This window comes from Chelmon rostratus, chromosome 20 (genome assembly GCF_017976325.1).
Source record: "Chelmon rostratus isolate fCheRos1 chromosome 20, fCheRos1.pri, whole genome shotgun sequence".
Lineage (NCBI taxonomy): Eukaryota > Metazoa > Chordata > Actinopteri > Chaetodontiformes > Chaetodontidae > Chelmon > Chelmon rostratus.
Genome location: NC_055677.1, coordinates 22,429,232 through 22,500,373, shown reverse-complemented (window position 1 = coordinate 22,500,373; position 71,142 = coordinate 22,429,232). Strand labels below are relative to the sequence as shown.

The 71,142-nt window shown below is 40.2% G+C and overlaps 3 protein-coding genes across 3 annotated transcripts; 1 reads left to right on the top strand and 2 right to left on the bottom strand.

Annotated features, from left to right (window-relative positions):
* Positions 1-13,168: 13,168 nt before the first annotated feature.
* mos (v-mos Moloney murine sarcoma viral oncogene homolog) lies at positions 13,169-14,755 on the bottom strand. Its single transcript, XM_041961814.1, has one exon. It carries the CDS (start codon positions 14,727-14,729, stop codon positions 13,713-13,715), a length of 1,017 nt encoding a protein of 338 aa, XP_041817748.1. The 5' UTR covers positions 14,730-14,755; the 3' UTR covers positions 13,169-13,712.
* An 11,422-nt stretch (positions 14,756-26,177) lies between these two features.
* Positions 26,178-34,038, bottom strand: plag1 (pleiomorphic adenoma gene 1). The gene is made up of 3 exons (XM_041961658.1): positions 33,914-34,038; positions 27,817-28,152; positions 26,178-27,616 (listed from the first exon to the last, which is right to left on the bottom strand). Exons 2-3 carry the CDS (start codon positions 28,062-28,064, stop codon positions 26,428-26,430), a joined length of 1,437 nt encoding a protein of 478 aa, XP_041817592.1. The 5' UTR covers positions 28,065-28,152; positions 33,914-34,038; the 3' UTR covers positions 26,178-26,427.
* Positions 34,039-34,427: 389 nt separating this feature from the next.
* Positions 34,428-39,465, top strand: chchd7 (coiled-coil-helix-coiled-coil-helix domain containing 7). Its single transcript, XM_041961519.1, has 4 exons — positions 34,428-34,698; positions 35,237-35,296; positions 35,416-35,514; positions 38,902-39,465. The coding sequence occupies exons 2-4, from the start codon at positions 35,243-35,245 to the stop codon at positions 39,004-39,006; spliced, it is 258 nt and encodes an 85-aa protein (XP_041817453.1). The 5' UTR covers positions 34,428-34,698; positions 35,237-35,242; the 3' UTR covers positions 39,007-39,465.
* The last annotated feature ends 31,677 nt before the right edge of the window (positions 39,466-71,142 follow it).

Below are 71,142 nucleotides of genomic sequence, written 5' to 3'. Positions count from 1 at the left end.
GAGGATTACTAGTTACTACTATTATCTTCATTTTTTGGATTTGTTCACAGTTTTGGTGACAGTGTCACGCTGCAAACTGTCAAGACATGTTCTAAGGTATATGTTGATTCTGCAGTATCACTGTGTTGTTCTGTTTTTCTCTCTGTTTGTATTAATGTACCTCTGAATATTATGTCCATCTGTCATACTCTCATGAATGAGATCTCTGGCTTTGACTGAGAATTTAACAGAGTTCCTGTTTTTGCATACTATCCCCAGCAGTCTTATTTGTGACTGACATTTGATTGAATGCAGGCTGTGCAGCTTAGCTGACCACAGGAGCTGATCCAGTGAGAGAAGTTTCCACTGAATTACAGCAAAACCAGTTTGTCTGTCTATACATTACACATACATGGCATGCCAGATCTCACACTGAATTTAGATGTGTGTGTACCATTTCCATCAGCAGTGTTACATTTAAATGTGGGCTGATCTTGTATTCAAGTCTGTCTCAGAACAGAATCCCACTGAGTCCAGACTCTGCTGGTGTTGGAGAAGAGCCTGCAGTTGGATGGATGAAACTCTCAGTTGAATGTCCATGGGCATCCTGGAGGTCATGGTGGTGGTGGAGGTGTGTTGGGTTGTTCGATAAAATGACAAGATAGCAGTGATATTAAAGACCAGCATTCATGGACTAATTAGCCAAATATGATGAATGTGACTTTGACAGCATGGGGAAGTGAACGTGATGTAGAAGACTTGAATGGAGGAAACTGCAGAAATTCACTCAAAGGAATAAAGACTAAATGTGAAGGGGAAAAAACTCCCTTTTGAACGCCAAAGCTTCATCACAGGTAAAGCCCATGACCTCGATGAGTGTGAGTACGCACCGGACGTGCTGAGGAAGCAGAGGGACTACACAGAAGGCTGCGCTGAAGGAGAGAAATATAATATTTCAGACTCCATTCCCGGCAAAACTGCGGGTGCACTACGAGGAAGGCATGGTGACGTACTACTCGGCAGAAGCGGCAACGACAGATATGTCTTGGCAACCCAGTGGAAAACATGACCAGGCATGACTTCAGAGAGTGACTTCAAAGATTCCGATGCCAGCACACTTGATAAGTAACGATAATATCATGATGATATGGCAGAGTCTTTACATCTCTGCTATATGGTCCAATGTTGCTTAACTTTTTGTGTTCTGACATTAAGAGGTATGAAAATTCACATTAACACTTCAGTTTTGAGGCTGAAGAGGACCCTCTCTCATCATCAGATAGAAGAGACTTTCCCTCTAAACTCACATTCCATCTGAGATATGAGACCAGGAAAGAGGTCTCACCATTGGAAGTCAGAGAGTGTTTTTGTTATGAGGTTCTTTGTCCTTGTTGTGAGGTTTTTGTTTTGTTGTAGTTAATGTTATTTTGGGTGCTACTGTTACTTATGGCACCGGGGGTGCAGGATGCTTTCTATATCCAGGCGTGCGAGGGTTAAGGTATACTCAAATGACAAACAAGGCAAGATACCAAGTCAATTAAGATTATTACTTATAATGTAAATGGTTTAGGGAGCCCAATCAAAAGACGGAAAATTATGGCCAAATTACAGAGGGAAGAAGTAGAGGTAGCCCTCCTCCAGGAGACACATTTATCAGATTTAGAAAATGAAAAACTTAAAAGATGGAAATTTAATCAGTACTGCTCTTCATACAGACTGGGCTCAAAGAGAGGAGTAGTAATCTTAATTTCTAGGAGATTAAACTGCACATACAAAAGAAAGACCCAGATGGGAGATTTGTCCTGGTCCGTGTTTACCTACAGGGTGCTTTAGTTACTTTAGTTAAATATCTATGCTCCTCCACTGTTTGAGTTGATAGTCTCGGATGCTCAGGGCACTCTAATCTGTGGAGGACACTTCAATGTTAGACTAGAATTGAATCCAATTAAAAAAAAAAAAAATCACTTTCTTCTCTCACCCACACTTGGTTTCTTCCAGGCTTGATTACTACCTAATGTTTCAAAGGGATATGTACAGGGTAATAAATCGTAATATTGTAACCATGGATCTATCTGACCATGCACCAGTCTACTTAAATGTTACTTTAGACACTGAAACAAAGAGAACTATTTTGAGGCTAAACACAGGGATCCTAGCTCCAATGCGGGAACAAATAAGAACTGATATCAAAGAATATTTTGAGGAAAATGACAATGGAGAAGTGTCCCCACAAACTCTTTGGGATGCCTGTAAAGAGGTTCTAAGGGAAAAAATTATAGGCTACAGCTCAAATTTGAAAAAACCGAGAAAAGCAAAAATTGAACAGTTAGAGATGGAACTGAAAAAGTTAGAGGGCGTACATAAAAAGACAATGAATTCACAAATAAAAATAGAACTGAGCAAGAAAATAAATGAACTGAATGATATGTACTCAAATGACATCATTTATGAGACTTCTGTTATGGAAAGAATCACTTTCTCAATAAGGCTTCAGCAATCTAAATTTGATGACATCTGGAAGCAATGGAAAATGTATATGTCCCAGAAACACCCCTCTTTTGTTTAAGGTCCTTTTTTCTACATTTATTTTATTTTCATTCTTTGTCCATTTGAAGACGCACTGGATTAACTACTTCTTTAACAGTAATATTTCAACAGAAAACACCCCATGTTCATGTTTAAAGAAAAGAAAGGTGTGTGTGTGTGTCCGTGCATTTGGGGCAGACAGCAGACTCAAGATATATGCCCAAATGATGTTCCAGATGTAAATGTCTGTTTCTGAACGTCTGACTCTGATTCTGAATGTCAATAAAAAATAAATAAAAAGAAATAAAAAGAAAGAAATAGGAACCAAAAAAATGTAATGTTGTCATCGCACATGCATTTGTCGTGATAAAAATGAATATTCAGTTCACCAGTCAGCCATAATGGTGTCCTGCCCACATTCTCAGCTTTTATTTTGGCCTGACATTTTTTTTCTTTTGTCTTTGCTTTTTAAAATACTATTGTCACAATGGCTGCTCAAGACAGAGGGAGAGCAGAGGATAAAATTTTCCTTGCAGACCTGCTTCTGGCTCAAATCAAAATGAGTATCATTATTGAAACAATAAAGCATTATTGGAGATTTCAGGTTAATCATACATTATTCCGGTTTCCGGTTTCAGTGGCACAGCACCTCTGCGACCCGGGCTCCGCCGACCGCTGCAGTTTTTTCTCAAAGATATTTTCATTGAATTTTTTTACAAATATATGGTACAGGTATAAAGTGGTGACAGGCAGCTTGTAATATACACAGTCAAGCAGAACAAAAAAGATAATCCTGTCCATGCACAGTAGGGAGAGAATAAAAACACAACACAAAAGAAAAGACCTTATCTAACCCACCCAACCCACCCATCATTTCCAAGCCAGCTTTTACATAAAATAATCAACAAGACAAGTAGATCAATTGTATTTCATTCCTGGAGAGATACAGGTGACCGCTGGATGTCGGGTTCCAATCTAGGAAGGTAAGAAACAAGTAAAATAATAATAATAATAAATAAATAAAGTAAAGTAAAAAGATAAATATATGTATAAATTATGAACCCACACATTGAACAAAAGGAGGCATCAAAGAGAGGACCGATTTCTACACTTGGTATTGCTGATGTAAAAACAGGGAACAAAGTGTGAGTGAGGGATCAAATCCCTAGCTAATTTGAAGGTTATGAAAGTATTCTGAAAAAGTCCCAACACTTTTTGAAACTTTTCTTTGGAGTTACAGATTGAGTAATGTATTTTTCAAGGTTTAAGCAAGACATAACACCTCTCAACCACTGAGCGTGTCTGGGCGGGGCAGCATCCTTCCACCTCAGCAATATTGCACGTCTGGCCAAGAGAGAGGCAAAGGACAGCGTTCGGCGTTTCGCTGGGGTCAGGAGTGCATCTATGTCATTTGTAGTGCCAAAAAGAGCAGTCAGAAGGTTTGGTTCCAAGTCCAAGCTGATAATTACAGATAAAGTTTGGAGGACTTCCCTCCAGTATTTCTCCAAGCTAGGACAACTCCAAAACATGTGAATGAGTGAAGCCTCCTCTCGCTTACATTTGTCGCAACAGGGATCTACATCTGGGTTGAGTTGAGTTAACCAACTTAAAGATGGTGTCCCACATCTCCTCTGACAAGGTTAGATTCAAATCTTGCTCCCATGCAATTTAATTGGTGTTAAGTGGGGCCTGCCTTATACCTAGCAGTTTATTGTAGATAATGGAGATCAAATCCTTGCGTGATGGTGGTAAATTAAGAAGTGCATCAGCAACATTCACATCAGGTGTCTGAGGGAAGTTAGGTATCTGACAACAGAGGAATTGTCTTATTTGTAGATACCCAAAGAAATGAGACTTTGGGAGACTAAACTCTCTAGCCAGTTCCTCAAACGATACAAAATCTGTATCTGTGAAGAGGTCTCTGAAGCGCACAATTCCCAGTCTCCGCCATTCCTGAAATGCTGGGTCCTGTAATGAGGGTTGGAATAGTTGGTTGGCAGAAATGGGACTTGAGAGGCAAAAATCAAGTAAGCCAAAGGGTCTCCTGAACTGAGCTCACACTCTCAACGTGTGCCAGACAACTAGATTGTCGATGAATTTATTTGGCGGGAGAGGGAGTGAAGATCCGAGAAGTGCTGGAACGGAAAAGTTTTTAGCAGAACCCAACTCCATTGCCACCCATGACGGACAGTGAGATCTATTATGAAAACATGACCAAAAAGTAAGACAGCAGATATTGGCTGCCCAATAGTAAAAATGAAAATTAGGAAGCGCCATACCCCCCTCTCCTCTAGAGAGGGGGGTATTTATCCATTTATCACCAAGGTGACTGCATTAACCGTAAGAAAAGAGCATTCAGGAACCAGGACAGGGTTCAACTCAAACTGGTACAAAAGGAACTGAATCACATGCTCAAGGAAGCTAAAAAGAAACACAAAGAGACAATAGAAATACTTTGCTCCAGACAAATGTGGGACACTATGAGGAGAATCACCAACATGACTCCTGCTCAAAAACGTCGCAGCACACTGAAAGACCAGCAGAGGGCAACAAAGCTGAATGACTTTTATTTAAGATTTGAAACCCAGGACTTCTCCTCTGAATGTGAGGAGGTCCTGAGGTCGATTTCAGCAACTGAGCAGGACCCAAAGCTGGTGATTCATCCTCATAGGGTCCAATCCATGTTCAGGTCTGTTTGCACCAAAAAGGCCACAGGACCAGTTGGGATATCTGCTTTTCTGCTCAGACACAGGCACCCCACAGGGCTGTGTCAGCCCCCTGGTCCTCTTCACATTGTACACAAATGATTGTGTAACAACACACTCACTGGACTATTTCTCTGAAACAGAGGAATTTGTCCAGTGGTGTGACCAAAATCATCTTGTGCTGAATGTGGGAAAGACAGAGGAGATGATATTTGACCCAAAGTCCCTCGGGGACCACAGACCAGTGATCATTGTGAACCAACACATCAGTCAGGTGGGTTCATACAGGTATCTGGGGGTCCACATTGACAACATACTCAGCTGGAAGGTACATGTTGGAAGCCTCTGCTCCAAACTCCAACAGCTTCTCTACTTTCTACATGGACAAGGGTCTATGGAGTGGAGCAGAGGATCATGTTGCTCTTCTACCGGGCTGCACTGGAAAGAATCATCAGATACGGCATTGCGGCCTGGTACGGCAACCTGACTGTGCAGTCTTGCCAGTCTGGTCCGGACTGCCATGAAGATTAAAGGGGTCAGGAATCATCCTCCCCTCCAGTTGCTTTATGAGCAGTCCGTCACCAGACTGGTACAGAAAATTGTGTCTGACCCGACTCACATTTTACACCATGAGTTTCAGCTTGTACCTTCCGACAGTAGACTCAGGGCCCCCAGAATCAGGCTGAACCGCTACAAAAACTCATTCCTGCCAACATCGATCAGACTGCTAAACAACCAACAGTTCCTCCTAGTGCAATAAGATACATGGTGCAATAAATTCCTATCCGTGCAATATAATCTGTTTATATCTCTCTTGTATATAGGTGTGTATATATATGTACGTATATACATATGTGTATATGCATGTGTGTGTTGGAGAGAGATGCTGATGGACGTCCAGTATTTAAAAGAAGTCGATCCATATGTAGGACACCCTAATGCATCCCCTTATTTAATTAAAAATGTATCGGACTATGGCTCATTATCAGGTTACAGGCTAAATACCCATAAGTTTCAGGTATTAACTTTTAACTACATGCCAAATCAGACTATTGGAGAGACGTTTAAAATGGCAATTTTGTCTTTGAACTATGATCCTTTAATCTCAAAAATTAAATCAGATCTATCTAGATGGAGTCTGCTACCTTATTTAACTGTAGCACAAAAAGTAGAGGCCATCAAAATTAATATATTACCAAGGGTTTTATACCTATTTCAGACTTTACCAACAGAAATCCCAGAATTAGACAAAATAGTTTCAAGATTTATATGGCAGGGAGGGAAACCTCGAATAAGATTTAAGACTCTCCAGTTATCAAAGGACAAAGGTGGCCTTTCCCTCCCAAATTTGAGAAACTACTATGGAGCTGCATAGATAAAAACCCTGGTGGATATATGTAACCCATCTTACATTGCAAAATGGAAAGAGATAGAATGCCAAATATCCAGTGATATTCCATTACAAGCTATAATAGGAGACAGCTCATAGGTAAAAGAATGTAACCCTTGGATAAAAACGTCTTTAAAAATTTGGTTTCAGATGACCAGAGAACATCAAACTAAAAAAACATTTCAATTATTAACATGGATATTTTATGAATTAAACTTCTTACCTAATAAAATGGAAACAACATTTAAAAGATGGTCAGAAAGCGGGCTGGTAAAACATAGTGATTTCTATAGTAATGGACAGTTTAGGAGCTTTCAGGACTTGAAAGAAAACTATGGCCTATCAAATCAGGACTTCTATCGGTTTTTACAACTCAGACATTATTCTCAAAAAACAACAAGAAAGGAAGATTTAGATAAAACTAATTCAGGCATTCTGAAGATCTTTTTAATGGCTTTAAGTCAGACCCAGGTTCAAAAGTAATTTCTAAATTATTTCATGGAATAGGTGAGCTGTATGGGGAGGGTACAATCTATATAAAGGAAAAAATGGGAAAAGGAAGGTAACTTTTTATTTAATTTGGAAACATGGGAAAAACTGAATGAACAACAATGGAAGAGTACCTCAGCCCTATCCTGGAGGGAATTTTGGGTGGAACAACCTTAAATAAAAACACTGCATGTTGGAGGTCTTGCGGGGAAGAAAAAGCAAATCAATATCATGTCTTTTGGCATTGCCCAATTCTTCTGAACTACTGGACAGAAATTAAAAATAATATGGAAAAGGTGCTTAAAGTGCAAATTCCCTTTAACTTTGTAACACTATACCTAGGTTTGAGACCAGACTGTTCTGGGTTTTATATGTTCAATATCTTGTTGATTGCCAGTAAGAAAGCCCTCACAAGAAAATCGATGTCAACAGATGCACCCACGATTAAGGATTGGATAGCAGTAATTCATAACATTTTCCTCATGGAAAAGCTTACTTTTGCTCTACGGTTAGAACAAGAGAAGTTTAAAAATTGCTGGACACCCTGGACGAAACATGTAATCACAGTTACATCTGATTTTACACAGTCATAAGTTTAGAACTGCCCCTCCCCCCTCTGTAATCTGTGTGGAGCTACTCACTTGTTATTTGTACATAGTTCATTTGTAATAGTTTCATTTCTTTGCTTTAAGAGCACATATTTGCAGCTGGATCCCTCTCTTTACTTGTAATTTTCACTTTGATTTACAAAAAGAGAGAAAAAAAACAACACTGTTGTTTAGTACAGTATGCATTGAGGGAACGTAACTAATCTGACTTAAAAAGTGGTACTTAAGACCATCATTTTGTTCTTATCTCTTTATGACTCATTCAGTTATTTATTGATACTTATTTCTTTAGTAGGTAATAGAGCGCTTGGTGTGTAGAGATACTTGCGAACCTCTCCATACCAGGGTATGCGAATCTGAAGGTCTGTAAATAAATATGTAAACATGTAATTACGCAAATATATGGGCATGTGCTTAGGTAGGCAAACTTGGGCGGCCACTCTTACTATTTTTTTTTAATTGTTTTTTTATTTATGTTTTTCCCTCTCTCTCTCACTCTCCTATTTAATTATTTATCTATTTAATTAGTATTTCAATTAAAGATTTTTTAAAAATCTTTTTTCATTTTTACTTTGACCCTTTCTCATTTAATTCTTTCTCATAAATATCATTATTAAATATTTTCTCTGTATTTAGTAATAAGGGGCATGTTGAGGGTGGAAGCACCCCTTTTAAGTTAATTCCTTCTTCCTGTACCACCAATGCTATCCCAGTGTAAGTCAGGGGTCACATCTTGATCTATCTTGTTTTATTTTACTTGAACTCTATTTTTATATGAACTGTCACCTGGGATTGAGGAAATGGAAAAACAGAAAAAAAAATTGTGTACATTACGTGCTGAAAGACCTGTTATGATTTTGTTCTAAATAAAAATTTGAATGGTAAAAAGAAGTTGACCCAGCGAGACACAAAGACGTTCTTCAGCTAAAGGTAGTCCAGCCTCTAAACTGCCAAAAAAACTCAGAAAATGTGGGATCATGAAGAGGATAGGAGGGGTGAGGAGGACAAGGAGAATGCAGGGGACAAAAGCTCTAGCATATAAATGTAATGACATCTGAATTTCCCACAGACAATACTAAAATGAATGAATTTCTTCAAAATCTATCAAATCCTGTTATTGATTCTAACACTGCCGAGCATTTGGACTCCCCACTCTCTCTTCAAGAAGTATCAAACTCAATTAAAGCCATGCAATCCAATAAAGCTCCCGGCCCTGACGGGTTCCAGATTGAATTTTTTTGACCGAGTAGAGTGGAGGCACTTGTTTGCAGTTTTGAAGAAATTTGGATTCGGTGATAAATTTATTTCTTGGATTCGACTTCATTATTCATCCTCTAAAGCCAGTGTTCATACTAATGATTCTTATTCTGATTATTTTGCTCTTGGACTGGAACTCGCCAGGGCTGTCCTTTGTCACCCTTGCTTTTTGCCATTGCTATTGAGCCCTTGTCAATTTCATTAAGATCTTCTCCCTCACTTAGTGGAATCATTTGAAATGCAACAGAATACAAATTATCGTGATATGCCGATGATTTGTTATTGTATATAACTGATCATACAATTCCTATCCCCGCTGCTTTGAGTATTCTGGAGAATTTCGGTTCCTTTTCAGGTTACAAATTAAATTTAGGCAAGAGTGAGTGTTTTCCCGTTAACACCACAGCATGTTGTCTTCATCAGTCCAATGTGCCTTTCTTATTTAGTTTGTCAGGGTTTAAATACCTAGGTATTAATGTGACACGTTCCATATCTAAGCTTGCATCAGTCAATTTCACTCCCCTTATTTTAAAGATTACATCAGATATTCAAAGGTGGAGCAACCTCCCCCTTTCATTAATTGGCAGGATCAATGTTGTTAAAATGAATATTTTACCAAAAGTTCTTTTTTTATTCCAGTCAATTCCTCTTTTTCTACCAAAACACTTCACTTCAAGATTCACTAGATAAGACAGTTTGCTCCTTTATTTGGGCTGGGAAGCCACCGAGGATTCGTAAAACTTTATAACAGAGATGCAGATTCAGATGTAGTTTGTTCATTTTATTCTGTTTTTCTTTCCTTTTTAATTTGCCATATTTGTTTTCTTCTACACTCTGTTTGGAGAGTGCTTTTTCATTTAATGTTTTTTGTGTGTATATGTGTGGGTGTACATATGTGTAAATTTGTGCACGTATGTGTGCATATATGTATATATTTATATACAAAACAAAACAAAAGAAGGTAAATTGTAATTTTGTGATTGAAAGTATTTTACTTGTTTTCAATAAAAATATTTGGGGGAAAAAAATGTCATGACAGACAACCAGCTCTGTCCAGAATGGAAAATTAAGGGACTTCTGCCAGTTGGTGATAGGCTTAACAATCATTGTCTGAACTTATTTGCCATTATTTGCCATCGTTTATATGAAATTTTTCCATATTATAGCCTTAAGTCAGTAAAGAACATTTTTTCTGGCTGTAGCAGATGAAAAATTGTATCTCTATTATTCCTATTTATTGTTTTAGGTTCTGCAGTTGCCAGTGTTGAGTCATCTGAGGAATTTTCCACAGTAGCTAACTTCTTTCAACACCTTCTTGGTAAGATGGCATAACTATAATTAAACAGCAAAAAGTGTGAAAAGGATGTTCATTTAATTGTATCTGTCACTCAGACATTGAGATGCAGAAACTTGAGGATATCCTGTCCTCAGCCAGTGTTAAAGTTGATGACTATCCTTGCACTACATCATGGTGCATGCGCCAGTCTACAGCCCAAGATGAGTGCTGGAAAGCAAGGTCTGGTCACCTGAACTGTTTGCTCTCCTGCAGTATTGTTGGGGAGAGGACCTGCAGCCGCTCTACTTCTCCTGCCGTTATTCACTGCAGAGACAGCATGCCTGAGGAGTGGCTGTGTATGGATTGTGACATACACACCCACAAGAACCTCGTACTCCACAACAGGGACTCCTGCATTGATGGAACCTACAGGCCCATCAAACCAACACTGTATTGTGTTAAACAAGATGGCAGATACACACTAGTGTCTTAGAGTTATGTTATTAAAATGCAAGGGTAAAACCTTGCATTTTAATAAGACAAATGTGATATGCCTTTTCACAAATAACGTAACTTCTCTTTTCAGTCTGCTTGTTTCCCACAGTGAGACCCATCAAAATATCCACCTGTGACCCTACAAACATCTCAGAATCTGCAGGAAAAGCTGTTATTTAGATTTACATGAATGCCTTTCTCTTTGTATCTTTTTTTGTCCATTTGTGTCAAAAAATAACAATGCATTTAATTTACTACTTATTTGTTTTTAGGCCGGTATGACTTGCACTTGCCAAGATTGGCCTGTACATCGTGCATGGCACAGTGGACCCCTGACAGGGGTGATCTGATTAAAAGTGGGTATTGGCTAGCATCTGTGAATGCAGAAACTTTTCAGTGGATCTGATGGTGACCTTTGAGGAGATGAAAACTGTTGCACCCAGTTTATCAAGACAAGGGTTTTTGCGGGTGCTGGAGAGGAGGACCTGCCGCTTTGGAAGGGTAACATCAGGTAGAATTTGATGCCAGTGGCAACAAAAGACTGGAAAAGTTGTGAAATGCTAAAAGAAAACAGCTGGTGGAACATCTCACAATTAATTAGATTAACTGGCAGCAGGTCAGTAACATGATTTAGTTGAAAAAGAGCCTCCACCCATCCACACGCACACACACACACTGTCTGTCTGTCTGTCTGTCTGTCTCTCTGTCTCTCTTTCTCTCTGAAGAACCTGCTGAGGACCTGCTGCCTTGAAGTAAGTCTTGTTCTTCTACCGTATTTTTATTTTTACTGTATTTGTCACCTTAATCTCTGTCCAAAACACTGAGTGCCTGCCATTTTTCTCTGAGTATTAAGGGAACTAATAGGCACTAGGCCCGGCAATATGAGAACAATTTGTGATGTGAGAAGAAAAAGTTAATTTCAGCGATGACAGTATGATTTGTGACATATAGATATTGTGACATGTAGAAGTGTGCATACTCTTCTGTCTTTCTGCTTTAATCAGTACGCTGCTACAGAGAGCCAAACATTGAATAGCCTCTGACGAGTGAATAAAAAAAGAAATAAAATTATTTCTAACATCCGTTCATTGAGCAAACTCTACATAAATTCCCAATGAATTGATCATAACATTAATTGAAATAGGAACCAGACTTCCAGTCTGGCGGGTGAGGTGATGACAGCATAGAGCGACAGGCTCCCAACAAAAAATTAAACAAGGCCCGGTTACAACTCGAAATACTTCAGAGATGCGCAAATATAAATGCAAATGAAATGGGCCAAAGATTATGCCAAGGAAATGTAAGAAAAAAGCCCCACTAAGAGAGGAAAATGCACGCTAGCAACAATATGCTAACAGACATGCCTCAGAGCTTTCAGTCGCTCTGCTCCCCAACTCTGGAATTCACTACCGCCCGACATCAGAAACATTGATTCTCTCCCCACTTTCAAATCCAAACTGAAAACTCATCTGTTCCAGACTGCCTTCTCTCTAAAACTCCACTTCTCCTTGTAGCTTGTTTTTACTTGTTGGGTTTTAATTATTGTGCTTGTATTTATCTTGTGTTATTTGTGTTTTTTATTGTGCTTGTATTTATCTTGTGTTATTTGTGTTTTTTATTGTGCTTGTATTTATCTTGTGTTATTTGTGTTTTTTATTGTGCTTGTATTTATCTTGTGTTATTTGTGTTTTTTTATTGTGCTTGTATTTATCTTGTGTTATTTGTGTTTTACCCGCTCTGTAAAGTGTCCTTGAGTGTTCTGAAAGGCGCTTCTAAATTAAATGTATTATTATTATTATTATTATTATATAGTAAGTTTGCCATAATGTTGATGCCCCCTGTGCTCTAAAGACATCCTCAGTCATTACACAAGGAAAAAAGACTGGTTTATTTTAACACTGTTATTCAGAGTTGACTGTCCTTGCAGAGAGTCTCCACATAGCAGTGCACTTTCACATTAGACATTCTGCACCTGTGCACATACTGTATCATATAAAACTGTGAAACTGTCTGCCAAATGAGCTGCACGTATCAGTGTTCTGAACCTGGAGACAACAATGACCTCTGCTGTCTGTCAGGGGAGGACAGAAGAGAGGAAGGAGTGACTCTCCGTGTGACAGCTGAAGGATTCTGTGAAGCAGTGTGTGTTGCAGAGATGCATGAAAGATGATGAGAAGGTTGATTTGATATTTAAAGGACTAGTGCAGCATAGTGCGACTAATAAACTATTGAGATAATCTATTCATGATGTGAAGCAAGCAACCGATAGAATATTTGTTCAGGTAAGTTACACTCATGCAGGTTAACTGGAAACTGAACAGTCTGTTCGCCCTGTCTCAAACTGTCCAGATGTGAGGAAGAGCCGACTGTCACATACATACTATAAAAATACTTTTAATAATGAAAACGCATCACATTTATATCTCAGCATGGCAAATAAAACTCGTTTCAGGACACATGTAGATGCCAACAAAAATCGCTAAAACAAAGCCAGAACTCTCACATTACCTTCAGGTGGGGTGGCTGCAGTCGGCTGGTCAAATGATGATGTGTTGAATTAAGATTTGTTTATTATAATTAAGAGTCATATATTGTCTTGGCAAATTGTACACCTTAAACAACGAAACAAGAATGTGGCACATAACACTTACACACATCACATTTTAATTGAGACTATTTCGTAACGAAAAGGCATCAACTCGGCAGAGCGAGCGATGAAAAACAATTTCAAATAGTTTGTGTTATTCCAATCAGTGGTCTGTAGTGGGGTTTAAATCTGCCGAACTAAAAAAAGCACATCATCATGTTAGTTTAGGAGCTAAAACGTGGTGTGGCACACTATTGTTGCTGCTCAGTAACAAGGCTCCGTCCTGAAGATCTGACAGAAGAAGAGCGCCTTCTAAAATGTTCCTAAAACTTGTGCGTGTTATGAAAGTCACAGCCGACAGTAGGCTACATCTGTGCGCCAGCTAGACTATAAAACAAACTCATGTCTGGGATCGCAGCTGCTCCAGGCGAGGCAGCAGTTCCTGGGCGCTGGGTCTGCAGCGGGCCTCTCCGCTCCAGCACCGGTTCAGCAGAGTCCTGCACAGCCGCCCCTGCTTCGACCGGAACAGCGGGTGCTTCTGGACACACGGCCGCAGATGGTGCGCCACGACCGCGTACAGCACGTGCTGCCTGTCGCCGGTGTACGGCTGCTCTCTGGTGACCAGCTGCCAGAAGGTGATCCCGAAAGAGAAGATATCCGCTTTGGTGGACACCCCCTCGCCTTTCAGCAGCTCCGGGGATCTGTGCGTGTACGTGCCGCCGACGTGACTGAGCTGCGGGCTGGTAGCGCTCACTTCACGTCCACGCTCGAGTGTCAACGAACAGCCGAAATCGGCAATTTTGCAGACGTCTTCACTTGACACCAAGACGTTCGCAGGTTTTATGTCCAGATGCACTACGTTGTGGGAGTGAAGGAAGTGCAAGCCGTGTACAATGTCTGCGCTGTACCTGAGCCACCTGTCCTCCCCAAGCGGCTCTACACATTCGTAAATGATTTGCTGCAGATTTCTGCTCCCCACGAACTCCATCAGGATCGTCCCGATGCTGCTTTCGTCTCCAAAATCCGCCGGTACGCAGGTGGTTGCTGCGATGACGCGAACGATGTTTCTGTGGCGCAGGTGTGCTGCGTTCAGCTCGGCCCAGAAGCTCTGTCGCGACGCCAGCTTGTTCTTGGTGCACTTCTTGACTTTCTTCAGTGCGACGGTGTCCCCCAGATATTCTGCCTTGTAGACGGAGCCGAAGCCTCCGGAGCCCACAGGCTGCATGGAGCGCAGCTCCTTCCAGTGGATCACCGAGGACCAGAGCCGACTGGAGACCTTGCCGTGGAGCCTTTGTACGGGGACCTGTAAGGTGTAGCCGGAGGAGTGTTTGGTCAGCGGGCTGCTGCAGGTCCCGATGTCCAGAGAGGGGTAGATGTCTTTGGGCAGCAGGCGAGTCACGGGGATCGGAGAAGGCATCGTGCGTAGCGGAGACTGTGTGCAGGCTGAAGTCTGCTGGTGACTGAAAAACTGTTCGGCAGTCTGGAGGCTTTTCAGCACACACTCTCTCTCTCTCTCTCTCTCTCTCTCTCTCTCACACACACACACACACACACACACACACACACACACACACACACACACAGCCATACACACACACACAGCCACACTGCCACTTAGTGTTGTGGAGTATGTAGTGCGTTCTGTTTGGGTTCAACGGGTTCGCCCCGATGGTGAAACTCAGTTTACGCTGTCTACAGGAGGGGAGGATGGGGGGAAATGAGCCACTCTTTGCATTGTGTGGTAGTAAAGCACAGTAATATATGTCAAAATGAAACTACTCTGTGTGTGCATGCCATGGATAACTATCGCAGCTAAACAGCTGAGCAACTCTGTGCAGCAGTGCATAATGACAAATTTGACTCACTAGATTCAGCATGAGGCTGGGGGAGGGAGCTCCGCTGAGGAACGTGTTACGAGGAGTGGAGCCTGTTTGTTCTTTTCAGCCTTTTCACTGAGAGTCTTCCAGCATGCAGAAACACATCATCACATTCTGCTTCAGTGTAAGTGTTGCGACAACACAGGACTGCACACAGAGTGCTGCATCAGCCGGCAGCAGGACTGATGAAGCTGCCATCCTTGGCAGATCTTTAGAATTTGAAAATAGGCTTTTGAGAGAAAACCTGCACTTGTGGCCAGTTATAAATGGCCACAAATTCTGAATGTTCCAAACCCTCCACATAAAATATAGGGGTTTCAAGCAAACAGATATTGTGATAAAGTGAGAGAGACATAGATGTGAAGGCACACACAGTGAGCAGTGAGAGCAGGAAGGAGCATTAGTCAGTTTCCAGAGTATATTGAAGCTTGGCTCATACCACCCTGATCCCAAAAAAGTTGGAATGCTGTGTTAAACGCAAATAATACAATGATCCTTTTTGACATATACTCAATTGAAAACAGCAGGAAGACGATGTGTTTAATGTTTGACCTCATCAGCTTGTTTGATTTTTGTAAATATCTGCTTTTTCTGAATTTAATGCAGCAACATGTTTCAAACAAGTTGGGATGGGTCCAATAAAAGACTGGGAAAGTTGTGGAACGCTCCAAAAACACCTGTTTGGATCATTCCACAGGTAAACAGGTTGATTGGTAACAGGTGATAGTATCATGATTGGGTATGAAAGGAGCATCCTGGAAAAGATTCAGTCGTTCACAAGCGAGGATGGAGGAGGTTCACCACTTTGCGAAAAACTGTATGGGTTCAAAAACAGTTCAAAACCAGCATCTGTGATGGTATGGGGCCCATGGCATTGGTGAAGTACACCTGTGAAGGCACCATTAATGCTGAAAGGTACATGCAGGTTTTGGAGCAACAAAGGCTGCCATCCAGATTATGTCTTTTTCAGAGGCGTCCCTTCTTATTCTGTCACGACAATGCCAAGCCACACTCTGCAGGTGCAGCGTGGCTTCGTAGTACAAGAGTGCAGGTGCTAGACTGACCTGCCTGCAGTCCAGACCTGTCTCTCATTGAAAATGTGTGGTGGATATGAAGTGCAAAATATGTCAACAGAGACCCCGACTGTTGAGTAACTGAAGTCGTATATCAAGCAAGAATGGGAAATATTTTTGACTAATTGGACTCAGAGACAGCTAACCAGAACTTTGTACACATCACCTGTCAGACTGCTCACCTGCAATGCAATGTTTGGAAATTGTTGTGCCATTTCAACCGGTTTGTTTAGTTTTACCAGAAGATTAAATAAACTAATGACATCAACTTATGGGACGAACAACATAAGGGAATTACTAACTCACATTCTGTTTTAACTACGTCATATCTGAGCATTCTGAACATTCTCTGCACCATAAATCTGGCATAAATGTATACAGTATGTGCTGAGGACGAAGGTGTTCTCTGTCTGTTTTATATTTGTCACTAGTTATTTTTTCTTCAGATCCACCTCGGATGCATCTGAGCTATCAACTTTTAGCTGGGGTTCACATCATAAAATCTCTTCCTCTAAAAACAACATGGCAGGACAGAAGCAAGCAAACTGTCAACAGCAGCACTTTGTATGAGTTCAAACATAGAAAAGAATTCTCCAAAAAAGAGCAGAATTGTTAAGATTTTAATTTGGAGTATGCTGCTCGGCAGATCATATTTGCTACATTTTGATGAAAAGCAACATGAACAGTAAGTTCAGCAATCACAATGTCAGATGTGCTGGGTGACATTATATGGATAGTATCTTAAAGTAATGTATTAGTACACAGTGTACCATGTGCAGACCAAACCCATAAATGAATGTATCTGACTAAAACATATTGTGTTTGTTTCTAAAGCCAGCTTCATTGTTTTCTAAAAGCTAATAAAAACACATCAGTGAGCCACACTGCTGCACTGAGTGATGTTCCTTTATTACCCTGAACACACACACACACACACACACACACACACACACACACAGTAGTTTATTTTGACTCAATCTCATATGCTGATGCTGGCAAGAATACGCACTAGAGCACCAAATGTGGATTAATCCGCTGCTGAAAATAGTCCCCAACACATGCATCACTTCTGCCTGTTTGAATAATGTTTACTAAAAACTAAAGTGGCCAACTGTTTTAGTACTTTTAGTACAGACTAACACAATGCTTTGTTGATGAAGCATTGAATTGATATTAAGCAAAATATAGTATAACAGGACATAGACACAGCTCAACCACTAAACTGTATTGGTACAGCACTGCCTTATGTTAACTTAGCTGTAACCATCACAGTAACTGTTACAATGGTATTTCAGCATTTTTCCAGATGCAGATTAGGGTTTGCTTTGAACCAACTTTTTCCAGCTTGTGTGCAGAATTCATTCTCATTTGCATTGTTAAAGGCAGACATTTTGTCTCGATAGACGAAATCAGATTTAATGTTAAGAGCACATTAAAAGGTGGACAGTGAGAAAAGGCGTGAAGGAACCACTGGTTTACAACTAAGTACACACTCAGACACATTTTGGGAATGACCAGACAGACACTGTTGGATCCTTCTCTTATGTTTATTGAACTTTCATTACATTGTGTAAAAACACTGGAGTTGACGACTGCAGCTCTTCTCTCATAGCAGCAAGGTATGTAAATCAAATCAGGTTATTCTGCCAGACAATAAATAATCTGCCTCTTTGGATGATGTTGTCAATTTTTAAAGAACAACGGATAAAAGCTGCAGAATTAATTTTCATTTTACACAACCTATAAACATACACGCGCGCGCACACACACACATATGTGTATATATATATATATACACACAAACATACATATGTATATATACATATATATTACATATATACACAAAAACATATATAATGTATATATACATATATACACATATACACACACACACATACATATATGAATTACTTTGCCTATATTTATAAAATTACAACAGTAGTTTGTAAAATAGATTTAAGTAGAATATTGAGAATTAGCAATGACTCCACCATTGTGACAGGATGGCATTGTTGAAATGCAACGAATAACAGAAACAACACGGCTGGAATGCTGTTCATCTCTGAACTTCCTCAGCTCATTTTCAACGATGTCACACGGAGTCGTGTTTTTCTGTGTCAGCTCCAAAGTCTTCATCTCTGCTGAGCAACTTCCCTCAGAGCAATCTCCCACAGTGACTCAGTTTCCCAATATCATGACACACAGGTGGGGAGGGGGTGAGGGGCATGTGATATTACAGGCAAGTCTGTCAAAAGACTACAAAAGTCACAGTACAATAAAAATATATGTAGCTATATAGTACAACCAGGCACACTGCCAACTGTTCAGCTAAACTGGATACTTTGTTTGTACAAACGTTACATTTAAGAACTAGAAAAGAGGTCTGTAGCACCTTAAGGAGCTTTAGAAGTATGTTAGCAGCTTGATCCAATACCAAAATATATTGCAGTATTGCAGTGTTTCTTACGTACACATTCAATAAAGTTCACTGGTACCACTGAAGCTTATAAAGAAGTTTGACAGAAATTGCTGAAGGTCTGTGCCTCTCACTGAAGAGCATCTCCTGTCTCCTGGTCTCCTAACTACTGCAGGAGACATTTTATTTTTCCTAATTCTTTTTCCCAGGGCCGTTGAGATTACTTTACAATTACGAATTTGATCTGAAAAAGTCCAAATCGGATTTCCTTTCTCTAACCTATGGAGCATTTTAATGTCAACTTTGATCCACAGCTTTTATTCTCCCCACATCAGATCCCTGGATTCTGTCATACAGTCCATATGAGTTATACATTAAGTTGAAACTGCAGCTAGCTGATTGGAAAATCTGTGTTCATGCCACAGCTTTCAGACAGAAACCACTAAGAAATCAAGTAATATATTTAGGTCATATGTCATACGTCACACTGAGGTCAAAGGATGATAGAGGAGGACAAAATCATCCTGGGAGTTATTGAACATACAGTATCTTATTTGTCTTCCTATCAACTAAAAAACCCATGAAAAAGATGATATTCATAATTAAGTGCTATCTAATCGTCATTTGAAGTTTCATTATTAGCTCTCACCTAAACCAGCGGTTGAATAGTCAAAGAAGGCCTTCTGACCAACTAGGCCTACAAATATCTGTGTTTAAGGTACAATATTTTGTTAAAAGACCCCTCAATGAGATACACAGAACACTTGTGCAAGTAAAGCAAAAATGACACTTTGATAGGAAAAACACTGTCAAAATTGTACCTGTAAAAATAAAACATTTTATATTGTATTTACATGTTATTGTTCTCTAAAAGAGCTAAATATATCATCTATACATTTGTAATAAAAGTTTGAAACAAATTGTATTGGAGGAAATAAAGGCATTCAATTTACAAAAAGTGCTATGAAAAAAATAGCGGCTTGCTAACATCTCTTGTAAAAACACAAACCTTCACAAGATACAAATAGCAAACTTCCATAAATGCTTTGCACATTACACATTCAACTCTACATTTCACACAACCCAGAAAAATATTGTCTCTATTCATGTCTCATCAAGTCCTGTCATTCAGGAAGGAAAAAGGGGAACTTAACACTTGAAGTTCATCATCATTTTTGAATCTCAAAGCACAAAAACAAGATGAGTATGTGAGGTAAATGATAACACTATCGGGTTACATATCCATCAACCATTTCATGGAAATAACATGCACCATCTGTTAACGCTGTGGGGGGAGAGAAAAGGCCAAGTTTGGCAAAAAATGTTGGAGGCTGTAAAGTTCACATTTTTTCCATATAGTGTGCAGTCCAATGTCTCTTATGTCCAAAATTATGTCTGTACTACATATGAAATATGCCATATTTATTTTATGAAATATAGATCAGCGAGCATCACCTTCATGACATTTCATCCTTTAGTTACATTGGCAGGTTTATTATCAGCTGAAAATGTTAGAATCTGTGTCAATATGACACCAGACTTTTGGTACTGATACCAAAACAATATAGACCAACCTTTTCTACAAATCCTTTTTTTCATTTTACAAAAGAAGGAACAATACTCAAGTGTTGAGCATGAAAGTTTACTCTTGGCCTTACTTAGACTTACTAGATTTTTTATAGCCCTTCAAGCCTTTACAGCCTTCATCAAAAAAATTGAGTTTGCTCAGTTGCTATGGAGTATGAAGTCTATACAGGTTGAAAACAACAGCTATATCAAGTTGCAACAATAAGTATTGGCTGAAGGAGGCAGTGTGCCTAAAGTGAGTTCTGAGTGTGCAGCGTTCCCTTTTTAATGTGCTGCCTGTGAGCAGCACCTAGGAGAGGTGATGTTTTCCCTCAGCTTTCATCAAAATTGTGATTTAAATCAGGAACTAATGGGTCAAAGAAAAAGAATTAATCTGACCAGGCATTTGATGCTAGCTTTCAGTAAAGATTTTGGTTTTCAGTGCTGAGCACACAATCCAGTCACCCATGACGTTAACTGTATGAGTAGGAAGACTACAGTCAAAAGCCCCCAGCTGGCAGCAGTTGGAAAACACTTCTGTGGCCTCAGTATCATGGATGTTACTCCATGATTTGGAGTTTGCTACACAAACCTTTGTGGAAAAATGTGAATTTTCAGCAGCAGATTGTATCTTTAAATGTATTGTGTATTTCTGTGATTTCACAGATGTGCACTGTCAGCCCAGAATGAGAACATTTTGCCCAGGTAGTATCGTCTTTTCTCCTTTGGTAGGCATAGGGAATGCTATGCGACCAGAGTGATATACGGGGTGCTGAGGTCACAAACGAGGCTAACCCAAACAAGCAACTTTCTATGAGCAACAACAGCTGCAGTAACTATTCAATGCAACACTACCACATTTAGAAAATCTAAATGCACGACAGTAAAGAGAGGTAATGGCAGTTGCTAATGACACGTCAAAGCAATGCATCAGTGCTAACTGTAGTTAACTATGATTCTGTTGGTAGAAAAATATCTCTTGAACCTCAACTTTCCACTTAATGGTCCACTTATTATCACAGATGTTTTCAGTATCTGCCTGTTCCAACACTTCACTGAAGGTGTATCATGTTTACACAATCCCAATTTTCAAACCTAAGACTCCATGTTTTCAACAGCAATTCAAAAATCCTAGATGTCATGTTGGAATCAGTCATTTAGAGGTTGACAAGTGAAAGGTGATGTTACTGGACATAACTGTAATGGTTAACTTGTGGGAAACAATATCTAATATATATATATATATATATATGATGTACATATGCTCCTTCTATGCCGTTACTTGGGCCACTTTTCTTAAAAAGGCTCTATTGTATTTTCCACATTTTTAAAATAACAGCTGATATGTTAAAGAACTACATGAAAAAGAAGGCACAACTCGTTCTTTTTCCAATGTACGATTTGAATCTTATATTGTGTCCAGACTAATAACAGTAAAGCTACTTTAGGCTGCATGACTTCATGTTGAAAGGAGACAAGAAAGCAATGTGCATTTGTGTCTGTGTGTGCACTCACTGTCCATCTGAAATGAAACGCAGCTTCTGTTCACTGATTTCTCAAACAACAAACACCTCTTCTGGTGGTTTGGGTAGAGGTGGAAACCCTACTGACTGCAGAAAATTGCAAAAGCACTATTTAAAAAATCTAAATGATAAGAATCACAGATGCCTTATGTCCTTTAAAAAATGTATCTCAATTTTGTATTTTTTGAATGAGAGATGTAGTTCACTTAAATCACCAAAAAACAAAAAAACAAAAACATATGTTCTCTTCCCTCTAGTGGCATTTATCCATGCAGACAGTTTTGGTTTAATTTGTCCAGGTTTTGAGACTTCTATCATCACACCAGTGCAGGTAAAAACAACAATTCCTAGTCCAGTTCCTAAAGATACTGGGCTGAATTTTTCAGTGCTCTTTCACCTCCATTGAACTCGAGTAGAGGCAGAAGTCTCAGAGACAAATATCTCAGAAACAACACGTCACTATTCCCAAAGGTGCTGAAACGACATCCAACACATTTAACTGCATTTGACTGTCAGGAAGAACTGCCTGGACTAATGATCTAAATCAAGCATGCTTTGGCCTATTCTATTCAAATTTGATTAACCCAGGGATGGTTGGTTTTTTCCAGCACTGTCCTGCTTCACATTCATACAGCTCTACACATTAAGGAGATGCCCAAGCACCACTATAATCTTCTATCGTCCTATGGTAAGCGGCTTTGCTGGTACAGTGCTAGAGGGCACTAGAAGCAGTTAAAGACGGGGCAAACGTTGACTGTTCCTGCAAAGATTTTCCCTATCCAGGGCTCCCTGCCCACATGGCCCTAAAACAGAGCTCATTTCTACCATCTCAAAAATTTCAGTTCAGATAAAAATTCTCCCCTAAAGCTACACATCACAGTACTGAGAGCTGAATTTAATGACATGAAGGCAAATCCTACAGAACTCCAAGAACAGCAGACCGAATGATTGAATAGTTCGAGGGATTTCACTCAAATGAGTGTGGATTCATGTCTAAAGCTGTATGGCATGAATGCATTTGTTTTCCTGACAAAATGAGTGCTGTTAGGTTGCATATCAACATTTTGATCTTAACAAGAACAACTGAGCTCTAAAGATTAGACAGTAATATTCCTTTATGCCTTATTTACCTTTGAGCGTTGATCCTCTTTTCCAGCAGCATAAGTAAGCATACACTGAGATGCTAGCTTTTCATTGCTGTTAACATTAAAGAGCGATTACACTGAATCTCTGTTCACATTTGCACAAAAACTGGAATGCAAGCAACCATTTCCTTCATAATCAGCATTTCAATTCCTATTTCACTTATTGTCTAAGTCTAAACTGAGTCTTTCAGAGACTTCATGTTCATAGAATTAGACAGTGTAGTCACAACCTACAAGACTAACATGTGTTTTGTGTTTTAGGAGGTGACTTCCACTTTAATCCAAACAAAGTGAAGTGGAGCCTGCAGGAGGAAGTCAGAACATGTGGCTGTGGACATTTATTTTCACAATCAAAGTGCTGAACTGATTCTGAACTGAGCAGTATTTTGGATCTTACAATATATTTGCATTCATTCTGAATGCTATTTAGAAGACCTGCATGTTGAGTGTTAATGGAAGCACAACATACTAAAGCATGTTTCCTTCCCCTCACACACCTCTGCAAAGGTTGAAAGAGTATTCTTGCCTGAGAAAACATTTAGTCAGGCTTTTAAAATGGAATGACTACCGAGGTGTGGCCCATGAAGGATTCCTCTTAGCATTCTGAAGATTTGTTTCACATCCATTTCTTTTGGCAAAACTACCAAAATAGCAGCAAAATTTGGCAGTTTCACATAATGTTAAAATGATTTTCTGTACTTTTGAAGAGGTCAACATTGTTCCACACTGAATGAGAAAAAAACTGATTGGCATATTGGCATATTTTATATGTATATTCTATATCTAGCTCTTGGTTCAAAGATGGACAGCGGCTGGAATATTTAGTCAAGAGTATTTTTGCCATTAATCTGGCAATAGCTAATTTCACTTTTAATGTACGTATTGGTGGTGCGGATTGTAAAAATAATGTTTTCTTCAAATATTAAATGCTTAAATTGGGGCACATCATCTTAAATTGTTTTTGCTTCATCATTTGAGAGACACTGGGGACATGGTGTTTTATTTCTTCAGTTATCTACAGAGGCTCTTGCTTTTTTAAAAAGCAAAGCATGAGGTTCAGCCCCCTGTCCATCCAAATTATTTTAGTAATCCCAGTTTCCATTTTTATACTTCACTTTTTCATCCCACCCTTGCTATGACCTTTTCTAATACTGTACATACTGTACAGCTTTCTGCATCTTTCTCATCTACAACTAAAAAGTTTAGTTTCAGGTCAACAGTCACAAACAACATCTAACCACAGTTCTTAGAAGTCAAAGTGCGACTAAAGGCACACGTGCTTGAAAACGGAGATACTCTGTGTGTGATTATGCATTTTTGCAGGAATAACTTCCTTCAATCTTAAACAAGTGCTTGCTTTGTGGTCTTTGATTAAATTGTTTTTTTTTTTTTTTTACAACATTTGAAGAATAAGGCACACTGACACTAACAAAGGGACAGTGGAACAGCTCAGCTGCCATGTTTAAAACCATCAGCAAAGACACATTGAGCCTGTAGTACTACTACTGCTGAAAGATAACTCTACTGGGGTGGCTGTCATTTCAGCTATTTGGCTGGGTATGGATCATAAACAGTGATGTTTGTGTGTCATGGTTAGAGGTGTCTTCTGTGTGTTTTTATTCTGTTTTAAATGTACTCTCAACATCATTTGAAGTGAGGGCATGTCCTCAATGATTCTTCGAGATGTAAGTAAAGTTGAATGAATGAACTAATAAATGAAAACAAGTACTTTTTTTACTTTCTCAAATGAAAATGGTGCCTGTTAGTCCAGACACATGGTTGATCTCAACTCTCCAACTTGAACGCTTTGTGTGCGTTGTGGGGAGAGCATTTAGTTGTTCAGCAGATAGAAGCCAGCTCTGTCTGTGTTTGGTTGACCTTGGTTTGGGATTGGGGGATAACTAAACTCCATAGCTAGTAGATAGTTGGAGAATTAAGATAAAACTTGACCAGAAATTCCACTAACTACCAAGATAAAATGTAAAACTGCACTGTAACTGTAAAACACTGTTGCTCAGTAGTTCCTCCTCAGTACCTTGTCTATAACAATATGAATAAACTTCTGCGTTATGGATCGATCAAAGGACCAGACTGATGTTTTTGCATGTTTTAGACTATTTACCAAAAATCACAAATACTTTAACTTTGTGCTAATATTTCTTCATAGCATGTTTGAGATGTTTCGATTGAGCTTTCCCACCTTCCAGGAAGCCGTTGGTTTCCTATAATTTCATTACATTTTGGAAATAAACTTGCAGAATCTTGAAACCGGGTTGTGTAATCCAGCACAGTGAACATTAGGTCTGCTTCACCTGCTGCCATGGTGACGTCATTTTACTGCGTGGTAAGGCAGTTGTGAGCATGTATAATACAGTGATATAATGACAAAAATACAAGCAGACATGATCACTGTAGTGGATTACCTCACTCAAGTAAGTGGATTTCCATACAGATTAGAAATCAATGAAACGCAATAGCTGCCTGGAACACTGCAAAAATTCAAAATCTGGTATTGTCTGGAAGATGGTCAGCAGTCGTTTATAGTACATGATGTATTAAATAGATGTAAATGGACGAAAACATCCCAAAACTGCAGATTGGTCCCTACGACAAATAGGAAAGACACAAACTAAGGTCAACTGTGATGACAGATGAAATCACTAAGTTCAAAGTGCTGCACGAAACACAATATACATTGTAAAATCTGCATAATAAGGTCAATCTATCATAAAGCATGGGTTAGGGAAACTAGGAAAATGTCACTGCAATCAAATCATTATTAGCAGTCATCTATGTGAAAATTCTCAAACTCCCAAAAGACTAATTCATGTTTAAACTGGCACAGATCTGTGTCCACATAATTGCGGAAAAAAAAAACTTTTTGCTTCATTAATGTGTATGTGGTGTGTTTGTACAGTATTGTTAGTGGTGCAGTGCACAGAGCAGTGCTGTACAAGCTGTAGTGACCTTTACGAGCACAGCCCATGGCTAAATTCAACTGCCTCTGCTGCGATTAAAGGTGTTTTCATATTTTGTAGCCTGAAAATCTTTGAAAAGTAATTTCTCCTGGTAATCAGAACAGATCACGATGGGTTATACAACTTACAAATAGCAAGAAACCAAGAATTTGGAAAATGGATTTGTATTGTAGAACTCAGCACAAGAGAATAATTTTTCCACTATTATGTGAACACGGCATTAGGGAATAGTGGTAGTGAATATTTGCGTTTGATTTGGCTGTGTGTGTATGTGTGTGTGTGCGTGTGTGTGTGCGTATGTGTGTGTGTGTGTGTGTGTGTGTGTGTGTGTGTCCTGGTCTTAGGGCTAATCATCATGTGTCTCCTATGTATGTTAGTGTCTGCTCAGGTTGTCATATTAAATGGACCGGGGGGCTAACATCTTCAAACGTGTTACTGGCATCTTGTTTCGCTGTCTGCTGGTGTGGTTGTGCAGCTCGACATGTGTGACAGCATGTGTATTTGCTTGCGTGTGTGCAATGCGCAGTACATACTGGATCACTGAAAAGCTTGGTGGAAGCGGGGGAGTGTGGTGGGTGCGCTCAGGTTGGATATAAAGGAGGAGGGGAGCCCTTGAAGCGGATTCTCTGCAGCCTCTTGGCCGTCGGGGGCATGGGGAGGCAGCTGGACAAGAGGTGTGGGCTCTTCGTTGGCTGGATAGGCGACACCTTGGCCCCCACTGCCCCCTGCCTGGTTGTAAGGAGGCCCATTGAGTGGCAGGAAGTTGAAAAGCTGTGAGAAGTCCATCAGAGAGGAGGATGAAGCCAGAGAGTCACCTGCGGAGGCTGCTGCCACCGGTGTGGACATTTTGGACAGGGACACCTCCTGGCTTGTTTCCTCTAGCACGCCCACTTGGGTCTCCAACTCAAGTTTGGAGGAGGAGAGTTGGGGTTCTTCGGCTGCAGAGGATGAGGAGGGCATGCTGCTCTGCAGCTCCATCAGGTAGGTCTCCAGTTCTCCCTTTAGATTCTGCTCCCGCTCCTGTGAGGAGAAGGCGTATGAGGTAAAATTGGAGCCCAGCGGGTATTTCAAAGAAAAGGGGTGTGTGGTGGTGGGGAAGGGCTCTGTGTCCAGGACGGGGCCTGTGTACATGTTGAGCTGGTGTGGCCTTGGCGTCAGCATTCCTGGAAGCTCGCCCTTGATACCCCCAGACAACAAGTCGTAGACGACTGGCTCCAGCGAATCAGCTGGCTCAGTTTTTACCCTCAGCAGCTCCCGGGCGTGGCTCTTTTTCACATGACGTGTCAGGTGGTCCTTCCTACCAAAGCGCTGTGCACAGTACTGGCAAAGGAAGTCCTTGCGTCCGGTGTGCACCACCATGTGGCGTCGCACATCTTTACGGGTGTAAAATCGCCGCTCGCAATGCTCGCAGCGATGCTTTTTCTCTTTGGTCCCGCCAGAGGACTTGCCAGCGTGTGTTTTGAGGTGTTCCAGAAGAACCCCTGTGCTGGGGAACGGCTGCAGGCACACTTGGCAGGTGAGGTCTCCACTGTTGGCAGCGTGGAGGGCGAGGTGACGTTTGAAGCCCAGCTTGGTGTTGTAGCTCTTGCCACACTCCTGACAGGTGAATGCCTCCTTGTACGGGTCGTGAGTGTGTAGGTGATTCTTTAAGTGATCCTTGCGGTGGAACATTTTCTCACAGTATGAACACTTGTGGTTTTTTTCTGGCGAGTGAGTTGCCATATGCCTTGGAACACAGACACATTCTATGAGCACTCAGAATTGTTGCAATCATGTTTTAAGTAGGCATGCTTTACATTACACATAAATACAAGACCTGAAACTAGTATTAACACATAATTCTGACTACTACTGAGCACTGTTACCAAAGGTGTAAAGAGAAAAGCAACATGCTGCAGCCTGCTATATACTGCTGCTTGTTTGTACCGTAGCAGCTTGTATTTGGAGACGAAAGCCTTGGTGCAGTCAGGGTGGGAGCAGCGGTAGGGTCTTTCTCCTGTGTGAGAATATGAGTGCACCTTCAACTTCTCCAGGCTGTTGAAAGCTTTCTGACACTCCTGGCAGGGGAAATTTTTCTTCGGCTTTCCCTCTGCTCTCTTGCGCCTCCCCATGGGCGGTGCAAGTTTGGCTTTCTCCAGGATGTGGTCACGGTGGCCCTGGGTTCCCGTGGCCATGGCACTCTAAGGCAGACCAGCTACATGGACAGGGGTGCAGTGGCCAAGAACCAGTCTTATGTGCTCAACACCGCCGGGACTCAGGTTCCTGGGACAGAAATACAGAGAGAGACAGAGAAGAGAAGAGAAGAGAAGAGAAAGAGAGAGATACAGAGATCATGTAAATGGTTCAGTTTCAGGCTGCTGACTGAGTTGCTGGCAGTACAAAAGGCTCTAACATCTAATTGAAAATAAATCAACAGAAATGCTGATCTGAGGCCTGTAAATATCTGTCCAAACAATACTCCATGATGACAAAGCAAAAACAGGTTTTTGGAGTGTTTTGTACATTTATTTAAAATAAAAGACTGAAATATACCATTTACATAAGTATTCAGACCCTTTGCTATGACACTTGCAATTGAGCTCTGGTGCATGCTACTTCTAACTGCAGTCCTTGAGATGCTTGTACAACCTGCTTGGTGTCCACCTGTGCATACCTGAAATCATTGGATACAATCAGAAAAGGGGCACACCTGTCTATATGAGGTTTCACAGTCGATAGTGTATCTCAGAGGGAAAGCAAGCAAGCAAGCCATCGAGGGAATTATCAGCAGACCTGTAAGACAGGACTGTGCCAAGGCACAGATCTATAGAAGGATACAAGAACATTTATGCAGCATGGAAAGTGCCCAAGAGCACAGTAGCCTCCATCGTTCTCAAACAGAAGAAGTTTGGAACCACCTACAGTCTTCCTAGATCTGGCCTCTCAGCCAAACTGAGCAATCAGGGATGGAGGGCCTTGGCCAGGCTGGTAATCAAAAACCCACTGGTCACTATGAATGAGATCCAGAGTTCCTGTGTGGAGATGGGTGAACCTTACAGAAGGACGACCATCAGTGCATCTCACCGTCAATCAGGCCTTTATGGTAAGCTGGCCAGGCAGAAGCCATTCCTTACTGAAAGGTACATGACAGCGTGCTGGGACTTTGCTAAGTGACACCTGAACAACTCTCAGACCATGAAAGGCAAAATCCAGTTCCCAGTGGCATGTGTGGAGGAAACGAGGCACTGAACATCACCCTTATTAATATGATCCCTATAATAAAACAGTGGTGGCAGCGTCATGCTGTGGGGATGTTTTTATACAAAAGTTACTGGGAGATTAGTCAGGAAAGAGATGGATGCAAAAATTATATAGAGCAGTCCTAAGTGAAAAACCTTTTCCACAGTGCTCATGATCTGAGACTGGGGTGAAGGTTTACATTTTCAGACAACGGCCTGAAGCATATCACCAAGAAAACACAGGGGTGGCTTTGGGGAAACTCTGTGAAAGCCTGGAGTGGCTCAGTCAGTCCAGACCTGAACCCAACAGATCATCTCTAGAGAGATCTGAAATGGCTATGCACCAAAGCTCTCACCAACCTGGTTGAGTTTGAATGATTCTGCCAAGAAGACTGGTAGACAATTCTCACTTCCTACCCCCCTTTTCCACAGACAGACCAAAGTTTATTCAATTAACAAAATGTTGCAGATTAACTTTCTGGTTTCTGTTTAAATGAACAAAAGGCTGCAAACCCTGACAAATTACTCAAAAAAAAACACTTCTATGGTAGTTCCCACTATCATACGTGTCATATGGAATGGTTGGCCATAAATAAGGATGGGAATGATTACATTATTAATTATTATTTCTTTTTTATATACATTTGCCATTTCCAAAATGCTCAGTTGTATAGAATTAAGTAGTTTTCCTTTTTTATATCACGATGAAGATATGATTATGAATATGTGATACACATACAAAGTCAAAAGTAATGTAAGACTGTTTCTTCTGCCAAAGCAGAAATGTGAGAGGGTAAGAAAAATGTTTCATGCCTGATGAGGTTTATCTGAAATTATGCATTTAGAATTTACTTAGTGCTAATGATTATTGTAAGTTTACTTATTTTTTCCAATAAAAGACGACTGTGGGTACATATTTTATTTGAAATTATTACCAAAAAGTCACCTAATGTTATTTTGAGTTGTAGTGATGTAATATGAGTGTAAAAGCATATACACTGTCAGGAGTTCATGGGTTTGCCTGTGAAGCTCTCTATGCTGGCTATCTAAATTGGCAGTCAGTCAATAAAACTTTGAGAACCCTGATATAAGGAAGATGAAGTGAAAATGTAAAAGACTGCAGTGTGCTTTGTTAAACAGTTGGCTGTGACTGACAGACTGACAACAAAAGGATGTTCAAGGTGGTTGATAAACAAAATACAGCAAAACTAAAACTAAACCATACTAATTCTACTAATATATTTAATATAAACTTGATAATACTCAGTAATATACTGTATTGGTAATTCAAGCGCAGTACATCCTGTATGCTGATGGTATGTACCGTACTATGGTGTGGTTCTGGATTGGAATTAATGTAGAAATGTAACTGTACATTTAATGCACATATTGATAATAAGGGTGCATGTTGGTATATAATAATAATAATAATAATGCAGTGATTATGGTAATACAACAGATACAACTACTAATACCACACATGAAAATTATTTATAACTTAAAGTATACATATAAAACACAGGTCTGGCCTGTGTAGTTTAGTTATAGCAAAGTAATGTGACACCATGGTATGGCTGGTTTATACTTTTAATTGTGATACACTTGATCATCATGTAGAAAGTCTCCTCTACCCCTGTGCATGGTCAGCCAGCTTAACACAGCAACAGGTAGGCCGGTGTGCTCTTTCAACCAGGAAATGAACACATGAAGGCCTCCATCACAGACTGAAGTGAATCATAGCAATCACATCACTGGACCCAGCCAAATCCCTGACCACTCCACACTACTGCTGCCACAAAGTGAATATTTAAAAATGGCTGCCAGCTGTTCTTAATGCAATATCTGTAATACCCTTGTAGCCAAAACCACTTCCACACAACTACCTATATATAATGCTTTTGACAAAAACCTCATACATCTTAGCTCCTCTACAGTTAACAAGCACCCACGACAGGCTGACAAATCTGGCCAATCAGCTTTGTGTTCGTCTACCCAGTTCAATGATATCTGGGATTTAATAAAGAACAACAGAATAGCTCTGGCCTTAACCCAACCAAGTTTGAAAAGAAACATTTAATTTACTAAAACACAAATAGATGAAACTCTGATGAATAAACATAGGATTCCAGCAGATGGAAACAAAAACAGAAAAACAGATCACAGATCCATTTTCACACATTCTCTTATAATATTAGTATTCAAAATTCAAACAAGTCTAAAGATTCACACATGGAGGATTATCAGTCAGCAAATTCACATGAGCTGTACTGATTCTGGGATAGCTACCAAACTTGACAAACACTGATTCATCTATACAGGTGCACAGTTTGAAGAAGTATTTATCCATGCAGCACTGCAAAAGCATCGCAGTGACAGATGAAATAAAGAAAGCTATCATATTGTTCCTTCTTCCTCATTTTGATTGTGGAGAGGGCTGACATTTCTATATTACTGTAATGAAATTCAATGTAAAAGTTGAAAAGCGGGAGAGTTTTACAGATTTTTTTTGCTATTGAAATAAAGGGTTATTACAATAACTAGATTGATAACATCCTCCTATTTTGCAATAATTAAGACGTATCAGTGCTTGAAATTTTAAAAAACTTTTTCACATCAATAAAAAAGTCATGTATTCATCAGCCAAAAAAGCTATATGATTTAATTTTCATCACTGGCTCTTCATTCAAACAGATTTCATTATACCACAATAATATGCTTGTTATGATTCAGGTTTTTTTCTGTGTAAAAAGTCATTTTTTTTGTTTGTTATCATTTTGAATAACATTAATGCTGATAATAATAATAACACATGAGATACATTCTGTATCTTTACTCACTTCAATTAACTGTTTGTCTTTACTTAATGTACTAAATAAACTAACTTATGAATAGATATAGAAACAACTGTTAGATGTTTTCCTAATTCTAATTATTTTGTTTACATTTCTTTAATGCAAAAGTGTATTTTTACTATGAGTTACAACAATGCAAAAAATGCCAAGTACTTGGAATTTTAAAAGACCAAGTTTGGGGAGGGTTGTCATTCAGCTGACAACACATGTTCACAACAACAGGATAATTTTGCACATTAAAAAATGCCTGTCTAATTACAGCTGAATCAGGACAAGAAATAAAACTGCATCAGATTCATTTATTTAAAAATAACCCAAGCATAAGGAGCAGCAGTGCAGACTTTAAAAAAGTAATATATGAATTGCATTGCCCTCAAAACAACAGTGGCAACTGATTTTAACATGTCATTATCAAAGCATTTAAATTCTTAAAGCAGTTGTAAACATTTATGTTATGTTCGAATTTTAAGAAACTCAAAAACAAGCATTTAAGGATCACGGTTTGATTTCCTTGAGAAGTGATGAGCAGAAAATAAAACCCATGCATGCAGAGAGACAGTGTCCTCCACAGCTTTTTCACATCAACATTAAGCCCTCCTATCTTTTCAATCAAGATGAAACATATATAATGTTTCCTTCCAGCCTGAACACCAGTTAAAGTCTCCTGTGATGCAAACAGCAAACATCTCCCATGTGCCTCTTTATTTACTTCAGCACTGTCAGGATTACATAGCTATTGATGGACACAAACCACTATCAGCAGACTGATGTGGTTTTCAGTAGCCGATGTAAAAGACCAAAGTCAAAATCACACCATGGCAGCTGCAGAACAGTTGCAGACTAATTCCATGTTGTGTAGGTGGCCTATAGGACAGGTGTAAACAGAGACCAACACTGACAACACACTTCCCCTCAGGAACTGTTTCAATATCAGCTTTCGTACCACCAACACACTGGCTACATCGGCTCAATAACACATTTGTGATGGAAGCAGCTTCTGATCTCCAAACTGTGAAAGCTTACAGGACCACCACCTTGTGCTTGACGCTCAGTACACTGACATGATAGACTCCTGTAGCCTCGCTGTAACATCGGCAGCAGCTATAGGGCCAGATCCTATAAAAACGAATTAGGCTACAAACGTACACAGTGCAACCTGCCACGCCAATCAAACTGAACACAAGTTGACTTTTCGACTTAAAAGCGTTATGTGGGATAAGTTGGGACACAGGCTGCACAAGCAAATCTTAAGCATTGCCTAATTAGTTTGGCTTAAGTTCTCCCTCCATTTTGCTACTCTTTTTGACAAGCAATTTCTTGCCGTTTCTTGTATATCAGCCTTCCAGCGGCTCATAGCCGAACTGTCATCTGGATGACATCGTGATCGAAACCTGCAGTGGGTGAAAATACGATATAGCATACAGCCGAAAAGAGAAATAGCATGCCTAAACGTCACTGTAGCCGCTACACGGTTGCATTTGGCGTTATGGAAAGGAGATGCTTGAATCGATAAGGACATGTTAACACTACTTATGATGAAGTGTGAAAACGAGGCAAAAAACGTGAATGCAGATAGAAGGATAAATGACATTATTGCTGAATCCAAGTGCGCCTGTTCCTGTGGGTGCTCATCGCACTGCCGTTGTTATTAAAAAAAAATAAACTAAGTGAGGAGCCTGTTCAACTTTACTCAACTTTCCTTCATTCTGCTGGCTACTGTAGTCTTTTAACGTTCGTGGACACGCACCGTAACACTAAGGCTATCACTGGTGACATAATTTATTTTTAAAAAAATCAGTACTTGTGTCTTCCCTTGGTTTTCTCTGTGGTCCCAAACTGAGTACTGATTAACACAAACTTTTCCCCAGCTCACCCCTCTCTCATAATTTAAATAACCCCGATATTTTAATTCAAAAACTGAGCAACCGTTTACTTAATTTACATCAAACTTACCCCGGACGCTTTAACATCCTTTCTGTTGAGTTTTTCTTGACTTTCAACTATTTTCCGAATTTTTAATAATTTTTTTCTCATATTTTTTGCTAGACGCGGCGGGCCTGAAAATTGTTTGCTTTCCCGTCTTTCGAGCAGCCATTGTGTATGCGCTGCGATGCAACCGCACTATGGTTTAGCCACGCCCACTAAACGTCCCGCCTACTTGTGCTTTTGATTTGTGTAAAGAGCTGCCACTTTCACTTCAAAATCAGTTACAGTCCCTTTCAATAAAACTCAATTTTTGGACTTGCTAGATAAACTGTCAATCGTTTGAACTTAGCTTAGTCCAATTTACAACGATAGGAAGGCCAACATACCCAGCCAACAAATCCAATTGGTTCATCGGATTGTCAATCTCCTTTTTTACGTATCAGGGGTTCTGATTGGCTGATGTTGCTGTCAGTTGTCGGTGACGGTGTGGGTGATTTTCCTGGTGCGCCGTTGCAGCAATGACACAGGGGCTGTCCTCATCATGACGGGGAAGTTAGGGTATGGCTTGCGTAGCTGTCCTAGTTAGCCACATGTAGTGTGAAGCTGTTCGCTAGCACTCTGGAGCAAGAGTCCTGCTAGCATTCCAAGGCATATAAACGACAATATGGTTTTTAAATGGCTACAGGATGCGTGAATAGGCTTGCCATTTATTTTGGTCTTTTTTAAAATTAGATAACCTTCACTAGCGTGGATATTAGGTGCATCCACCAGTCATTAACCTACTGCAGGACAAAAGTTGGTATTTGTAAAAGGTAGGTTTAAACGTTGCACAGCCTTTTCTTTATTCACCCTCAACGTTTGTCATTCCACCTCTGTTCAGAGAAAAGTCGCTACTATGTTTCACCGTTTGTCGTTTGGTAACAACAATGAAGGTCAATTTGTTACCATGTAGCAGTGCTACATATGCTCGGGAGGAACTGCCGTCCGTGCCAAACCCCCTTAAGAAATCTTGAAGTTAAGTTTTTATTGTTAAAGTTATACCGCTGAACGATACAACAAAGATTAGAGAGATTAGAAAGAGAGCTACTTTTCTATTCGGCATACATTTTACACACGAAGCTGAATCATTTTAATAGAAATAATAAAGATAAAGATGTCTACCAAAACACAATGGGGTTAGTGATAGCAAAACATATTTTGAAAGTTGTGTTTATAACAACATACAGTATCAGCTGATGCAGGCTGACTTTAACAAATATTAAAATGAACTGTGCTGTAGAAATTAGGGTGCTCCTTCTGTGAAAACACAATGCAAATCTCAACCTGTTCATATTTTCCATCTTTGCACAGATCCAAATGGATAAAAATACACGGAAAGTTCGGAATCAGGACATTAACCCATGCATCGAAGTAAGCTTACCGACCCTTTACATCCTGTATTGTGTCAGACATCTGCCCACTGCTGGGACAGATCAGTGTCTCTGTGTTTCTAATAATATTCTTTTGTTGCAATGTCTTCTCTTTTTCAGGAAACTGATGCCTCACAGAAGTGTTTGGAAGCCTACAACTATGATAAGAGCATGTGTTCAGCCTATTTCCAGACATATAAGAACTGTAGGAAATATTGGGTGAGTGTGTTTCCAGAATCCAAGAGAACAAACTGATGAAACTGGTTGGGAGAAAATTCATCATTGAAGCCTTATAGATATTGTGCATGTTACATTTGGACATGGGAGATCATTTAAAGCTAAGAGTTGGTTGGAGGGAAGGATTGCTCATCATCACAGAGACCTAGGCTTTGATTCATCAGCCCTGTCTCTGGCTTTCCTTGATACTGCAGTAGTGACATCCACTGGTTGATCAGGCATCTGCACACTGAAGAGGCAAGTGCCACTATGAACCATGGAGGTAACAATTGCTTATGGCCCTGTGAATTGAACTTCCTGTGTGTTTCTCATCTTTTTTCCGTCACTAGTCTCGGTCGATCGTGAGTTCTTATGGATGTACAACTGGTGAGACTAGTGATTTGCTTTTTACTCTTCTGTGGACTTTTAAAAACGACATCGGGTGACCGTTTCAGCCACGGCTCCTAAAAACCATCTCAGGCCACAGCAGTGACAACAGCAGGGGCCCAGAATCTGGGGACCGGGAATGGGCAAATGAGCTGAACCTGTTCTTTAACAGGTCTTTAGATGGGGTTACCTCCCAGCATCCCCTCCCTTCCCCCCAGTGCATCCCTGACACCAGCTGCTCTGTCTTCACACAACTTCACCCCCCTCCAATCCACATCACAGACTACAGACCCAACCCCCCTCCTCACCCAACAGGAGCCACCCCCCTGTCCCCCACCCGGCCTCTACATAACAGCTGATCAGGTGAGGAAGGAGCTCAAGAGGATGAAGATAAGGAAGGCTACTGGCCCTGATGGCATCAGCTCCAGACTGCTCAGGGACTGTGCAGATCAGCTCTGTGGAGTTGTTCAGCAAATCTTCAACATGAGCCTCAGTCTGGAGAGAGTTCCTGCCCTGTGGAAAACTTCCTGTGTGGTTCCAGTGCCAAAGACTGTGCAACCCAGGGAGCCCAACCAATTCAGGCCTGTAGCCTTAACTTCCCACCTGATGAAGACCCTGGAGAGGATTATACTTAACCATCTTTGTCACCTGGTGAGCAGTGAGCTGGACCCCCTACAGTTCACATACCGACCAGACATTGGTGTGGAAGACGCTATCATCTAGCTCCTCCATCGCTCTCTTTCCCATCTGGAGAGCACTGGTAGCACAGTGAGGATCATGTTTTTGACTTCTCCAGTGCTTTCAACACGATCCAGCTATCACTGCTCAGGGGGAAGCTGGAAAGTGCCAGGTAGTCGATCGTCCATGCAGCCAGGTGACAGTCTACTCCGGCAATACAGTTTGCGCTGCTGGAGCTCTTCCTTAAGCCATAGCCAAGTCATTCACAGTGTATGCACTGCTACCCTGCTGCACAGCGAGCCAATGGACGTGTTGATGACATTGCACTGTAGCTGAGTGTAGCTGCTTCGTACTCTTTCCTGTTCGCCTTTATATTGCTTTCCGCTCTTTCATTGACTTTGCGGATATGTCATAATACACGTAGTGTTGATATCAATGCAACAACAGTCATCATTACAGATTGAGCCCCCCTCCTCCTCCTGCATGCTCTACCCAGGTTCTACCCCTTGCCTAAACCAAACAGAGTATTTTCAGTTAGTGAGAGCGTGTCTGACATGGACAAATGTGCTAAAACAGCTTTGTTGTCTCTGCTATGTATTCGGGACGGAAGCGCGATGAAGCAGTGCCTTGCAGGGTCACATGATTTGGGCAACAGGACTGCTTACTGTCCTCACGTGACCTGAGAGCGACAGTTGGTGGTGATAATGCACATCTGTTGCATATCTGTTGTTCTCATTTGGATCCTTAAAGCTTCCATTTTCAAAGAAAGTTTTGTTTTACTGTTTTGAGTTTATAATCAAATGTGATGAAGTATGGTATAGTTATTGTCAACCATTTGCTAATTGAATTTAGCAATAATTACTATACTGTGACACACACCGTTACCATGATAAAATTACACATACTGAGATAGATAATTCTGGCCATACCACCCACCCACAGTACAGTACAGAAGTCAAAATGTAAGATCTTGAACTGCCTGGGCAACAGAGGATGTGGTTGTATATAAAATGGCATCCATGTACAGCTTAATTGAACTGTTTCTAACTTTTTCACCTAATTTCTTTTGAAAATTTGTGAATTTTGAAAGTGGTCCTAGAATCGGATGCTGTGGCACACAGTTGGCAACTGTCATAAAACTTGACTGATAGCCATGCCCACAACCACCTGTGTTCTACCACTGTGAAAATTTTTGCAGACCGATAACAAGATTTTTTTAATCAAATCCAATTTGTTCTACGTGTTTCAAAACAACTTGACGATCACCAGTGTGCCTTAGATAAGTCAACATGCACATGCATTTCCATGATACAATTGATTCAGTTTTTATCATCAAACTCCATAATTCCATCCGTGTTTTCTGCATCATGGAAATCATTGGATCCTCCGTGTTTGTTAGCAGCATGGTCAGCAATTCAGAGGGGACTGGGCAAAGTGGTAGAGCACAGAGGAAAAGCCCCTCTCAGGCATGTGTTATGTCAATGTGATGATGATTTATGTGTTTATTTCATGTCTGAATAAGAACTTGGCTCACCTGTGATGATGTCAGACCTAAAACATTTTTGTAATGCTTTTACTAAGACTGAAGTCTGAACTGAACGTTGTCACTGTGGCATAAAGGTCACGGCAGCACAACCTTCAAAAAGTCTTGTTACACCTTACTAAGAGCACTGTTATAAATGTATCCCTTCATTATCATGTGTATGGACAAGGAAAATAGAATAAATAAAACATGAAGTACTTTGAATGAGCTAGGTTTTAGTTAGGAATAAAATGAGAGTGCCAACTTAATATCTTGCCAAATATCCCAGCATCTTATCCTATATATCGTTATGTAGCTTGTCATCTTTACAGCTCTTTCTGTAACGATCACGTCTGAATAAAGCCATCTGGAACACCTGTTGGAATGACAAAAAGCCGTTGTTTAAAACAGCCAGGAGAAGCCAGCAGCTTGACATGTTCTATGTCTGGAAGGGGCATTAGTTCCTTGTATAGGTCCACATCCAGAAACAGTGTTGACCACGCTTCCCTCCTCACCTCGTCTGTTCAGTGCCTCCAGTTTGTAATGCAACATGTGTCGTCTCCAAGCCAGGGATGGGATAAACCTGCTGATGTCATTATTTTCTCCACAAAAGAAATTTCACAACTGTTTTCACAGATAACTAATCATGACATAGGACAGCTGCATTTGCTTCCAGTGTGAGGAGGGATGTATCTTTTGTTAGGGTTTCTACTAATTATGGAAGCCAGTGGTAGCAGTGAGTCTTGTGTAAAGCATTTTTAAATGAAGGGAAACTAAGCTTTGTGTTTTTTTCCCCCTTATAGCACAACATAATGGTGCAGAGGAGAAGAGACGGTGTGAAACCTGACATGCCCACTGCTGCAGAGAGGCAGGAGCTGCTCGCTGCTATCGGAGGCAAACCATACTGACAGTCAGCATTGTCAAATGAAGGGGACATTTTCAACAAATGTGAAAATAATGGTGAAGACAAAGGCAACATAGGTCACCATGTTGTTGGTGCTTTTGCTTTTTGTTATGAAATGCCCTCCTTTTGTTTCCTTGCTGAGCTGCAATGGAGGGATGAATTTCAAATTGAAAAGGTATGTAAGTAATCTGTGGCTAACATGAAGCCTCATGTTAGCCACAGATGAACTTTACAACATATTGTTACACTGAATAAGAACTGGATTTCCCATCACTTATGTTGGAGTCATGCTTAGAAGGGATCGCTTCACAGCTTGTATGGACAAAGGGATGATTACAGTGACCACGGAAATGTGAACCTATCTTTTAAAACTACAAACAAGTTCTAAGCACTGTCTAGTGTATCACAATGTTCTTTAATGATTTTTTTCTATATTATAAAGAATTAAATGATTTAAACAGCATTCTGTTGTCTCATTGTGAAACTTGTACATCATTACTCGCTACCTATGCATTTTCACACAACTACCATGTGTGTTAATAAACATCCCGTCATAATTGTACAAAATGTAGGAGAAGGCTAAACCTGGTCCAACCCAAAGCCAACTGTCTTCTCAGTACAGTGCGAGCATGGCCCCCAAACAGCACAAGCCTTTTTGCTTTGTCTGTGACTGGAAAACTGGGATCAGGACAGAGATAATATGGTAAAATCGTGAGCTGCACCGGGTGTGAGCGACTGACTGAGAAAACTGCAGAGCTTGAAAGGAGGATTTTTAATTTAATTTTTAATTTATTTATTTATTTTTTTATTTTATTTTATTCACTCTAGTAATCCCAAACTGGGAAATTAGTCTCTGCATTTCACCCATCGCTGATTTACTGAAACACACACATGCACATGCAACATGCAGTGAGACACACAGGAGCAGTGGGCTGCCGCATCAGGCACCCGGGGAGCATGGAGGGGGAAATGGACAGACTTTTACACACAACATTACTTCAGCTGTGGAGTATCCTGGCACAGACTTGGTTGACATGCTGCCCTGGATGTGTCATAACAACACTGGATCAGCTGTTGAGGCTCCGAACTAGCCATTCCGAATGATGCTTCTTACTGGCACAGCACCAGCGCCATACCGAGAGCATCCTCTCCAGCCAGGTCTGACATCACCCACCACAAAGGCAAATCCAGCAAGAAATTAAATATTAGTGCACCAATGCTCACTCTACCAACTGAACTGTCATTTCAAAATAGGTAGGACCCACCGACTCTGAATGATGAAAGGTGTGATAATACTTGATTAATAATTTGAACACGGGGAAACTAATCACATCAAAAGTATCACAGCTGGCCAAAACCCAAGAAAGAGCCCCAAAACCACTGCTAGGCCAGGGGCCAGAACAGAAGACATTTAAGAATGGAGAGACTGAAAATCTACTACATTAACAATGTTTCTCTATTTCTGACTCACTGTGTGTTTTTGAAGGTAACCTAATCTGACTAAAGACTAAAAGGGAGTTCAAAAGGGTTCAAAAGAGATTGATGGCAAGGCTGAAGTGTTCGGTAATAGAAGAACTTGTGTCGCTCATCAACAACAAAATAACGTCAGTCAGAGCCAGCATTGCTGCTGAGCTCTGCAAGACTGTCACTGAGTCTACTCATCCACCTCCTGTGTTGACCCTGTACCTACAACATTTTTAAAGTGTTTGACAGTGTTTTAAGTCATGTCCTGAAATTTTGAACACATTTCTGCACACAGGCATCTTCCCAGATGCCTACAAAACAGCTGTTATAAAACCTTCACTAACCACACCAAACACAGATGGTATTGCACTCATTTCTCCATCACTATATACTGATATCCAAAACTTCCATTCATTAGTAAGATACTAGTGAATAGTTTCAGTGATATTCATTCAGTCAGTAGAGAGCACAATGTATCTCTCTACAGTCTGCTGCTATTGAGGATTCCCCTCAAATGCAGCCTTCAATTACGCCCCGAAGCTCTGGACCACACTGCCTATAGATGTCAGGGAAGCAGCTCACTGAATATTTTTAAAAGAAAGCTAAAATCTTATCTCTTCACTTCAGCCTTTAACTAGCTCTGACTTCGTGAAACAAGCCTGACACTTATGTGTTTCACAGTGATTGCTGTACTTCTTTTGAATTGCCTATATTTTACTTGATTTTATGCATTCTATGTAATTGTTTTATTTTTTGTCTCAGGTATGCATTGTCTTCATTTTCATCCTTATTCTAATATATTTTTACTATTGTTATCAAGAGTGTTTTATTCTCCATCTTATTTTACATTCATTTTCTGTCCCTCTTTTTATATTCAGCCTATTCCTTTTTGAGAAGCACTCTTTGCATGTGACTTATTTGTTGTAAAGCTGCATTGCTTGTATGAAAAGGTGCTATATAAATTAAATTAAGTGTGTAAAAATGCTTCAAATTATACGAGATGATCAGCTGGTGTAGCGGTGCACAGAATGACGTCACAGAGGCTCAATCTGGTGCCACACATTTAATGTGAATTTCTGTAACATACAAAAATATTCATTTCCCGTTTACAATTGTTACACAGCGTTGTCTGTACTCAGTTTGACCACAGATACTCTCGTTATCAGATACGATAACGAGATTTCCCTGTTGCGCTCCCTCTACACTCACTCGTGTAGCCATACTGACACCTACTGCCGATCCACAGGTGCTGCTGAATCACATCGTCACTGATAATTAAAACACTGTAGCCCTCATTTCTCAATAAATTTGAAACATTCTTCTCAATGAACACATATAAACATATAGTAGAACAATAAAGAACCATCTCAACTAATGTTAACCCTCAGGAATAACTGTCTAAATTAAAGCAAGGCTTATTTGTGCCACACTGGCAAGGATTCAGAGGCACAGCTCTGACGTTTAGGTCGACAAGTCGAATTATTTGTTCCAAGAGATAAAAAGAGATGTGCTTATAAAACCCATTTGAAGATCCTAAAATAGATTACCCAGCAGTCTGTATCCGCCTCAGCTCCGCCTGGATCACAGAGCTACACTGAAATCAGCTCAATGCATTAATAATCGATCATCGATGATGTAGGTCGGGCTAATGATTCGCATTCTTAAATAAAAAATCTTTGGAAACTTTACAACCCTGATTGCCGCGATTTCATAACCCCAACAAAGACTCACTGATAGGAAACATCGCCCCTTCTATCAATCATAATAATAATGATGACGTCACTGTCACGCCGTCCAGTCCTCGCGCAGACTGACGCTGAGCTGTGATCAAACCGATGATTGGTCGAAGTCTGTGTTGTCAGCAGGCGCGGCGGGAAACTCCGTCAACGCTGCGGGAACACGATTGGAAGAAGACCTCACGCGCACAGTCAGGCTGAAGCCAGCGACAGACGGTGAGGCGCCACAGTCAAAAGAGTCTAACAGATGTTAACTCAGGAGCGTTCATGTAGTGATGGCCTCGTCAGATTAACAGCTGATACATTTAAGTTACATTTGCTGCACAGTGACCCACCCTTCACTCAGATAGCTGATATCCTAAACACACATAGGCTACTGATCATTAATCACTAGGCTCATAGAAATTTACCTGCAACAATTTACAATTCTGTTTAAGTCGTAGTAAATATTCTCTCATCATTGTTCGGTTGGTTTCTCTTATCTGAACATTTGTTGCTTTTCTTTGTTGTTTGAAACTGTCTTTGGGATTTGCTCTGTTACTGTGACAAAACAAGGAATCTGAGATGTGACTTTGGGCATGGACAACTTAGCCTCAGTGTCAAAGAAAAATGAAGCATCTTGTATTTGTTACATTATTGGTTTTACCAGATACCAAAGGTGAGCCCAAAGCTGGGTTCAGATAACAGGTGATTTCAAATTCTCACTGATTTTGACAGCAGGTTGATTGACACACATAAGGAGAAACTCCACACATATTCTCTCTATTCTCAAACATGCACACAATAAATGCATCACACACTCCAGGATATTATTAAGGTTATCGTGCCAATGAAATGATGATGTGTGTAATGCAATGGTCCATGGTTAGTCATTTTTATGTGGTCGGGAAGACATCCCTAAATGTGTCCTTCTGTTAACTGTGGCTGCCATTCACTGAAACTGAACTGGAGTAGAGGCAACCCTCACACACTGTCACAGTCACTGTAAGTCATGTGTGCACAAACTGTGTGTTTTGGTTTGCAGACCTCGCTGCCCTCCATCAGCTCTCTCATGGATGGATATGTTGATCTCTGCTGTTCATTTGGGTAAGCTAAAGATTTCCCTCAGCTCCTCCAGCCTGTAGTGTCATCTCTTCAAGTTTACCAAAATGCATGCAAACCAGCATCACAGGTGCAGCCAGGGCTTGATGCTAACTGTTTTCCCCAAGGAGCACATGCATGGAGGGTTTAAAGGGCCAAAGCAAAATATATAAACACATAAATAATTATAGAATTAAATTATTAAATAAATGAGTTCATAAACATAGACTTTAATGCTTAATAAATAGCAAATGAAAGAATAAATCAATAAATAAATAATTAAATATTTAATTTAATGCTTGTGATAATAAATAAGTTGCAAGTTAAATGAGACATTAAATATAGAAATGTTGAATTTATTTGTGTGTTTATATATTCATATTCATGTATTCACCTGCCCTCTATCCTTCTTTTGCCTCATTCCAGATGGCAACACCCAGTGCTGATCTTAATGAAATCTTGCTACTGTGGTAGATATGTTGGCTGTAGCTGAACTGATGAAGGCAAATGCTCATTCCAATGCTTTTTTAGAACTGATTGAGGACTTTGTTAAACAAATTGGAATACTGGCCCTGACTGACACAGAAATTAAGTAAGAATTGGATTGATGATCCTCATGGAGAGGCTGCAGGGTGATATGCACCTGCAACAGCAATGCTGGTAGACCTGGCCATGGCTGACACCATTGAACATTGCCTAAAAGTCTGTAATCCAGCAATGCTGTTTGGAGTGTCTGAGTGTACCATTAAGAGGCTAATGGAGCAGAGAGGCATCACGTGTAACATCTGCTACCATGAAAGACAGGCCAGGTTTACTTAAAAGTGCAGTCACAACTTACACAATTTGAAATATTTAACAGGTTAAAAAATGAAGGTGATAAACACATTACTGGCTTTCAGAGACTGTAGTGGGCTCAGTTGTAATGCTCGAGTGAATAAACTGATATCATATGAAACCAGATAACTTAACGCAGTGATCACCAACTTTTTTAAGGCCAAGATCCCTGATATTTGCCTTGGTGAAAGACAAGATGTACCTATTGAAATGCTGAGAATAAAAGACCAGGTTGACTTAGAGGTTGAGGCCTTTTATTTAGGCTTATTGTATTTGAACTACATGTTTACTTACAATACTTTATTTATGCAACCAATAAAACACTAGGTAGTATATCAAACAGGAATTTTACATCATACCTTCAAGCCCAAATAACATTATTTACACAAAAAATAAAGGCATGTGGTCTTCTTTTCATTTGTATGAGGAAGTGACTTTGTTCATAGTCAACAGCAAAGAAAAAAAATCAACACACTTGCAGTGATCATGTGAAGTGCCGTTGTTACCTGGAACTGGCTCGCTGTGGCTCAGGTTGTCCACCAGCCAGAGGGTCGGTGGTTTGATCCCCGGCTCCTTCAGTCTGAATGTTAAGGTGTCCTCAGTCAAGACACTGAACCCCAAAATTCCTCCTCATGCTGTGCAGTGTGTGTGTTTGTGTGTGTTTGTGTGTGTTTGTTTGTTTGTGTGTGTGTGTGTGTTGTAAAGTGCATTCAAGCTATTGGTTAAGCGTGCTTTGAAACAAATCAAGTGTACAGCAATGCATTATCAGCTACTAGTGAGCAGATTTCTATACAGTTCAGCGTGACAACATGATTCCTTCATGAGGTCACTTTCATTTCAAATATTCAAATATTGAAATGAAAGTGCAAAAACTGCGTAGAGGAATAAATATCTACACTATCAAAAAAACCCTAGCAAATATGTATACTGTAAGTAGACTACAGAATCTGGATCAGTCACTTCAGTCAGAACATTTATGTCCAGCAAAAAATGAATAAGGTGGACTTTGTGTTGCACTGCAGTCAAACAGCCCTGTTGAAACGCCGCTGTTGTTGGGCCAAATAGAGCTAATTTAAATTCACTTCAACATTTTCTTATGTCGAACTAGGTAATTGTAGCATAACTAACCAAAAAACTAAACACAAAAGGGCTTACCCCAGTCCAACCAACCACAGTCCATAAAATCCTCCCCCAGACTTCCTGTGTGGATAGCAACACTGCTCCATGCTGCCAAACGCCTGAGGAGTGACTCTGCCCGTCGGAAGAAGGTCTACAGGCTTCTGCAGCGGAAACTGGTCAGTCATGTAATAAAATGCAAATACATTTTACAACCATTGCTTTCTTCAATCATGCACAAGTTTTTGACCATATATCTCTAACACATTGATGCTCATATAACAGTAATAAAAATAATAACTTTATGTACATGGTACTAACGAAAGAGCGAAAACAAGACCATATAGGTCATTTGGAAGGCAACAATAAATAACTTGTTTCACTGATAAGTTTGAAATATGTGTTGCTGGCAGCAGGGGCCACTCATTCTCTTCCCAACTGACTTTCTTACAATGATATTGTGAGTAATGTATGTGTTTGTACGAGGAGACAGAGTGGGATGCAGCAAAACATTATTGATAGTTGGCCCACAGTAATCAGTCCAGACTCTTAGACAGCGGGATTTCTCTGGATCCTTATTATTACCACTCCCCACTGCTCGTGGCCATGCACTGCGGTGGTTCTGATCAGAATGCCTCCTGGACACATTCGAGGAGAATGTCAAGTCAGGACTACCTTGGTTTCACCACAACCTGGACCTGAAAAGCAACAGGAAAAGCATCCTCAAGCCACGAAATTGTTTCAGTTGTCTCAGTTCCTCTTTTTTTCCTTTATCCTCCTCTCACTTTTATTCCAGATGTTTCACAGGGTTGGGGTGAAGGACGGGAGTCTGTGCCAGCCCACCTATGTTTACCCTGAAGAGGTGAAAATGTTGTTTCGGTCTGTCTTCTCACAGAACATTTGTGACTACCCCGACCCCTGCCATGACCAGGTGAGTATGAGCTCACGCTTAGCTTTGCATGTAAAGTCAGCTCAGAGTCAGATGGTCAGTGGGTTCTCGCCACTGGCTCTGTAACAGTTCTGACCATTTACCTTAGAGTTCCTATAATATACACCAAATACACTGGGTGTTAGGTGCATTGTCCTGTTGAAATGATGCATCGTACAATTTTGACAATTGAAAGGAAAATCTGACTCTGACATATAAAATAAGATTCATTTTTTGATTAATAAAATAACCTTTAAATGACATACAATATACTGTATAACATAAGTGTGCACACTTAAGACAAAAATAAAAAAAATAAAAAGTTTAAAATCAAATAGATACGCAAACAAGAGACAAGTAAAAAAAAAAAAAAAAACACTTGACTAACTCCATCATTTTTGCAGACATCGCCCTAAAGGAATAGTTCAACTCTGTTGTTTGCTGAGAAGATGGATAATGTGATCATGAGTGTTGCACTTATTCTCAGTGGCTTCCCCCTGATGTGCTGTGGCTTCAATTGTACCTCATTTGTTCATGTTTTTTGACAAGAGCATCTGACAAATGAGTAAATGTGAATAGAAAATGTAAAGTATGGAGTCTGGAGCCAATTGGTCACTGGCCAGTTTTAACACATTACAAACCAACAGAAAAGTGCAACCAAACAGTCAGTACCAATTCAAATAAGGTAGTGGATACAGTATGTGCTTGAATATGAGGTGTATGAGAAGTGTTCTTTTCATTGTCATTGTTACTTTCAGTTCATGGTCAAAATGGTTATAAGGTAATGATGTAACTGTGGCTGTATCGTTTCAGGTAGTGCACGTCACTGTCGAGGATCTGCACAAAGTTGAAATCAACTAAAGTGTGTGTCTCTTTATTTGACTTATCTGTGCCTGCGTTGAATGTACAACTTCCAGTTATGGACCTGTACCAATGTAATGTTGAAAGAGTATTTCTAGGTAGTCTTAGGTTTATTGTAAACATGTTTCAGGATGTTTGTCTCAACCTGGTGCAGTGTCATTGGTTGTTCTGTATGAGACACTATACAGCAGTTGCTACGTCTTGTTCTGTATTTTCCAGTCCTCTTGGTTGGTAGCTCACACTCTGTATACCACTATCACTTAATAAAGGGCTCTCCATGCTTGATGCATCTCAGCTGAATGCCTCAGTTGTCCATGCCACACGCGTCTGTAGAAAATAGCATACTAATACAACACAAAAACACATAATGACATAAGTGGATGAAATGTACTACATCATCTGACACTAGTTTGCACATCCATGTGATAACAATGCTCACAATGCAAATTAAAGTTTAACTTACTTACTTTAATACAGTACTTAACCCTTTAAGGGTCTCACTCACTAATGACTAGTAGGCTTCCAGGTTTGTCCTCTTTAAGAAATTATTGCTAATGCATTTATTTATTGCTGATTATTTTAGTCAGAGCAGTTTCAGTGCTGTGATATGTTCTAAAGCCTGACTGCAATGCTTCCAGGATATTATTTAGTTAATTTGCACTGAAGCTATGGTTTTCCAGTATTTTACTGATGAATGGAAGGTTGGATATCAGAATATATTTGTTGAGTGCTAGTTGGGTTTCTTTTCTTTGAGTTTTACAGCAGCTGGTTCGTGGGCATCTGTGAAGATGCCTGTTTGCAGAGATGTATCTTCAATCAAACACCTGCTTAAAATGCTGTAAATACAGGGTCAACACATGAGGTGGACGTAGACTCAGTGACAACAAATGAAATTAACTGAAAATGAAAAAATGTAATGAAAATTGTGCAGGTGTTGATAACAAGATGTAGTTTGTGGTGCTGCTTGCATGCTGTTGTGAGGTGTTATTTAGCCTTTCTTTGATTTTAATGGGTTAGAGAAAAAACCTGTGAGAATAGCAATGCATTTCAACAGCACCACACAGTATAGCCAGCATGCTCTTACAAATGATGAAGTCAGGGTTTGTTACAGCTTTGTTGGGGGGCTTTAATTTTAGCTGGGTGTACTCTAATAAACTGGCGACTGGGTTTAGTTTGCTCCTTTGAAAAAAGATGGAGATGACGTGTGTGCCAGTGTGTTAAATGCTTCTGCCAGCAGGGGGCGCTGTAACACAGCATCGGAGACTGATGAATGACAGCGCAAGCAGCACACACGCTGCTCAGCTCGGATTTGAACGGGAGTCCTGGGACTTTTAATTTGAAAAGTGAAGTGCGTTCATACTGCAAATGTTCCGGGAGAGCTCGAGCCGGTTAGCTGACTCTTCGACGTGCGCGTGCTCGTTGTGATTCGCAGCTGGCATCAACTTCGTCAAGTGTCTGAGACGGAAAAGTTGGTCCGCGAGGCGGTATGTAAGACGAAGTGGCAAACAGCCGCGAAGAGCAAGTCCTCGGCACTTCAGGGCGAACCGTGAACTTTTCCCGAGCCGCAAACGGGCCAAAGCGGCGGTAAACGATGGATAGGTCGGGTTGTCGGAGAGACTCGGCCGCAGAGAGCAGCGGGTCGGCCCGCAGAGAGGAGCCGAGCAGCGGGGGCCGGTCGGAGCTGCTCGTGTATCTTACCTGCCTCCCGGAGAGATACCGGACCGCCAAGTTCAGCCTGGCGGCTCACCTGCTCTGCTGGGCTCTGCTCCGATGGTACCAGGTGAGACACTGCTGGCTGTTTAACTGACGCAAGGTTTAGACAAACTGTTGCGCGAAATTATCGGTAGTAGCACAAGTTTTATACAAGACCTGTGTGGAAAACTGAGGATGTGCTGTGGATAATCCACCATGGAGCGCTGCATTTCAAGAACATGATGTTAGTCCCACACAGGCTCGGGACAGGGCCCACTGAGCGCAGGGACCGGCCTCATGGAGCAGCCTTCTGCCTGCTGAAGGATGCTCAGTTTATTTAGCTTTTATTGACGCTGTGTTCTGACAACACTTCAGACTGATTTCACTGAATTATAGGCCTGCACTTGTTTTTCTACTAGTGTAAGATAAATCTAAAAATAGTGTAAATGAAATTACCGTGTTTTTTGTTTTTCTCCCTTATTGACTGCACCTTGAGCCACCACATATTAAAGGATTTATTTTCCAGATCGGACTCAAGCATTGTCTGCATCTGTAGTATAGGGTCTGGGGGTCTGGTCATTGTTCTTTATTATAGATTATATTCTGTCAGGGGTCGTCCTGCTCTCCAAAGTAACGATTTCAAGCAAACAGTAAATAAAAGCTATTAAACTGAGTTGTTTTTGATTAATTCTGGCTGATTAATGAAGTTTTGTTTATTTTTTAATTCAGTTTAAAGTTACAGATGATAATGAGGATGAGTACGGTAATAATAATAATGGTTAATCAGTTAATTATCTAAATTGTTTCAAAGTTAATAACCACTTTACTGTATAAAGTGTACACATGTGTACCTCATTTGATACAGATATCAAAATAACTAATAGACAGCAAACTGACTCGAACGTGATCTGAATCTTTCCTCAACTAACATGATCAACTAACATCATTATTCTGAGGATCACATTGGCATAAAATAACGACTTTTTGCACCTTTCATTACTGAAGGTGTATTGAAATAACAGTCTTTATGAATTGTACATATCACCAATCAATGATACTTTACACCAAAGGACACAAGTAAAGAACAAAAGGTCTGATGTTGGTGAGTTTACCTTCCTTTTTGCAGGACCTTCACCCACTGCTGGATTAGACTGACGTTTTCCTTCATCAGTTTGCTATAATCCCATATCTGTCAGCAGAACTTTCTTTGTGCAGATTCTGTGATTCTGCACAGTGTCAGTGTGTGGAAATGCTGCTGCACCATTTTATGATGCAGGCTAAATTTATGCATGATTGGTGATATCACAATGCAAAATTGTCATTTTGCTGTACTGTACATACTGTACTTGAAATCAATCAGTCAATCAGTCTGAGTCATGTTGTTAGGTTGAAAACAGAGACACAGAGCACATGATTCTACACAGGACTCAAAGAAATTTTGTACAGTATTACAGAGATAGACCTTTTTTAAAACACCCACCATCCAAATATATGAACACGTATATTCCACGTACACTTAACGAATATTTGTCCTTCCAGAAAGACTGGCTGCCTAAATCCTATCAGATGTTTGAATAGTTAGTTGATCAGACACAAACCAATATGGAGTAGCATTTTAGGGTTTCAGATAAAATGATTATTATGTTCATATACAAGGTCAGTATTTTTGACTTTTGACCTTTTCAGTGGAGAAATCTCTTTAGAGCAATTGAGCCCCATAATGGCAAACCAAATCATACCAATAATGTGCCTATATTACAAGAGTGTGGTAAACTCTCCAAAAATCTACAGTGTGTCAGTGAGTCTGTTATGAGTCCAAGGGCTCAGAAAGTTTTCATTGGTCCTGTTTTTCCAATTACTGAAGTAGGAGCCCCTGCAGTCCTGAAAGGTCATTTTATAGATAGAGATGTTTATAGATACCAGTGTAACATGGTGTACAGCAGTGGTTCCCAACCTTTTTCTTTATTTGGTACCGGTCACATCACAGAATATTTCCGTAATGTCGTCACATTTTGGGTTGACAGGATGTTTTTAAGGATCTGTCTTGTTTTAATGGTACTGTTGTCAGTGATGTCAAGACTGTAGTGCATCAGGAATGTTTCTCATGACTCTCTGCACATTGACTTGACAAAACCATTAGCCATCTTAATAAGACAAGGGCGTGCCAGGAAGAGGTTTGAGCCACAGGGTTGAATATGTCTATGGATTTGGCTCTGCAGCACTGACTGCAGGGACAAGCAAAGTCATGTCTCCAACCTGCCTGCATGTTCAGCTTTGCTCAGCAGTTACAGAGGTGTATTGGCTCACATCCAGCCAGACTGATCCACCTCCGCTACACGCTGTTTGATTCCAAGCCTCAAGTTGTCAAACCTCAGGTCACGGACATCTGCAGACATGCAGCGTACACTTGTCTTCACTGATATTTCAGACAAGAACAAGGTACAGTTTGGTTGGTGCGATCTTTTTCCTCGACCCTCCTCCTTCCTTGGCCTCAGTTGAGGAGGAGGGTGTTAGAATGGCTCAAGATGGATTTGTCCATAGTTGCAACAGGCACTGAAATATGTAAATGTAAATATATGTATATATAAATTATGTATATACATAACAACCATCCATACCACTACTGCTAATACTAATACAATAATAATAACAATAATAACAATACTAACAAGATGTTTGTCTATCTATCTATCTATCTATCTATCTATACAGTATATATGTACACACTACATATACAGACACAAACACACACACACCTGTATGTGAGTATACAACCATGCGTTGAAAACAAGTGTAAGTATCAATTTTGACATCAATACACAGTAGTTTGTGCACTGTGTCGACCGTGCCAACTGCAAGAAGCATGAAACACGAATGCTGTGCTTGCTAGCCAGACTCACCAGAGAAGACTGATAAAAATGCTCTCCATGCCAAATGAAAAAAAAAGTTGCAAGTCAACTGTCCCCTAAAAATAGTCAGTTTAGAATAAATAAAAATGTTGTTAATAAAATATGTATTCCTCATTCCTTGTCTCCTCCTTTTGTTTAAATCTGGAGGCTGCTTTATGATGATAGACTGGGCTAATAGTAGCTAATATTATGAGAATGCACCTATTCGCATTCAATGTTTAGAAACCTCCTCTGATTATTAATTGTACATTACATAACATCAGCCAGCATTCAAGTAAATGAATGAATTAACATACAAATCAAACAAAATTTACCTTGAAAACGCATGAAACATTAGCTGAATAACAACACACCAAAAGACCGGTGCCTCCATCATCCAAATTGATGAGCTGTGAAACTAAGAAAGGTAAAAAAAAAAACATTTGTATTGCCTCAAAAATGCTAATTCATGCTCAACAAATCTTCCCTGGGTAAATAAGGATATATTATGTACATAATGTACATTGCCTATTAATATTGCATGTTTGTGTTTGTGGTCACATGACGTCTTACATAGCTAAAATGATCAACATCAGTTGGGGTGGAAAGAAATATCAGAGGCTGTCTACTTGGCACTTAATAAGCATTGCAGAAAAGATGAAACGGGAAACAAGATTTTCTGTTTTAAAATGTTAAAATGTTATCTCAGAACAATAAGTGGCAACAGATTTACCCACCTCATGCTTATGGATGTCTGAAGACATTCACCGTGGATCGTCTGGTGACAAACTTTGCCCAGTTAAGCCTCAGATGCAACCGTCTTGTGGAATGAACACAAGAAGGGGTCCAACAGCATCAGAAAATCAGAAGATGGGAATGTCATCCTCCCCATATCTTCAAATGTCTTAATAATAAATATTGTTTTAACAGTGTTCATTATTATTTTATTTTTTCTATCTCCTCAGAAAATCAGATGCCAGCCTGCTCCTCTACAGGTAAGAAGCCAACAGAACATTCATCATTGCAACTTGTTCTTCTCTGTTTAACAATTGTCTTGTTGGCTCTGCACTGTTGGGAGCAATGTGCTGCATGCCGCCACAGCGAGGGATGACTGGGGGGGGGGGGGGTCGTGTGCCAGCATGCCTTCAATGGCCATGATTGCTCACACTCGGCTCAGTGCGTGTATCACCCCACCCTATTAAAAACGTTTGATTCTTAAGGCTATCAGCGTGTCTGTTCTGTCAGTATTGGTAGGGCCTTAGTTAATCAGCAGGAGTTTAATTCAGTTTTATTTACATAGCGCCAAATCAGAACAGAGTTGTCTCAGGACACTTTTCATATAGAGCAGGTACAGACCAAACTCTTTATCTACACAGACCAACAGTCCCCTTGTGAGCAAACACTTGGCGACAGTGGCGAGGAAAAACTTCCTTTCAACAGGAAGAAACCTCAAGCAGGTCGGGGGGTGGACAGAAATGCAATCACAGTAACAGTGACAGCATACACAATCCATGGGGACCTGCAAGATGAGAAAGCACAAAGACTCCAGGGAAGAAGCTAAGTTAGTACCGAGCCTTGGTAGGACAGGAATGCAGATGAAGAGGGAGAGAAGAACAGAGGAGCTCCGACAGTCTAATCCTATGGCAGCATAACTAGTGCCTGGTCAAGGCAAACCTGAGCCAAGCCTGACTGTAAGAGTGATCAAAAAGCAAAGTTTTAAGCCTACTCTTAAATGTAGAGAGGGTGTCTGCCTCCTGGACAAAGGCTGGAAGGTGGTTCCACAGGAGAGGAGCTTCATAAGTTTTAGATAAAGATGCTGCTTTTGGACGAACAATGTGTTGCTGTGTTCTGTCTGTTTCTTGTAGAAATAGCATATAGAGGCCTTTCAAGTAGCTTCATGTGGACTTGAATCTTGTTTATGGGACCTGTAGCAGTTTGTGTTATTGGTTGTTTGGAACTTTTTGTGCCAGTTCTGGCCATTTAAACCCATATTTACGTGCATTTTATTCCCAAATGAACAATCAGGATGTGAGTTGAACATGTGTGATGATCCAGTCTCTGTTGTCTGTCCTGACTTGTGGCAGAGGTGCTAGGTGTAAGTTGTCATTGTTTGGATGGCATAATGACACGCAGTAGCTTCTTCGGTGCCTTTTACCATGAAAAATGTCTGTTTGAATACAAATAGTTTGGAGATAGATAGTATCACACCCTGTATTTAGCTGAAACTAGAGATGGGATTTATGGCTCTCTGAGGGGAGCCGGATCTTGGTGAGCCGTTCCTTTCAAAGAGCCGTTCAAAAAACTGGCTCATTTGGCTCATTTTTATATTTATTAAGTTTTAAGAAGGCGGTCTGGCCTTAACTCGTTTTATCTTGGAAATAACCGCTGGGAGGAATGAATTTAGATATCCCTCCAATATGAGTTTGAATTATTCTGAAATATTGATTAAAACATTATTTGACATGTGTGGATTAGATTTTAAACTCTGATCTGGATAAATTGTAAATATTCCACAGGGTGGCGCCACATCACTCTGCTTTGACAATGCTTTGCTTTTTTTTTGTTACTGGCGCACTCACGTGAAGGCAGCGTGCACAAGGTGGCGTGATGCTATTTGCATATCTAATAAGCAGCGCGCAGCTGGGCAGCGCTCCTCCCCATGTAACCCGGAAAAAAAAAGAACGGTTCCCAGCTGCGACTCGGTTCCCATCGTTCATGTTAACGAGCAGTTCAAAAGAACCAGTTCGTTCGTGAACGTCACAACACTAGCTGAAACACTGCAGTTCAACAGTCAGTATATTTTAAGTAACTATTTACAGACTTTTTATTTCATCCACTGAGGAAAGAGACTGTATGAATGTAAAGTTATCTCTTTGTTTAATGCCAGTATATGAATAAACAGCTTGATTATTGGCATGAAATTCGCTGTGTACATACACACTTGTAGCAGGTGAAATAGGTTTAAAGAGGCCATATTGTGCTTTTTGGGGTTTTCCCCTTCCGTGTGTGTGGTGTATATATATCTTTTTGGTGCGACATCTGGAAAGTTACAAAGGCCAAAGTCCATGCCAATGGGAGTTGTTCACTCCTGCAGAAAACAGTGCTCTTGAACTGGCTGAACTGCCTCCTTTCTAGTCGAGCGCTACTTGTCTGTAGCATGTTTACATAATGTCCAACTAGAGACTAGTTTGGCACAGTCTCAAACAAAGCTAGGTAGACCAGAGTGTAGAGGCCAGCTCTTTGTGGCTGCTATAGCCGCGGTAATCTATTGTTATTATTGTATTGTCACATCGGAGTGGGCGGGTCACGTGAGAGTGGTACGTCAGCATCAGAGGTGGTATAGTCAGCTGTTCACCTGGTATTGGGGTTTTTGAACTGAGAGGGGGTGAACAGCTGACTTTACCACCTCTGATGCTGACGTACCACCACCAAGTGACCCGCCCACTCCGATGTGACAATACAATAATAACAATAAATTACCGCGGCTATAGCTGCACAAAGAGCTGGCCTCTACACAGAGGCTGGGAAGACTTTAACACAGAGTCCCAGTTTTCAACATTCGCTACCAAAAAGCCAGGTGGCTGTCTTGCTCTCCATGACCAGCTCCATTGTTCCAGTCGGCCAGCCTGCTCTTCAATGTGGCTGTTCAGTTTAAAAAGGTGTGTATACACTGTTTGTAGTAGTGGGTGAAACAGGTGGTCACAGGTGAAACTCCTGGTGGCAAAATTAGTCAGAGCCAACGCCCGCCAGTTGTGACGTCAGTATGACCATGCTTCTCTTAGTCTGCCTAAATTACTTCTACTTTTGCAAGACATTTCTTCGATAACACCACTCCCCCTTTTTTCCCCCTTTTGTCCACTTTTCTATCTCCTTTTTAATATTTTTTCCTGAAATTCCCGCACCAATGCAATCATTTGCAAACGAACAGTGTTTACTGACAGCGGCTTTATGAAGTGCTCCTGAGCCCGATGTATTAAATTTGTTTATTCATGTGTTTCACAAAGTGGTGAACCTTGCCACACTTGCTTGTACACAACTGAGCCTTTGGCGGATGCCTCTTTCATACTCATAGAAAGAATCACTTCTTACCAGTGAACCTGAACTTGTGGAATGTTCCAATGGTGTTTTTTTGAGCACTCTTTCATTACCCTGCCCCAACTTGTTTGAAATAAGTCATCAAGAGGCACAAAGTTTAGAATGAGCACATATTTACAAAAATCAGAAATGATAAGGTCAGACATTAAATAGTCTTCAAAGTTTATTGTACTGTTTTCAATCGAGTGTATGTCAAAAATGGTTAGCAGATGATCACATTCTCTTTACACCATGTGGCAGCTTTTCTGGAACTGAAGTTGTAAATGGGTTGATTGGCTTTGGTGGAGCTCTGCACCCTCTTGTGTGCTTTGTCTTGAACTTTAAATTTATCACAGCCTCAAAACTTCAAATTATTCAATTATTTAAGGCCACAGCATATAGTAGTTTTGCAACCAATGACACACAAATTTTAGATGAGGTGTTAACTTTACCTCATTGTACCATTAAAGCAAACAGAGATGGTCATCATTTAAGAGGTTATGTTTATACTGACATTACTTGCATCAAAAAACACACTCTCCTCATTTTAATGAGACCCCTTTGTTGGGGCAGTTAAACTTTGTTCAACTTTTGCCTCAATGTAGTGTAACATCTTTCAGCATGTCAGAAATGTGTAGGTGCACATTCTGGTGCTCAAAATTACCTTGTGCTGTGATTTGATTAATTATACTGTTTACCTTGTGATTATAACTAAGAGTTGATTTTACTTCATACTTGACAGCTATTTGATTTTACAAGTTGATCTCTCAGAGGTCACGTGAACAAGAAACCTGATTGACCAAAGAAGATTTCTCCTGGACAGCAAGGTTTCTGTGCTATGTATATGCAAAACAAGGTGCCTAAGTGTGCATAAGGGCTGTAAACGAATATTCTGCAAGCTAATATATATTTTAATTGGTCATAGTGTTCGTTGAAAATGAAAACAAACCAAGAAGGTGCTGGTGAGTGTCATTTTGGAATGGAGTCTGGTGACTTAGGCAAGAGTGATATAAGTTTTGTGTCTGTAATGATCCCCCTCCGTAAGGTTTTAGACACTAACAATCTCAACCTTCAGTGGCACTTTTAGTGGACATACTAAATTGCGGTCCGGCTGCAGCACCAAAATATGGGAAAACTTAAATAACTGTTGTCTCCATTAGTCACTTGTTCACAAAAACTTGGGAAAATAGGGTTCATAATCAGATTATAAGTGACCGGAATTCCTGGCACCCGTGGACTGGCACCAACTGGAAACTCTGCACACGTCACAGTCAGTGATTGAAAATGAGATGTAGGTCAGGCTGAAATGATCAAATAGTTCAACTGCACAGTAGAGGACATTGTCGTGTTTGTTTATTTTGTAATGTGTAGGTATGCAGATCTTTTCAAAGACCTTTATGTTGAAATAATATGCAAGTTGTATGTCTAACATGTGTTTTTTAGAAGGAATGATCAAACTCCACTTTGGGCAGTTTTGACATCCTTAGTGTGCATCTGCAGGACAAGACTACAGATTAGTTGGATGAAAAGATAAATCAATACTCACAGAGATGAGTCCTTGTGTTTAAAAGATTCCATTCAAAGTTGTCTGTCTGTCAATCTGCTCTGATGCGAACACAAACTAAAAAAGGGGGGCAACTCTCCGTCCTTTATTACCAATGCAGTTAAAACCAGAATGTGACTTTCCTGAAGAAAACATGAGTGAGAGCTGGAAGCTGTTTGCTGCTGCTCCCAGCTACAAGCTACTTCAAGCTGCTGCTACAGCAGCAATTTTTCACCTCTTTTAGCGCCACCTACAAGTATTATGGTATAGACTGGTTCAGCATCCCCATCTGTATGACTTTTCTGAGTTTGGTTACCCTAGAATATTACATTAAAGAGATGGGGCAGTTAATAAGGACTATGATCGCGTTTTACTAATGGCCACAAATTGGAATTAATGGTGCCATGATTCAATATGTCAAACAATGCTCATGGAGAACTTGTTTACCAACAGAATTGTACTGCCCATGAAGTATTCTTCACATGGACAGCCATTATAAATTTTATTTTAAAAAATGATACAAAGCCCCTGAAAAATAATAAATAATAGAAATATAGCACAAATAATAGCACACATCTCCTAGAAGATGTTAGTCTTGATGATGAAACAAAGTTTGTACGGCAAACGGTACAAAGTAAATGGATGGCAAAAAACTGTGAAATAATAATAATTTTTTAAAATTCTGAATAAAATGCTGTGTAAATGCTGACAGCTAGGGTTATTTTCAAAACATTGCTGGAAATGCAGACATGTCATGAAATAAATTAGAAAAAAATTTTAAAGCTAAAATGCATTGCACTGTATGACTGGAAAACCTGGAAGCTGAAATGTAAACAAAGAGAACTGGAAGCGGAGCTACATTATCTAAAGAAGCTAAGCGCTGAAATACAATGCTATAAAAACTAGAAGCTAAACTTTAAGTCTCTTAAATCTGGAAGCTAAAATGAATCGTCTGCAGAGGCTGAAAGAAAAATGCTTAGTATTAATATCACATAGATAAACTAACTGGCACTTTGGAACAATGAAGACATTGGTCTAAAGAGCTGAGAGTTGCAAAGCATGCAGATATGTGATAGATAAGATGAACTGCCTAAATCCATGACTAAGAAAGCTGGAAGCTAAACTCTTTGATTGTATTTTAGTAGATTGTTGAAAAATGCAGGACATTTTCAAATGTATAAATGGTAGAAAAATGTTTAATAGAAACATAAATGTCCTGCATCTAGTGTGTAACTGTATCTACTGCTCAGTCAATGAGAGAGAAACAGGGACATGCAAAAGTTCCACTCAAAAAGACATGAGCATTCAGAGAGAGAGATTCATGCAGTCAATGCCACTGCCAGATCCATTGAAACCCTTCTCTGTGTGTGACGGTTTAATTCAGAGGGCAGTCTGATCTCATAGTTTACTTCAGTTCAAACGTGGGACGCTTCCTCTAGTAACTATATTTTGGGGAAACGTAAAGTTTGTTTGATTGCCGATTACAGTGAAGAGATGTTCATGTTCATGTATCATAGACAGACTTCTAACATTAGGTTTCTTGCTTAGATTCGTAGAGTCCCGATGTGGAAACTTGATTTGTGCGTTGTTTGAAATTGTACTTCGTTTGATGAGGAGATTCATAACAAGGGAGTGAAATCACTTCCAATATCATGACCCCCACTTGAACCTGAATATCCCAGCTCATGCAGTCTGCTTGTCAGAAGTCTGCCTGGTTGAGTCCCCAGGGACTGGCTCTCATTCTGTCAAAAACCAAACTCCATTCTACACTTTGAGGACGCAGTGTAAGGAAATGCTATCAGGTGCCCTCTGTATAATTTACAGAAATACAAGGACAAAGGTTCACTGGTTCACTGTGGAGCTCAGAAACCACAGCACGCAGCAGTAATAGAACTATGGAATGCAAGTGGGACCAAAATCAAGAATCTCAGCAGTGATGCAGAGGCACTATGAGACTGTGTTTTAATGTTAAAAAACACAAACAAACAATCAAACAGGCTATAGACCTCTAAATTGCTGCCCACAACTCTGATTTTTTTTCAGCAATTCAAACAAGTCTGGTGTTGTGCTGATATTGATTTGTTTGGTTGCCTGTGAACCAACCAGCGCAGCCTCTATATAACGCATAATCTACGGCGAAACTCGTTCATATTCCAATATTTTGTTATGATATGCTGGTGCTATTCCCCTGGTCCCCTGTCGCTCCTCTGGGGCTAATTTCTTCAAAACGACTCCAAATGCCACCAAAGTTGTCTGGGTGAGTAAATGGGCGTATTTAATGCTACAAATAAGGTCCAGGTTGTAAAAAACGAAAGTTATCCTTTAAAGTTTTTGCAATTTTCCGGACTGACTGACCTTAATTTCTTAAAGTAATTATGGTCACTGTTTTTCTTTAGTTAGCTGATTGGTTCATGCCATAATATGAATTTTCCAAAAGGGCTGTCGGCTGTGTATTAACCTGACTTCTGCACAACACAACTGATGGTCCCAACCCCATTGATAAAGCAAGAAATTCCACTAAGTAACCCTGATAGGGCACAGCTGTGAAGTGAAAACCATTTCAGGTGACTACCTCTTAAAGCTCATTGAGAGAATGCCAAGAGTGTGGAAAGCAGTAATCAGAGCAAAGGGTGGCTATTTTGTAGAAACTAGAATATAAAACATGTTTTCAGTTATTTCACCTTTTGTTGTTAAGGACATAACTCCAAACACATGTGTTCATTCATAGTTTTGATGCCTTCAGTGAGAATCTACAATGTAAATAGTCATGAAAATAAAGAAAACGTATTGAATGAGAAGGTGTGTCCAAACTTTTCGCTATATATGTATAGTCCACAGTCAACTTGTTTTGCAGGGGCACCGATGTTGAGAGCCAGGTTAGAGGATGTGACGTTGCCTGGTTGCACAGCCTGGGGTTTTCCTGCCAGGAAGCTTAGTATCCAATCTAGTGGGTCGGTATTGAATTCCAGGCCTCTGAGCTTGATGATGAGCTAGATTGGCACAATGCTATTGAGTGCTCTGTTACAGTCAATAAACAGCATTCTTACATGTTTTCTTCTCTTCCAGGTGGGAGAGGGCAGTGTAGAGGGCTAGAGGGATGGTGTTGTCCATTTATCTTTTTGGCCTGTATACAAACTGTAGTTGGTGCAGTGAGTCTGTAATAGAGGATGGGATGAACTTTTTGACCAAAACTCAAAAGCAGTGCATGATCAAGAGATGAGTGCAACTGGGTGATGGTGGTTAAGGCAGAGGGCTTTGGTAATGAGGAAAGGGTAAACATTGAACTTTTTGAAAAGTGGGGCTATAGACTGGAGTAGGCAGTGGTCGAAAATATTTGAGCGCTCAGCCTGGTTAGCCATTTAGTCCAGGTGCCTTGCATGGATTAATCCTTTTGAAAGTTCTGCACACGTCTGCCCTGGATATTACTTGTGGCCAGGGGTCCTGGGCTTTTGTACTTCCTCACCTGGGAAGTTGTTGTCAAAGCATACATAGAAGGTGTTCAGTCCTTTCTGTAATGTTTCTTGGCACTGTTAATAGCACTCTGGGGCGCCTGCCTGCACTTCCTACACCACCACCCTAGTTTTACGCATCAGACTTCAACGTTAAACCAGGGCTTATAATTATGGAATTTTTGTACTGTAGTCCTGTGTATAATGTCACTAATGCATTCGCTGATGTAGCCAATGACCACATCCATGTATGTGTTAATGTTGTCCACTCCATAGTGCTGAAACAGTGATGAAGGGCAGAGTCTGATTGGTCGGTCTACTGCTGAATGACAAACATTACTGCTCCTAAGAGCAGCCTCTACCAGAGCAACTGTGTGGCTGGTCCAGAAGTCAGCACAGATGGGCCATTTTCTCCTGGTGACTCTATGTCTTCTTTTCAGTGGCAGTTGCTCACAGTGCTGTATTCAGTGCATTTGTGTTTGAAGGCATCTCAAAGGTCTTTGGGCATTTAAAGTTGCCAGGAAGACATTGGTGCCAAGTGCTAACTGCCACCTTCTCTGTGGGTCATTTTAATAGGCCAGCATGAAGGAGCACAGCATGGGTCTGTGTGTCTCAGTCTGTGTCTGCCCACAGCACATTACAGCACGCTATCAACGTCAGGGCCAGTTTGGGACTTTTTTTAAGAGGATCAACTCAAGTTCGTATTCATATGTGAGCCGGTAAGCTTGAGCTTACGGTATTAATTTGTGTAACTTACTTTTGTTACAGTGTACTATTGATTTCAGTATCAAGCTGTTTTCTCCTTTCAGAATGGCAGGCTGTGTGGTGTTTTCCCAGTTAGTCTCCTTGAACTTCTATAGAAGGGAGCTATTCTGTCTCCAGTTACTCTTTGGAGTCTCAGGTTTTCAAATAAATGGAGCCTAGATACCAGACAAGTCTGAGTTGAACGAGAAGATCAAGCCAATCAAGATCGCTTTGAATAGCCAATAAAATTCTGAACACAGCAATGTGCCACTTCAGTGGGTTATTTACAGCTCTGCGCCTCAAATCAAGGATTTCAGCCGTAATAGTGTTATTATGCACAAGTTGTGATAAGTGACAAGTAATGAATGTAGTAAATGGCCTCAACAAAATATAGGTATAAGCACCTTAAACATTAATACATTTATATTTATAATATAAATATAAATATAAATGTAGACATCCATGTATATAAATACAGAGTAAATCTGCACTTTTTTTCTAGAATGCCTAAATACACCATCAGAGAAAACATGAAAATGAAGTTTTTGTGGTAATGTAAACAGTTTTTATTGAACTTGGACTAGAGTAAGGCTTCATGCTGTGGTCCCATTGTGTTTTCCAGCTAACAGGTCCCACATATAGTCATCTGCAAGCATCTATTTGCAAAAAATATTCAGGCAGAAAAAAGCCCTTCTATTTCAGTTTGTTCAAACCTCTATTGCTCAATGCCAGTAGCACTGACAGTGATTCTGACTGCTGGGGATAAAAGTTCAGATTGTTAACCTTTCAAAGGAGACCGAAACCATGCACGTACCCCATATGGTTCAAGAACAGCTATCAATTTACTTGTGGGTGTGTGTGATAGTCATTTTACGCTCACTTCTACTGGAATGGTGAGGGGTAATTAAAATCAGAACAATCTGTAATGCAACAATGTCACAGCTGTTTTTGGTCATATCATTTTCAATGTGGCTGGGCAACATTTAAAATTTCTTGATGCTAGTGCTTAAGAAAACTTCAAATTCATCACAAATAAGTCGATCGGTCCTGCCCCACTGCTTTGAAACTGATGAGTACCGTGCAGTGACCCAGGTCCACAAATGGGAACCTTTCCCATGTGTTTGACTATGTAAAAGCAGCAAGATGGCTTCAATTTGTTTATTCTTGTTTGAAAGAAAATATCGTATGTATACAGTTCTTTTTGATTGAAAATACATTGCCTTTATCTATACAGAGTAGGTATAGTAAAATATCAGAGCAAGTGTGATACAATATCATAGCTAAAATAAAGCCTGATATCTGAAAGTTCAGACAGAAACACAACAATAAAATTACTCCCCAAACCACACCGACCTGGTTACAAAAGCAGGGCTAACGTTAATATTAAATACAGCAATGAAAAACCAGAGCTTCTCTGTGCTCACCGGCAGACTGTTGATCTGCCTGTGAACAATACTGTTATTGCTATGGCCTGCAGTAAGTAACGCTGACGTTCATAATAAAGTTAGTGATATATATATATGCCGACTATGATAACGTTAACGTTATGGTTTCACCGTGTTAACCTGTTCACAGGCTGGCGGGGCTCAGCAAGATACAAGCAGACCAACCAAGCATGCCAGACCCCCCACTCTCCCGTTCTCTAAAACACAAGCACAAAATATAGAACAGGTGTTGTAACGCTATCACAAACTCAAAATTAAATCATGCTCAATATGAAAAGACTACTATAGGTATGGGTGAAAAGAAATGCCCTCCTACCTCTCTCAACTCAGAAAACGAAGTCAACATCTTCTTCGCCAAAAAGCGAGGGAAGATTTGATAGTGAGTTGCACATGCGCAAACTCCCAGCATTTTAGTCCTTGTCTTACTGCCACCTTCTGGATGTAAGAAGTATTTCAATCCTAATTCACTTAAATGGTTTGTGATTAAAGGGTAACTTTCGTTTTTTACAACCTGGACCTTATTTGTAGCATTAAATACGACCATTTAGTCACCCAGACAACTTTGGTGGCATTTGGAGTCGTTTTGAAGAAATTAGCCTCAGAGGAGCGGCGCGTATATCCGTATAATGCGAGTACTTTTGTCATATAATATTATAATGTTATAATATTTTGTTATGATATGCTGGTGTTATTCCCCTCTGAGCCCGTGGTGGCATGTTATCGATGTCCGGCGTCTCTTGACAACTACCTCTGACGTGGATGATGTCATTACTGAACGCCAGGCGCTGCGAGCAGCCAGCCACAACACGGCTGACTCTGCGGCGGTCGGCTACGAATACGCAATAATGAACCATAGCTGTGCCAAACTACAGGTAAACTAGCCAACCGCCGGCTCAGAGGGGAATAGCACCAGCATATCATAACAAAATATTGGAATATGAACGAGTTTCGCCACAGATTATGCGTTTATAGAGGCTGCGCATGGATGCCCAGAGTACTCGCATTATACGGATATACGCGCCGCTACTCTGGGGCTAATTTCTTCAAAACGACTCCAAATGCCACCAAAGTTGTCTGGGTGAGTAAATGGTCGTATTTAATGCTACAAATATGGTCTAGGTTGTAAAAAATGAAAGTTATCCTTTAACCAACACATAATTATTGTGTACACATAATGAAAGACACAATTACATGGACTTTATTAGAATTTTTATTTTTTTACTTAACAAAGACATGTATTTTGAGTAAACTGAAAACAAAAAAAATAATATAACGAGTGTAGAGCTGCTGTGACTAAATGCATTGAAAAACACTTTCAGAAGGAAGATGAACTAAAAGTCAAGCCAGCAAGGGCAGACAAGCTAGTTGTGACCACCGGCTGCTGGACAGCTACCTGTCACTTCATCAGTGCTGACTGGGAGCTCTGTTTCCATTTTCTGCAAATTCTCATCTTTTTACCTGGAAAAAATTCGATGTGAGAATATTCTGGCTGTACGTGCTGTTTTCTCCCACTGCTTCTCTGATATCCACAGTCACTTTCACTCCTCTTCCAATTCAGTGAATTAAGGGTTTCTTTTGACCAAACCAGAGTTGGTGGTGATTGTTGGAACAGTGTAAGAACGAACTATGAAGGTTTTGGTGAGTTTTATTTTGTTTTTGCCAAGTCTGAATGAAGAGTGTTTTGCAATGATAAAATGACTCTTTCTGTAAATGGAGTCTGGTGGTTTTGATGAGAGCAATATAGTGGCTGTTTCTGGTTAAACAAAAAGAGTTTTCCTCTTTAACAAAGAGGTCTGTCTCTGTAGGGATCCTTTCCCTATTGTTATCAAACACATAGAATAACACTCTGAGCGTGTCAGAGGCTAAAAGAAACACTTTCAGTGGACACACTTCAGTGGTTCTGAAACGACCGACTACATTGTAGCCCGCTCAGCGGCTGGCTGATGGCTGCAGTTCTCTTCAAAACTCAACCAATTTTAGAAGTTGTTGTTAGTCACTTAGACACAAAAACATGGGGAAATATGGTCCATAAAGATCATATTTGACTGGAATTTCTCCCATTTATCTGGGACATTGAAATCTTCCACCACTGAGTGGGAGATGCAGTCCAGTGTCCTCCTCAGCTCAAAATAAGTTACCTGTTTATGGCAGTCGGCCTATCAAAAAAAGTCAAATAGTAAATTGCTAGATAGTATTAAAAACTTGCTTGGTTGCTGAACAGCACTCCCTCCCTCCGGCTGTCCTTCCCCTCCCTCTCCTCCCACTCATGGCCTTCTCTTGTGTGGTTGGAGTACATGAGTCCAGGCTGCTGTTGAGTGACAGATACTTGTATGGAGAGAGGCAAAGTTGTGTTTCTGCTTGTCTGCATTGGTCAACACAAAGTTTCTTCATCTCTGCTATGGCTGTTCCTCTCTATGTGAACATGAGAAAAACTTTAAGGAACCAAGAAGACAAACTCCTACAAACAATGCAGTGCTCATCAGTTCCACTGCGTTTCATTTGTCTTCACTAGGTCAAACATACTCTCTGATGGCCAACCAAGTTCTGGCAAGTCAAAAAAAAACATATGCTCTGCTGCTCTGCTACTCTTTTTCTGCCACAGTCACAGGAGTATGGGAATAGCAGTAAGGCTATGAACTTTATGCGGCCTACATTGTTTGAGCAGTGTGGAATTAGACCAAAAGCTTATTCTACAGCTGTTTGCTGTAAACCCTTGAGATCAGGGCCGGGATTGTACCTTAATGTAGTTGAAGTGGGAAGATCCACTGGTTCATGATGTTTTTCACCATTGTAAAGTCCCATTGAAAAGAATCTTGACTGTTTCTGAGATGTCATGTTTTTTTCTCATGCTACAATGCCCATTAGCCTCAACCACTGTTGCAATGGAGAAGATGTCTGTGGGCTGTAGTTCATACACAATGCTGTGTCATTGTATAAAAACAGAGGCATAAGCACTACTTCAATGATACAACAGAAAATCAGGTGCTCCTGAAACACAGATAAGTTAATACAATACCCAGAAACAACTCACCAAAAATCACAACCTTTTCCACCAATGGCACGTCGTGATCATGCAGAAATGGGAGACTCAGAGGTGGCAACAAAGACAACGTATCAAATGTGGAAACTGAGAAATTTCATTAAAATATATATATATATATATATATCTGCATTTAGAATTGGATGTCAGCAACACGTTTCAGAAAAGTTGGGGCAGGGTCATGTTTACCACTCTGGTGCATCACATCCTCCTTTAACAATCAACTGTAAGCATTTGGAAACTGAAGAGACCAATTGCTGTCATTTTGGGTAAGGGTAAGGGTTAGGGTTAGGGTCAACAGTTCGGGGTCTCCTTTGTAGTATTTTACATTTTGTAATGCAGCAAACATTTTCAATAGTTGAGAAGTCAGGGCTGCAGGCAGGCCAGTTTATCTGAAATAAGCAAGGCCTTCCCTGAAAAAGACGTTGTCTACGACTACTACTGAGAGTAAGACAGAATGAGGCGTGTGTGTGTTTGTTGGTTTTGTGTGGGGGGATGCTGGCACGCCACCTGTCCGACACGTCTTTTTCAGCTTGTGCTGAACACAGAATCATCTAACAGTAATTTCAGAGCATTGCTGACCCGTCTGCTGCTGCAAGCAAGGCTTGAATGAAATCAGCTTCTGGTTGCAGTGCGGCTGTGTCGATACCAAACAGAGACTTTCTTTCACACTGAATTGCTGCTGTTAATTTGCTCCAAATCCAGTGCAACATACAAAGAAGGCAGTAACTTCTGGGTCAAATAAATCGTCTTTACTTTACTATTGTTGAGCATAAAATCAAAAGGGCGAAAACAAACCCTCATTTATTTTTTTATCCGATTCAGAAAGAAATCCTTTTTCATTTAACAATTTCAAATTCTTTTCGATTTCTATTTTAATATTCTTGAATATTGAAAAAAAAAAGATGCTTGGATTGTTGGGAATAAACTTCAGTTGAATTAGATGATGTCCATTCACTTTACAAAATCCTTGACACTGGGTACATCTTTGATCATTTTGTCGCAGTTGCTGTATCCGTGTCAAACTCAAATCCAACAGCTGGGTTTATGATTTATTCTGATTGGCATTTACTGTGAAACCTGCTGCTGTGCAGTTTTACTCATTATATTGTTACTGCCACCATGTCATACTTAGAAATGCAGTTAGTTATTAGATTTATTTAGTAATTGCAGGAGCATAAAAAAGGTAATAGGGCACATGTATACAAACTATAACATATAATAGTATTAGAATACTAAATAAAATAGTGTTTGTTCCACTTCTACATACATTGCAAATAAGTCACGTTTTGTTATTGTACTTTGTATAGTTTCACATCCTTTGAGTTGGTTGTTTACTGCACTTTTGGAAATTAGTGTGTGATAAATTATGAAAACATCCAGATATATGTCGTTGACTACTTTCCATTCTGCTTGGAAGAAAATAGATTTGTTAAGTTTTGACCATATTTTTCCTCTGTACTTTTCATAGTTGTCATTTAATATGCATCCTATTTTTGGTTTAATTTGTTGAAGACTGATTATGAAACAAAATGTTCAAGTAGTTTTATGTACTTTTAAGCAATATGAAGTGAACTGTTTATGTTTAGTTGTTTCTGAATGAACTGGGATCTTCAGGTCAGACTTTTAGTTCAGAAAAAAACACAGGACAGGTAGGTGTGTTGTTATTAATTCTCATATAGGCTCATATCTCATATTTATCATAAACATTAATCATGCTGGTGATTTATGTGAACAGAACTTTGTGATCCAACTAAGCATTAATGCTGCACAGAAACACTTTGGACTCCAGTCTGAATTGTGTCTATCCCTACCAGTATGAAAAACTGTCACCATGTTTGGTCAGACTTTAGATGTTTACGTATTGCACATGCAGGGGTCCACTGCCATGAAGTGTCAAGACATGGGAAAATTTGTCCAGTGGGTGTGAAATACTTTGCTGCATAGGAATGAAAGGCATATATGAATATTTGGAGGATCTGTATTGAAACCAGTGGTGGCAGACAGTCTAATACCTGGACCATTTATTTTTCACCTTCACTACTGTCTAAATGTGAGCAGACACATGAGCCTGTGACCCCTCGTCCCCTCCTCTGTATTTGTAGTAGTGTGAGAACTCAGTGCACACACACACACACGCACAGTAATCCAGTCATCAGTAAATCAGCATCTAGAGGCAAAACCATCACATTCCTGTCAGAGGCTTGGGGCTGGAGTGGGGTTGGTGGGGTGATGGGCTGCCGTCCAGGCTTTAACACACAGTTGCACAGTTGACACAACAGAGATACTCAGGATTTTTTCTCTTTTCACATCCAGCCAAGCTGTGGGAAATTGATGGCTAGGACACACTCAAATGTCCCATTTCCCATGCTCCCTCACTGTATCCATGGCTATGAGAACGGCTGTAGTCTTCTCATTTGGCTTTAAGTGTCTCAGCTTTGTCCTGGCATTTTCCCAGTTTCTCTTTTTGTTGACCTCTGACTTCCTAAATAACTGATACCAGTTCACAGACTCCCTTACAATATTGATGGTTTGTTATAATAACTGAGTAAGTTGATTTGGACATCAAGGATTTCATGGTTTTGAGACTTGAAAAATAAGTTTAATTTTTAATCATCTAGATCAAAAGCAGGATTGCTGATTGTCCCAGTATTTTTTCTCTCCATCCCTGTCTAATTAAGTGTATCCAAATGGAAAAAAACAGCATTAAGTTACAAGATAAAACAAGTTAGCAGAAAATCTGGACCTGTACAAGAAAATCCAAGAGTACATACACAAAAACAAAATAGCAGAACATACTCGATGGTCATCCAAAGTTGCTTCAAGTCAGACATACACCCACCTAGTAAAAGAGATTTTAAATAAATAAATAAGAAATAAACAAACTATTTATTGTACACCGTTTTTTCTCCACTTGGACAAAACTGAGTATATCTTTGATCCGAGAAGGGGGGCTCATTAATATTTGACGCTGGGCCAATAGAGTAACAAATGCCACAAAATCCACTTTGTATTTTAGAGTAGATAGATTAGGGGGCAAAACCCCAAACAGTGCAGGTACTGATGGTTCAAATGGAGTTATGATACTTCCTGAAATGGAATTAAAAACTTCCAGCCAATCAGTGTGTCGTGAGGGGCACGACCACAACATATGGATGTAGGTAGCAGGTGCCTGACGACATCTGTCACACATGAGATCAACATCATCATAAATCTTAGACAGCCTGCATGCGGCTCTTTCATCCCTCTGATGCGGCTCCTGAAAATAATTAATGAATATTTAATTAAAATATATTTTATTTTTGTTTGTTCGTTATAAAACAAGCATCGCGCACGCCTCACAGCTTACGATCCTGTGTGAAGATGAAGGTGATGGCATACAGCCCTGATATGCAGACCCTGTGTGCTGAGGTTCAGGAGCACAAATCACATTAACCATGTTTGATTAATAGTTTAATTGCCTATTATTTCGCATATATTCAGTGTGTTCAGTGTGTTTCACCTGAAATATTTCAACCCAACGTCTTTAGCTCGGAGTTCAAAATGTTTTTGTTGAATGCAGAAACGTCATTTCATTTTCTTCAGTCGTTCAGTGATTTCATGAATGCAACATTTTATAGTTTGTTTATGCAAAGGCAAAAAAAAAAAAAGTTATACAGAGTGTTATTTTGGGAAATGGGTCGAAAGGGCTCTTTGAGTGGTCTAGACAAAAAAAATGACTGAGGAAGGAAAATAGGTATACATTGGAAGAGATATAACTTGGGGAGGACATTCATCTTTACAGAACTTACTCGAGCTATAAGAGACAAAGGCAGTAGTCGAAGATCTTCCTGTATTTGAGCCAGTAAGGGGGCAGAATTTAACTTAAACAGGTCCTCCAACATGAATACCAAGATATGAAAAACTCAACAGGGCATGCTTAAATGGGAAGTCCTGTACTGAGTTACGGGCTGCATAATTTAAAGGGAATATCTCACTCTTGTCCAAATTTTTATACCCTGAAATACAACCAAATGATGTCAGAATATCCAGAGCTACAGGGACCAAAGCTGAGAGGTTGGAGACATAACAGGTCATCTGCATAAAGGGAGACTATGTTCAATTCCATTTCTGATTATACTGGCTATAGAAGGAGCTGACCTGAGAGCAAAGGCAAGAGGTTCAATCCCAATAGCGAATAACAGCTGGCCAAAAGGGCAGCCCTGACTCGTGGAGCGATGCACAGGGAAGTATACTGAGTGAACATTATTGGTCCGAACTGAAGCCATTGGAGAAGAGTAGAGAAGTTTAACCCATGAAATAAACACTGAGAAAAATTTGACCAATGGTTACTTAAATAAATTATGGCAACAAAGTGACACACGATATAATTGAATAGATTTTAAGTTCTACAATTTTGATTAGAAAGTATTGAATTCATTAACTTAACTTAACAGTTAATTTAAACACAAGATACTTGTGCTCAAAAAGAGGATTCATTCTCAGTGAAGAACCTTGGAGCTCTAATCTGCCTCTATACCTGCCAAAGAGCAGTGATTCCTAACACGTCTCTGGGGGTCATCAGGTGGAAACCTCCCTTCAACAGTGTTTCGCCTACTTAGTCCCACTACACCTCCAGGAGGTTAGGCAGTGAACTCCGGCGTCCCAGAGTCACCCCCCCTAGTGCCAGTTCACACTGCTCCTACACAATCCAAACAGCACCGCCACGTTCAACTGACCCAGAGATACTCCAGGTAGTGGCCAGTACCGATGCTACCATTTAACTATTGCTAAAGCTACTGCTAACCACTAGGAAGAACAGAAGAAGACAATACAGTTCCGATGCTATCATTTAGCTAATGTTACGTGCTAACCGCTACCTGCTAAGAGGAACAGAAGAAGACAATAAAGCTAGATTCACCTATACTGTTAATGTTAATTGCTAGCTACCAATACTAACTGCTAAGATACTATCATACTCTCACCGCTTTAGCTATTGTTAGCTGCTACAATGCTACCACAGGCCTAGATGCCACATGTAACTGCCGATTGCCACACTACCATCATTTACCCCTGCCTCTCACCAACTGCACCAAGAAAAAGCGGGGTGGGAATACAAACCCTGGTTCGGGTAGGGGATAGAAAATAAAGAGGTAGAGTCAAAAGATGAAAGTAGGGATTGGATACAGACCCTTGTTCGGGTAGGGGGTGGAACATTTAGAAGGTGCTGAAGGTGGAGGCCTAAACCACAGACTAGATTTAACAGC

What these genes read in the sequence shown, in the direction of transcription:
- mos (XM_041961814.1), bottom strand. Translation starts at nt 14,729, where the DNA reads ATGCCTTCTCCGATCCCCGTGACTCGCCTGCTGCCCAAAGACATCTAC.
- chchd7 (XM_041961519.1), top strand. Translation starts at nt 35,243, where the DNA reads ATGGATAAAAATACACGGAAAGTTCGGAATCAGGACATTAACCCATGC. An exon ending in ACATTAACCCATGCATCGAA is followed by an intron (nt 35,297 to 35,415) that starts GTAAGCTTACCG and finishes TCTCTTTTTCAG; the next exon opens with GAAACTGATGCCTCACAGAA. An exon ending in AGAACTGTAGGAAATATTGG is followed by an intron (nt 35,515 to 38,901) that starts GTGAGTGTGTTT and finishes TCCCCCTTATAG; the next exon opens with CACAACATAATGGTGCAGAG.
- plag1 (XM_041961658.1), bottom strand. Translation starts at nt 28,064, where the DNA reads ATGGCCACGGGAACCCAGGGCCACCGTGACCACATCCTGGAGAAAGCC. An exon ending in TCCAAATACAAGCTGCTACG is followed by an intron (nt 27,617 to 27,816) that starts GTACAAACAAGC and finishes CTGTGTTCCAAG; the next exon opens with GCATATGGCAACTCACTCGC.